The following is a 72,089-nucleotide window of genomic DNA, read 5'->3' as shown; positions in this document are numbered from 1 at the left end:
CATGGTAACCCGATCTAACTGAGTGTGCTCCTTTTTTTGTATGTAGCCATGTTATTGCATCCGAGGCTTGTCTGTGGCTCAGTGGTATCCTCAAAATAGCATCGACATCTTCTTTGTGGAATTTCGCAGCAATTAAGTCACTCTTCCACTCTTTCAAGTCTTGATTAATTAGATCAAACACGTACCATTCTTGCACCTCTTCCTCCGGTGGATGAATCACCCCATTTGTTGGATGATTCGGAATCCACTTATCTGTTAACACCTTCACTTCTTATCCATCCCCAATCCTCCAACAACAGCCAGATTTCAGAATTGGTATTGCTGCCAATATGCTCTTCCATACATATGAATAGTTTGGTACTTCCTTTGCTTCCAAAACATGACACCAAGGGAAATATTTAGGTTTGAAGCACTGGTACAGTAAGGAATCTTGTTTCTGTATTAGCCTCCACCCCTGTTTTGCCAGCATGGATAAATTAAAGGTTCTTAAATCCCTAAACCCCAAACCTCCCTTCTTCTTGGCCTCGGTTAGTTTACTCCAACTTGTCCAGTGAATCTTCCTCTCCTCTCCTTCCTGCCTCCATCAAAACCTTGCACACATTGCGTCGAGTTCATCACAAAGCTTTTTGGGCAATTGAAATACCTCCATGGTGTATATGGGAATCAATTGAGCAACTGCCTTAATCAACACCTCTTTCCCAGCTTTCGATAACAGCTTACCCTTCCACCCTTAGAGCTTCTTCCACACCCTATCTTTGAGATAGGCGAATGAGTGGTATTTTGCTCGACCTACCAATGTGGGTAGCCCCAAATAAGTCTCAAACCGGTCCACCTCCTTCACTCCCAAAGAGTTTATGATCCAGTTTTTCTGTTCTATAGGTGTATTCCTATTGAAGTACACTGAAGATTTCTCCAAATTTATGCATTGTCCTGAGGCTCCCGCATACACTTGCAAGATTTCAGTAATCACCTGCACCTCACGCTGCCTTGCTTGACAAAAGATCAAAGAATCTTCTGCAAACAAAAGGTTGGTGATTCTTGGGGCCCTCCGACAAATAGAGACACCATGTATAAGCCCCTCAGCCTCTGAATTCTGCAACAAATCATCAAGAGTATTCTTAACATGTCTAGTTATATGGTGTTATGGCTAGACATGTTAAGAATACTCTTGATGATATGTATTGGCTGGAAAACTCTCCACCTCCAGCTGTGGATGCTTTGGACCAGGACTTTATTAATACTTATAAATAAAAAGTGTGTTGGTTTGGCCTTCAAAGAAAAAAAAAATCACCGCAAAAAGTTTTTCCGATAGTATCTTCTCCCTGTTGGCATCTTTTTCTCCACAAACCAAATGTTGACTGGCGTGAGCCTTTTCCAAATGACATATTCTACTCATAAACTGTTCATGAGAATTATAACTTTCATACTGTAAAATGCCTGTACATATCTCTTATCTCATAATAACTGAACATAAACTGTGAAATTCATGAATTATTTCACCCAAAAAAAAAAAAAAGAAGAAATTCATGAATTATTAGAAATCATATTGTAAAACTATTTGGGAAGCTTTTTGGAACCTAGTCAAACATATTCTACTCAAACCATTTGCTTGTTCACGTAGGTTTTCTTTTTACATAGAATTAGGATTTGGGTTATGATTTTTCATTTGACTACCAAATCCCGGATATCCATGCATTTAGCCCAACTCACAATCCGTCACTTTCACCACTAGGGACGAAACCCTTGATTGTAAGGTGTGCTTGGGAGCCCAAGTCAGTGTCTGTCACTGTCTGATGCTCTCGTCTTGTGCAATTTAATATGATATTTTGTAAAAGAAGTGATTAAAGGAGAAAAGCAAAAGGATGAAAAGTGACATCGGAATCAATCTTCTTCTTCTCCATGGACTTGGGAGTTGGGCTTTTATTTATTTATTTTATGTTTGTTTTTTCTTTAATTTTCATTATTTATTATATTATTAGAGCAACCGGTCATGCAAAATCTTGTAAAATACAAAAAATAGTCTATTTTATACATTTTGAGCAAAAAAAACTCACATCAGTGAGTACAAAATTATGCATAAATACATAAGTGTTACAATAACCATGCATATATTCACAGTTACTGTAACTCGTGCATTTAATATTTTAATATTTTTTTATAGTGTTGTGTCTATGAGAGAGAGGAGTAGTTAGTGAGAAAAATAATAAAAAATTGTAAAAGAATGAATATTTTATTGAATAAATGTGTAGAATAGATAGACTGATATGAGTATTTTGTAAAAATGAGTATATAAAATAAAAAAATAGCTTTTTTGTACGTAAAATAGATGAAAAGTTTGCCTGGGCTAATGCAGTTGCTATTATCCTTCCACTTTGAAGGTGAGCTTGGTTCGGCTTTTTGAAGTTGGGTTTTTAAAAAAGTTGAGTTTTTTAAAAGTGCATAATGAAAAAGTGTTTTTTCAAAAAACTGAGTGTTTGGTAAAAGTTGTTAAAAAGTGCTTTTTGAAAAAGCTGAGTGTTTGGCTAACATTTATAAAAGTTGCAGTTTGAGGGATAAATTACCAAAAAGGACAATGTATATATAAGAGAATTTATTTCATACTTAAATCAACTACTTCATATACTTACTAAATAATAATAATAATAATAATAATAATATATTATTGGTATTATTTTAATACTGTTTGGGCAATTTTTCTTTTTTAGTGTCATAATTATTTGTTATTATCATTAATGACTTATTTTTCAATATTAATTAAATCTAAATAATTTTCATCATCATGAAGCACAAAATGAAAATGTAAAAAGATGATAAAATATGCATCAATAATCCAAGTTTAAATTGTACTACATATAAATGTAAAAAAGATAATAAAATACATACCAATAACCCAAGTTTAAATTGTACTACATGATATTAAAAAAAAAAAACTACTACTACTAATTATTATCCCTCCAAATGGAATTAGCAATGGAATTACGAAGAACCACCATTACTAATACTATTTTAATATAAATCAACATAATAATAAGAACATCAAGACAATTCAGAATATATCAAGACAATTTAGAATATACCAACACTGTAATGAAAATTCCAAATGTGTTTACATTACACATATATTAGTCCAAAACTAATACTAAATATCACATAACTTAGTTTAAAGTTAATATAACATAGCTAATACTAAATATCACATAACTTAGTTTAAAGTTAATACAACATAACCAAACGGGTACTGATTACTTTTGGCATGACTTAAAAAATAATGAAATAAGAAAAAGAAAAAGTGGAGGACTAGCTGTAACCTGAAAATGAAATAAAGACAGGTAACGTCCACAATGATTTGGGGGTGTGATTTGTGAGGACCACTTTGAAAAGTAGTACATATAAATAATTAAGAGGTCCTCAAGGCCCAAAGCAAAACTAATGGTCTTGACTCGTGAGCCTTAAAACTCGGATAAGCTTTTGGGTCCGGAAATTTTTTCGTTTCATGATCCTTTTCAGAATTTAAATTGGGCTTAATGGCCCGAGACTTGTCCTTATTTTGTCTTTCAAAGCGGAGGGCTGGTTGGAGTTGTATATTCACTCATTTGTCTTATCCAAAACTAAATAGCTTACCCAAACATATTTAGAATTATCTTGTTTAAACCCATAATAAGGCGATTGGAGTTTAGTTAAATGAATTTTTTAATGAGTACCATGGCTTGTTTAAATAATGTATATGGATAGTTTTATAAATAGTAATGTAATAATTTTGAGAAAGATATCTTCAAACATGTTTAGAACTAAACTTTGTTCAATCCAAAATTGTGAATATCATATTAGATACTATTTTTCATTTGGGCAAGAGAACATCATATTATGCTACCGCTATTTCTACAACACATATATTTAAGGACTCAAAAGTGAAAATAATTTCATCTAACTCATCCTACTAACACATATATATGTATGTATGTATATAAAAGACTAGTACCATACAAATTAATTAATATTCTTAGGATCCGTTTGGATTGAGCTTATTTTTGCTAAAACTGAAAACTGAAACTGAAAATGCTGTAGCAAAATAATTTTTAAATGTGTGAATAGTACTGTGGGACCAACTTTTAATAAAAAAGTTGCTAAAAAGTGGAATTTGTGGATCCATGAACAGTGCACTTGTACACTGTTCATGGTTGACTTGGTCAAATGTTGCGGCTGGAAAAAAAAAAAAAAAAAAAAAAAGGCAAAACGTGAAACCAGAAACGCAGACACAGCTTCAGCTCAATCCAAACACATACTTAGTATCAAAATAAGATAAAACGCGATTCTCAAAAAAAAAAAAACATAAGATAAAACGCATAAGCATAAAACTTTAGTTTTTCATGGGCTATTCAACCAAAGTCAAATTTGATCTTAATGATTGTTCCTGTTTGCTTATTGGAACATAATATTTTGATATCGATAATTATGGTGTACTAGTTTGGATATATTTCATATTTTATCTTTCTTAAAAGAAAAGCATAAAACTCATCAACTTTTTCAATCCAAATTCTCAAATCCATGACAATCCAAAAATGCGACAAAGTTATCTTTATCCTCTTTTTTTTTTTTTTTTTTTTTTTAATTTAAATTAATTATTATTTTTATTTCTCTAATCAATCTAACCAGTCCCAATCCTTATTTTCATCTTTCTTCTCTCTCTTAACTTTTCTTCTTTTTCTTATTTATTTCCTAACAGTGCCCATGGTTTTAAAAACCAAACTGTTGAAAGAACAAAAAAGAAGAGGGGGCTTGAAGGCCAGGCCAGGGTTTAATTGGTGATCAAATTTTGATTAAAGATTAGATCATGTATTTCATAATTTATTATGGTAGACACCCAATTGTGCAACTTACATTTAACCTCACTTCATCACAATGGTCATATCACATCCCAAGGGTAAAATTGTAATTTTAACTGTTTGATTTCCGATTGCATTCCATAAAATAATTTTTGAAGTCTTAATGATCAAAATGACAAGTCATGAGCCTTAATTAGAACATCGTATTAAAATATATCATAAAATCAAAATTTGATAATTACAATGCATCCACATAATTTGAATCTAAAAATATGGGATTATGAACAATTGATTTTGATTGGTTCAATGAGAATTCAATTTAAAACCAATAATGTGTTATGATCCTATTGGTCAAAACTAAAAGCAATGGTAGGATTGCATGGACTCAATTAATCTGGCTGTCAAAGCATTAATGATTCACTTTATTTTTGGAAAAATTACTATTTTAAATGGACAATTAATGATAATCGAGGCATGAAAATTCTTTATTTATTTATTTATACAATATATAAATTTTACTTTAGCTTATTCTAAGTGTATATGTATGTGAAACTCCTTTTTAGAGACTTGAATCCTGACCCTTGCCTCTTCCTCCTGTACTCTAAATGAACTTTGTACTTGAGAAGTGATCATCACTCCAAGAGTGCATGGTGGTTTGATGCATGAAATTTTGAAATTGAGTTAATCAGGTTTTGTTGATAATAAAAGAGAGTTAAGTTGGGGGCTACTAATGATAATTGTGATGAAACTCTTTTTCAAGAAATGACCTATGCTAACTATTTCGTGAATATCTCTTAGACCACTTCAAATTTTTTGGTGAGGTTAATTTTTCTTAAAACTATACATTCGGGGCTTTAATTTGAGCATAAGAATATACCCATTTTGTTAAGAAACGATTGAGATGATTTTTTGAAGTTGACCTTACAGCCTACAGGCTGTTACAGGAAGCTATAGAAATAACCAAAATTTCAACTCTTTTACTTGCTTTCCACTCCCACCAACCTTGAAATTAATACAACACACATGCTAACTCCCTCAGTTAATGCTCCCAATTCAGAATTTTCACAATCTCACATTAAAAACTCTCATTCTAAATCCCTCAGCATCCATTATAAATACTGCCCTTAAGCATCAGTTCAAAACCACCCCAAATCCCTAAAACTCTAGAGGTAGTAGTGAGCAAGGTTCTTTTGATATTTTGATCTTCTTCATCTCAACACACTAAAAGGGTTAGCTTTGTCCTCTTGGTTTTGAGTTATCAACTTCTTCTTATGAATCTCTCTCTAAGAGAATTCTCCATTGCCTTTTGCTTGGAGTGTTAGTGCATGTAGGTATGGTTTCTGACCATTCTTTTTAATTAGTTATATTTTTTTTAAAAAATTAAAATTAAAAATGCTTTCTTTTATGTTCTTCATATATTTTTATTTATTAGCTTAGGAACCCTTAATAACCCTCAGCTAATTAGGTAACAAATAGAAACCAATGGTTTGTGGTGACTCCTAAAAGATGAAAAAACAACAAATGGACTCACTAATGCACACACAATCACTCAAGTGTCTACACTAATCACACATTCCACGTGTGTCTCACCAAGGATCCTTTCTAAAGCCACATGGCATGGGAAGGGTTAGCCACCAAATCTGGCATTGAAATTGATGAAGCTCTGAAAATTAGTAGGCTGAATGTTTTGGGCTACGCCAATGATCTGATGACCTGAAGAGAAAGAAAAAGGACTGTCAGGGGTGATCAGGGTGAACTGGCCAAGGACCCTCCGACGGTTAAGTCAGTTTTCTCTCTAGAACACAAGGATAATGAATATGTAAATAGTAAAACGTACCTTGGGCTAATGAAGTCAAATCCTTAGAGAGATTTTAGTGGGTCTACTTGCTCGGATCCACTACCATCATGGGAGATGTGTGTAGTTAGAATGGAGGAAATGGTGCGGATTTCTGGGAATCCTCCCCACGTTCTAGAATGAAATAGCGTAGTTTGATTGCTTGGTGTTCGTAGAAAAATCATTCTAAGTGTTATTTTGCCATCCATGCCCCTGTGTGACATGGACGACTAGGTTGCTTTAGACGATCATAATCATTTATGGACGGATCCTATTTATATCTGTAATACTTTTGTTGGGCTTCCTTCCTTGTGGATTGTTTTAGACGCGGTTTGGTTATAGACGACTAGCATGGACGAATTGGACTTAATTTTGCCCACCATCAGTTGTCCCCTTGTCCTTGTGTCGTCCATACAATTGTTGATATTATGGTTACTATTATTATTATTATTATTATTATTTTACACGTGGCGATTTTTCAGTGGTTGATGAGTTTTCCACGTGGCAGTTTTGTGGTGGCTTGGGATCCAACGTCCTAGATGTCGACACGTGGCTTAATCTTAGAGGTCTACACGTCGCATCATTTCATTCTTCAAAAAAGTTGCCACATGCCCCACCCTATTACCTATAAATAGCTTAATCCCTCTCTTACCCTCTTACTCTTCTCATATTTTCTTTTCTAACATTCTCTTCTTTGCTCATCCTTCACGCCTTGTCTAGCAGTCTTCCTCCATCCTTAGTCCTCTTCTTCTAGCATCAAGCGCCCTCTTCCTCTTTGTCTGTAGGTTTTCTTTTAAGAATTCACTAGAAATGGTTGAAATAGTAGTGTCTTCGTCTAACGATAGGGACGATAGGGAGATAGACGAGTATCATGATGAAAGTAATAGTAGTGAAGGTAGTAGTAGTAGCAAGAGAAGTTCTGAGAGTAGCTTTTCAGATGAGGTTTATTTTTCTGGCACACCTGGGATTCCTTTAGAGGCTTTCTAGGAAGAGATGAGGAAGAGGGTAGCATCAAGGTCGTCTGTTGGCCCGTCTACTGCTCCTCTAGCACCCATTCCTTCTGTTCAGCCAGCAGACGATGTTTTGGCTTGTTATGCTTTAAACATACCATCCTCCATAGATGCGGAAAAACTCCATAAACTTAGGGGTAAATATCAAATACCATACGACATCCATACTCATCTTCCAGCTACTGGGGAGTGGTGTTGCACTCCCAACTCCCCTGGGATAGGTATATATGACGCTTATATGTTAGGTGGTCTTAGTGTTCCTTTAAATGCCTTTGCTAGAGAAATTTTGACTAGGTTAGGCATTTCCCCCAACCAACTTAACCCTAATGATTGGCGAATTATTGTGGCAATGCAAGTATTGTGGAGAGAAGTTTTTGAAGGGAATCGTCCTTTCACTGTGGACGAGTTCCTATATTGTTATAAACCTTCTGGGATTAACCAGTCACTTGGTTTTTATCAGTTCTCTGCCCAAGGTTCAAACTGTAGAATGATAAGATCTCTTCCCACTTCTAATAGAGAGTGGAATAAAGAGTTCTTTTTCGTCTCTAGTCCTGGGGTTGGAGACCCTTTTGAGGTTGGTAGGGATACTTTCCCTCCATTAGTCAATGATTGGGGTCATCTTCGCCCTAAGGGTATGTGATCCCTTTTCACTCGTCTACATGCATATGTATGTTTTAACTTTGCTTTTCTTTTTGTAGCTGTAACTCGTCCAAGATTGAAAAACACGCTCCTAAATAGAGTTCGTCGAGCCTGTTACTTCCCAGATAGGAGCTTTCACTCTTTGACGACCCTACATTGTCTTGCTTGCTGGGGTCTAGGTTCTGAATCGTTTGAAGAAGCTTTGTTTTATGAGAGTACTACTCGTTGAAGTAAGGTTCATTTTCCTTGCATTATTTTATTTTATTTTTTATCAATCCATTTTAAGCGTTGACGACCCTTTTTTTTTTTTGAAGGAACGGCTACGATGAAGGAAAATAAGGAGAAGGAACTTGCTAGTGGCAATGAAATCGTCCAGATAAAGGATGCTACCCCTCTCCAAACTCGTCCAAACGTTCCTAAGACGTTAAAGCTTGTGCCCCCTAGCTCTTTTGAGAAACTCTTTTGAGAAGAGGAAGGTTGTGTCTAGGATGGTTGATGTGGGGAATCTTCCCAGCCATCGGGGTTTAAAAAGGGCTAAGGTTGATTCATCCAGTTATGGCAAGGCTCCTCTCTTCGAGTCCAATCCTCCCCTAGCTGAGAACCCTGTTAAAGTCCCCCCCCCCTTTCTTCTGAAGCTCCCCCTTGTCCTAATCCAGAGTCGTCCAAAGCCCTTCTTGTGTTTGCCTTTTACCCTCTTATAAGGAGTGAGACCCTGGCCTAGAATAGGTTCAAGACAGTGTTAAAAGAAGACGATGTCATGGCTTGCTATGATATGTTTGTTAAGGAATTTGAGCATTCCACCGTCTATGATCTTTTCAAGGTACTTCTCTTCATCCATAGTGAGCTATAAAATTTCCTTTTAGGAATCAGACTTTAACCTTTTGTCCCATGCAAGTCATGTCCAAGTTCATGGTGGCGTCCAAGAAGGCCACGAAGTTGGACAAGGAGAAAATTAGGTTGGACACCAAAGTTCGTGCAATGAAGAAGGAGCTTAGCAAGCGAGCTGGGGAAAAGATGGAGTTGGAAGGCAAGGTGAAGCGTCTAAATTTTGAGGTGAAAGAGTTGAAAATTTTGGCTGAGGAGCTCAGGACGGACATCGTCAAGAAGGAAACTCATCTTGACCACTTGCAGAAGAAGAGTGATGAGCTTTCATCTTCCATGAGCAAGGCCAAGGACGAGGTAGTCAAACAGTTCAAATCCTCTAGTGCTTATACCAAGCTTCTGGACAAAACCTATGCTGCTGGTTTTGAGGATTTTCGTCTAGATGCTTGTGAAGCTTTTCCTGGAGTGGACTTTGACTCCATAAAGCTTCCTATGGCGGTTGGGAGCTCATTACTTCCAAGCACCTTTGAGGACGTTGATATAGATGACGATGCAACCACCTCTGATAAGCCAAAAGATGATGCTCAACCTATGGAGGTTGCTCAACCCAAGGATGATGCCCCCACCGATTTATCCCAGTAGTTTCTTTCTTTTATTATGAGCAATTTTTTTTTTGGGTCCATTGTTTTGGACCATTTTTAATTTGCTCAAGTACATTCACTTCGTCCATGGTTTTGGATGTAAGTTATATACATTTGCTCTTAACTTTCAAGGGTTTTTGGACGATGGTCGTCTACCCTTTTTATGAACAAGTTAATATATGCTTGCTCGTCCATGATTTGAACTTTATTTATTTATGGATTTCGAAGGCCTAAGTGTTTGCTCGTCCATGTTTTGGGCTTTACTTAGGGACTTTGGACATTCGCCATCCTTAGATATTGTTTATTCGTTGCATGCATGCTTTTCTTCGTCTATTATTTATCGATGAGTGTACGGGGAGGTGTTTGTTCCTTCCCTTTTATACTTTTGATTTTACCTTAAGGTTTTATTTCACCATGTGACAATTTGCCTTTTCCTCGTCTAAGGATGGCTTGAGACAATACGTCTCTGCATCCAAAGGTTTTACATGTCTATAGGTTTTAAGCTTTTCATGGACTTTAGTTTTATAGAGAATCATCAACAGTTAAGTTAGAAAATTCAAACTGCTTTATATACAACGAAGAACTTTATACATAACATCGTCCATAGACATTGCTCTTGCTAGTAACTAGTTCTTTTTAGGGAATTCAAACTACTTTATACACACACGAACTTTGTTCATGACATCGTCCATAGACATTGCACATGTCAGTAGCCAGTGCTTTTTAGGGAATTCAAATGCTAGAAAACGTAAAATACTGCTAGAAAACATAAGTGCTGAAAGATAATATAGATAGATTACTGGTCGAAACCAATAGTCCGTAGGCTTACGGTCAACCATGCTGACCTTCTTAACGAGTCTTCACTAATAGTACTTTCTCAAGTGCTCCACATTCCATGGATGCTCCAGCCTTCATCCATCTAAGGCTTCTAGATAGTACGATCCTTGTCTTTTGCAGTTGATGACTTTGTATGGTCCTTCCCAATTAGGTCCTAACTTTCCATGAGTATGGTCCTTAGTAGCTAGGGACGCCCATTTTAGGACGAGGTCTCCAATACTAAACTGCCTGGGTTTATAAACCAACATATTGTGGTTCTTGGTCATCAGGTTCTTGTAGTGTGCCACTCTTTGTTTCACATCCATCCTTACCTCGTTAATGAGATTAAAGCTTAGACGGAGTTGTTTCTCATTTTCCTCATCCTTATGGTGGACCACTTTGTAGCTAGTCAGGCCAACCTCTGCGGTTATCACTGCATCAATTCCATATGTTAGCTTAAAAGGAGTCTCTCCAATAGGAGTCCTCACTGTTGTCCTGTATGCCCAAAGGACGCTAGGTAGTTCATCTGGCCATATCCTCTTCGCCCCCTCAAGCCGAGTCTTGATGATCTTCAATAAGGATTGGTTTGGAACTTCTGCTTGTCCATTGGCCTATGGAAGGGAGGGTGAGGAGTAGTGATTCTGATTCCCAGCTATTCACAGAACTTTCTGAAGGGTGTGTTATCGAACTGGCATCCATTGTTTGAGACAAGCACCCTAGGAATTCCAAAACGGCAAATGATATTCTTCCAAATGAAGTTTCTAATGTTTTGCTCAGTAATCTTCACTAATGGTTCTGCTTCCACCCATTTAGTAAAATAATCAATTCTTACCACCAAGAACTTCATTTGCCTTGTCCCCATGGGAAAGGAACCAAGGATGTCAAGTCCCTACCAGGCAAATGGCCATGGGGCCACCATCAGGGTAAGGTACTCTGATGGTCATCTAGGCACATTGCTGAAGCGCTGACACTTGTCACATGCTCTAACATATGCTTCGGCATCTGCTTACATGAACGGCCAGTACTATCTCGCACGAACAATCTTATGGACAAGGGACCTTGCTCTTGAATGATTTCAACATGCTCTTTTATAGACATCTCTCATGATGTATTTGACTTGTCTAGGGTCAAACATCTCAGGTAGGGCTGAGAAAAACCCCTTTTGTATAACACTTTATCGATAAGGACGAATTTAGCTACTCTAACCCTAAGTTTCCGTGCTTCTTCCTTCTCCTTAAGGAGTATGTCGTCCTTAAGGTAAGATATAATCGGTGTAGTCCAGTTGGCTTCTCCATCTATCTGCTGTACTTTAGGGACATTAATGCTTGGGATAAACTGGACCTTCACCTGTTCATTTATGATGCCATCTGCAGAGGCGATTTTGGCCAGACTATTCGCTTCCATGTTCTCCTCTCTTGGGATCTGTTGAAATTTAGCCGATGTGAAACTTTTGGCGCAATGCCTAACTTTACTTAAATACCTCTTCATTCGTTCTTCCTTGGTTTCGCATGTTCCATTCATTTGGCCTATAATCAGCTGTGAGTCTCCCTGGACGAAACTGACTTTACTCCTAGTGATTAAGCTAACTCCAATCCCTGGAGGAGGGCTTCATCTTCAACTTCGTTGTTGGTCTTCTGAAACTGTAGACATATCGCATGCTCTAGACGATCTCCTTTGGGTGACTGTAAAATTACACTGACTCCTCTTATATACTGAGTAGACAAACCATCCACATGGACGATCCATTGTTTTGCTCCCTCTCCTCCATTCTGCTGGTTATGGGTTGGAGTGAATTCTGCAATAAAGTTCGCAAGTGCTTGGGCCTTTATTACTTCTCTAGGACGATACCTTACGTCAAACTCACTGAGCTCCACTGCCTGTTGAATCAATCATCTGTCCTTTAGCTCCCCTTAATGCCTTGCTGGTGTAGTAGACGGATTTCTGCACCTTCCCTTCTTTCCTAATTAAGGCTGAGCTTACTACATGAGGAGATACTACTAGGTAGAGATACAACTCTTCGCCCATTTTGGACGTGCTTAATAAAGGAGTTGTAGTGAGATAAGTCTTGAAATCTTCAAATGCTCGCAAACACTCATCCGTCCACTCAAATGCTTTCCTAAGCACCTTGAAAAATGGTAAACACTTGTCAATAGCTTTTGAGACAAACCTGTTAAGGGCAACTACTCGTCCAGTTAGACTCTGGACTTCTTTGACATTCTTTGATGGCTCCATGCTAAGTATTGCTTGGATTTTTTCAGGATTTGCTTCGATTCCCCTCCGTGACACCATGAATCCAAGAAATTTTCCCAATGAAACTCTGAAGGCACATTTGCTCGGGTTCAACTTCATGTTGTACCATTTAAGCGTGTCAAAAGTCTCCTGCAGGTCATCCAAGTGCAATGCCTGCTTTGCGCTTTTGACTAACATATCATCCACATACACTTCAACATTTCGTCCAATTTGAGGACGAAACATATGGTTGACTAGCTTCTAATAAGTGGCTCCTGCATTCTTCAAACCTAAAGGCATTACTTTGCAGCAAAACAAACCTTAGCTTGTGATGAAGGATGTTTTCTCCTGGTCTACCTCGTCCATCTTGATCTAATTGTACCCTGAGAACGCTTCCATGAAACTTAGTAATTGGTGCCCAGTTGTTGAATCTACCAGCTGGTCAATGCGTGGAAAGGTATAACTATCATTAAGGCATGCCTTGTTCAAATCTATGAAGTCCACACACATCCTTCATTTGCCATTAGCTTTTTTGACCATCACTACATTAGTTAGCCAATCAGGGTAGTAGACTTCGCGGACGAACTTTGCTGTTACCAACTTCTGGATTGTTCTTTGATGGCATTGTCTCGTTTTAGGGCAAACACTCTTCTTTTTTGACAGACAGGTTTATAGGATGGGGACATATTTAGACGATGAGTAATCACATTTGGGTTAATCCCAAGCATGTCTTCGTGACTCCAAGCAAAAACATCCATGCTCTTTTTGAGGAATTGGATGAGATCTTGCTTCGTCTTCTCCTTCATGCTTGTTCTGATCCTGGTAAACTTCTCTGGGTTGAACTTGTCTAAGTGGACATCCTCTAGTACTTCCATTGGCTTCACAACTGCCCTTCTTCCCTTGATATTCATCGTTTGCATTTGCTTGTCCATTGCTAACATGGCCAAATAGCACTCTTTGGCCTCCAGCTGGTCACCCTATACTTCTCTTAGTCCATATTCCATCAAGAACTTAACAGATAGATGATAAGTAGATGTTGTAGCTTTCCAGCTGTTTAGGGTTGGTCGTCTTATGATGGCATTGTATGAGGACGAGCATTCAACGACAAGGAAATTCACTTCCTTTTTTTTTAGTCATGGGTGAGAGCTAACCACAACCGGTAGGGAGATGGTGCCTATTGGTTGAACTTTCATTCCTCCAAATCCGATTATAGGCATATTCATTGGACGAGGCAATTCCTTACTTACCCTCATCTGCTGGAAGGCCAGATAATAGAGGATATCTGCAGAACTCCTATTATCAACTAAACCCTTCTTGTTGTGTAATTCGCAATCGTCAAAATGATAACAATTGCATCGTCATGAGGATGATGCAATCTCCTTGCATTCTAGTCAATGAAAGAAAAGGTTGGTTCATTTGCCCCTAGCACCCTTGGTGGACAACCAGTAAGTTGGACGTTTTGTATTACTCTTAGGTAGGTCTTCTTGGCTTTTGACGAACTTCCAGTTGATGTTCCTCCCACAATAACTCTTATCTCTCTGAGTGGTGAACATAGTGGTTCTTCTGCTTTGCCTTTCATTGGTAACCTTTTGTCCTTATGATCTTGTCCAAGGAAATTCTTTAATTTTCCTTGCTTAATGAGTACCTCAATTTGCTGTTTCAAGTCGTAACATTAGTCTGTATCATGCCCATGGTCTCGGTGAAACCGACAATATTTGCTTTTGTTTCGTTTGCTAGGGTCTCCTTTCATCTTCTCTGGCTAATTCAAGGACGGGTCGTCCTTGATTTGCATTAACACTTGGTTAAGTGGGGCATTCAAGGGTGTATAACTTGAATTTCTTCCTGAAGACAACCCCACCTTCTTGTTGTCTCTGTCTCTCTTTTCTCCTGTCCTGGCCTTCTTTGGACAAGGGCCTTGTTCTAGATAACGCGAATACTCAGCATTTGCTCATTCAGCCTTTTTCTTCCATTTAGCAATGATCGCGTCTTCTTCATTCATGAAGCTTTGGGCTGAGTGGATCAACTCGGCCATCGTCTGTGGCTCTCGATCATAGAGCTTGTGAATGAATAGATCAGAAGTAACTCCTGTTGAGGTCTAAAAGGATCACAGTGAGAGAAGCCCAAAAGAGTGAGCCAAGCCCAAAAGAAAATAAGCCAAGTCCAAAGAAGCAAGTGCAAGAGGACCACGAAAGAAAAAGCAGGCCCAGGAGGCTTGAAGCCCAAAAGAAGAAACATCAAGAAGGAAAAGAAACCCACGGCAAGAGATTAAATAGCCAGGATCCTCAGCAACCATCAAGAGGCGCGGATCCTTCCAGGCGCACAGTCAAAAGAAGATTAAAACAGCTCGAAAGAAAAGGACAAGAAAAGAAAGAAAAAAACATAGTAGAAGCCACAAGCACCAAAAGACCCAGCAAAAAAAGAAGAAATAACCAGCGACCTCTCATGGCACAAGTGGGAAGCATCTCGGGGAACCAGATTGGAGAAATACGAAAAGGGGAATGGCAACAGGCAACTTTTCAAGTCGGCAGAATGGGATTCTGCCCAGATGGGAAAAAGAGCAAAATGGGAACTGTCAAACGGTGAGATCGAGAAGGGCATACCTCAGCACATCCCGAAGTAGGTAACCATCTATGAACTTTCAAAGGAATCAAAGCTGAAAGAGGGAAAGAATGAGAAAAATAGGAAATAGAACCTGCTGAGTGATGGACACAAAACAGGCTCTGTTAACCATAAGACGAAACAGGGGAACCAATGGTTCCCCTGGGATGCCAGAATTTCACTATAAAAGGAGGGGTTGGTTATGAAGAAAAAGGCAAAGATTTTTGGAGAGAAAAAACTATCAATAGAGTTTTGTAAAAGAAGGGAAAACTGAGGGAAAGTTAATAATATTGCTTCCCGGTATCCTATAAAAAGCCACTATTGCACATACTTGGATTCAAAGAGAATCAAACTTTGCAAGTTTTGAAGGCTGAAATAGCCACTCAAGACTATAATTTTTGAACTTGATTGAACCTTGTATCACGTCTTAGTGAGCATTCTGTAACCATAACAAAGAACATATTAATTAAATATGTCTCAGTGATTCAAAGATCCTTATAACATTATTTTGTGCTCCTTTGTTGATCCTGTTCTCTAAATTTACCTTGTTGTTTTGATATGTCTTTCAATACGAATATCCTTGCTTGTCATTTTACGTGTATTGTAGGAAGCATCCCCTGTGCATCACTTGATTCTTAAACAGCCTGTTAGCTGCGGTGAGTTAAGGCCCGGTCCACCAAACCACTTATTAGGCCCGGGATCCTTAGGCCTGAGTGTCACAAAAAAGGCACTCTCACAACTCCTTATGAAAAGCTGCTAACAAGATTTTATCATTCATCTCGTCTATTAAAAGAGCTTCTCTGTTGAAACGATTGATAAAGGACCACAAACTTTCATTCTCCCCTTACTTAATGTTCAACAAACTGGACGAAGAGCGCTTATGTCTTTGACCTCCAATGAAATTGTTGATGAACAACTTACTTAACTACTGAAAGGAGGTGATGGTATTTGGTGGTATCTTACCAAACCACACCCTAGCTAGACCTTTCAACGTGGTAGGGAAGACTTTGCACATTATCTTGTCTAGAACCCCTTGGAGGTGCATAGTAGTCTTAAACGTGGCAATGTGGTCACATGGATCTCGCATTCCATCATATGAGTCTAGGGTAGGCATTTTGAACTTGGATGGGAAGGGGTGACTGGTGATGGACGCTGTGAAAGGAGAATTCATTCTTTGGATGAGATTATCCACGTGGTTGGTCCTTCTCATGGATTCTCTCATCTCTTCCATGGCATTTTTCTTTTGATCCACCTCATTTTCCAAATGTGGCACCCAACGCATGATGGTGCCTCTTGACTACTCTCTACCTTCAGCATTGTTCTCTGCTTCTCCAGCCTCTGAGTTCTGCCCAGGACCTTCTGTTTGCCGTTGGCGACATTGCTTGTGCCTGTTAACTTCTTGAGTTAACTCTTGATTTTGGTGCATTAGGTTTGCCATGGCAGCTGCCATAGACTGTAGCAGTTGTTGGATGGACACTGGGAGCAAAACCGTCATTAGTGGTGTGCATGGTTAGGTTGACTAGAAGCATTTCCACTCTCTTGGTATTTTGGACTCGTGGCCATCGACCTAGTCCAAACCATGTAGCCTTTTGTCTTGGAAAGTAAGGTGGTTAACACTTCACAACTTTGCTTGAATTCCCTACAAACGATGCCAACTAATGAAACTCTGAAAATTAGTAGGCTGAATGCTTCGGGCTACGCCGACGATCTGATAACCTAAAAAGAAAGAAAAAGAACTGTCAAGGGTGACCGAGGTGAATCGGCCAAGGACCCTCCGACAGTTAAGTCGGTTTTCTCTCTAGAACACAAGGATGGTGAATATGTGAACGGTAAAACGTACCTTGGGCTAATGGAGTCAAATCCTTTTTATAGAGAGCTGTTAGTGGGTCTATTTGCTCGAATCCACTACCATAATGGGAGATGTGTGTAGTTAGAATGGAGGAAATGGAGCGGATTTCGGGGTTTCTCCCCACATTCTAGAATGAAAGATCATCGTCCAATTGCTTGGCGTTCATAGAAAAATCATTCTAAGTGTTATTTTGTCGTCCGTGCCCCTGTGTGACATGGACGACTTGGTTGCTTTGGACGATCATAATTATTTATGGACGGATCCTATTTATATTCGTAATACTTTTGTTGGGCTTCCTTCCTTGTGGATTGTTTTGGACGCGGTTTGGTTATGGATAACTAGTATGGACGAATTGGATTTAAATTTGCCCACCATCATAAACTATAGTCACATTGTATACTTGTGACTAGGCTGAGAATCACATACCCTTGATATGGCCCAAAAGAAACTAGTTTTTGTTCCAGTGTACAACCTCCATTGGTTGGGTTCAAGCATAAAAATTGTACAAATAAATTTTATAAGTTTATCTAGATTCATTTTAGTCCATATATCAAAATCATATATCATAAAATCACAGTTTAAACAAATATTTCATTCAAATCCTTGGCTCATTTTTCAAAATTTACGGATGCTTTATTCGAGTTTTAAAAAAACAAAAACTTTCTTATTAACCAATTAAAACAAATACGGTTATAATATTCCAATAAGGAAGAAATTCTAGTTATTTTTCTTAAATAAATTTGGTTAAAATAAAAATTTTAATTTAAATTAAATATAACTAGTTAAGAAAATTGTTACATACTTTCATTGGTGCATACTAAAAAAAGATCTTACAACTCCTCAAGAATAGTGGATTCCAGCTAGCTCAACTGGTAAAATCTTTGATGGTTGTATAAGAGATTTGGAGTTCAATCCCCTCCTACACTAAAAACTGATTGGTGTCTTGGTTTGATGATAAAAAAACTATCATCAGGAGCGGATGCCATAAGTTGAAACTCTCTCAAAAAAAAAAAAAAAAACTACTCAAGAATAGTCCAATATAAACTTAATAATCTTAAAAATATTCAAACCTCTTCTCCCTGTAATCCCTAGGTAGTTTTCTCTTTGAAGTATTTTGAATATATAAGAGGCGACTAATGGGTCTAATCGAACATAGAGTACATATATTAATTAACTATCCTTAAAAAACTTTTTTTTTTTTTTTGAACTAGATATTACAATTTTTTTGAGAATACTAAATATTTTTAACACACACACGGACAGGGATAGAGCCAAAACTTTGAGTTAGGGGGGGCAGTTTTACTGTTGGCTATGTGCAGTGATTTCAACCTCTAATTCTACTTAGTTGCTGAGATTTTTTTTTTTTTTTTTTGTAAGAACAAAACTATTTTTGTTTAGAATTTTTTTAAAGGGAAGGGTTATTTATTTTGGATAAAATTAGTTAATTGAGCTTAATTTTGTTTTTAGTTTTACTGGTAATTTTTATTGTTGAGTTTTTTTTTTTTTTTTTTTTTTTTGGACTTGTATATTTTGTTTTAGATTTTAGATCTATAAATTTTTTTATGGTCACTAAAATAAGAAAAATGCTAAAGTTGCAAGTTTTTTTTTATAAATGTGACAAAACAAACGCATGGGGACTCGAAGCCAGCCTCCATAATTTTCATAACTGGACTAGACTGGCTGGTTTGACCGAATAAACTGGAAATCAAAGGTTAAGCTCCTTTTTTGCAACTGGTCTGGATGTGTTTTTTTAGAAGGTCTAGATGTGTTTTTGACACACAAAAAAAAGTGATAAAACAAATGCTTGGGGACTCGAACCAATGTATAATATAAGAAAAACATTTGACTAATAGGATAACATTAAAACCAAGGTAATACCACTAGCATCAGGTATAGCATTTAGCACACAAAATACTAAAAACCATGTTGCATGAGATGTTCTAAATGCCATATTTTCTTTTAGGTTATTTAGTATTACAAAAAATAATGGTTTTTTTTTTTTTTCCTGATAGAAGTATGATGTTATACAAAAATCATGGTCTACATATTTATGATCTAACTTATTGTATTTTGACACTTCCAATACCCCACATGACCTAACCTGCACTCTTTTAATTAAGAGCTTTGGTCATTGGATCGTTATTATAATTATAAATAAGTATTAAGTATTCTTCTAAAAAAAAAGTATTTAAGTATTCTGAAACTAAACACATATATAAATGGCTTACGGGCACACTATTTTACTAGAAGTGTGAACGCTAAAATAAATTTTTTAGGCTCTGAAAATTTGTCCTTTTACTTTTTTTTTTTTTTTTTTTTAATTATAAGAAAATTTGTCCTTTTATTGATTTGACAGATCAGCGTTTGAGGATAAGAAAAAGGGAAATATTTTTTAATAAAAAAAATTTTTTTTAATTATAAGAAAATTTGTCCTTTTATTGATTTGACAGATCAGCGTTTGAGGATAAGAAAAAGGGAAATATTTTTTAATAAAAAAAATGGAAAGCTCATAGCAAGCATTTATATGAAATTCACCTTCTTATCAGATTTTGATTAAGTCAACAATCTTAAATTAGTTTAAACAAGTAAACAAAAAATAAAGAAGTAAACAACCTTTGGCGAATCAAAAGGCCAACTTAGCCGCGGCGTATTTAACTAATTTTATGCAAACTAATTCTTTGTCTTTCTCATCGTAGATTAAAGTTCTATTTGTCTTTTCAAACTTGTGGATTTAGGAGCTGCTTAGTTCGAATTGTGTGCTTCGCAAAAATGTTGTGCCACGATATGAATAATCCTAACATACTCAAGGATGCCCCACGTCATTAGTTTTGCATGTTTAAGTGACTCGGGTCAATGATCACACGCATAAGGCCTTTTTTTTTTTTTGAAAAGAAACTGTCATTCATTCATCAACAAGGAAAGGAATTACAACAGAAGAGAGCAAAAGAAGCTCGAAAAAAACAAGCTTATGGGGGGTCTGGGGAAAGCAGGGAGTGGGATAGTGGGGGCATGGTTCCTTTCAAGACCTGAGCAACACCTGCAGATTTAGCAAGCTAGGCAAGCTCATGGGCTGCTCTATTGTGATACCGTTTCAGATGATGGAGGCTTTAGTTGCTGAAATAGAGAAGAGAGTTATGGATTCTGCTAAAGATGTGGCCGAGAGTTCCACCTGTTTTCTTCACATTAACAGATTGCATAGTGGAGAGGGAGTCCAATTCAATAATGACGTGGGGGATGTTCATCTCGTGAGCAAGAATGATGCCATTTTCCAAGGCAATAGATTCAACTGTATCAAGAGGGTAATGTGCTGGCAAGGGTTTGCTCAGAGCCGCAGTGATATGTCCGCTTGAGTCACGAATAATTACTTCAATATTGGAAATTGTACCATCAGGACTGGTTGCTCCATCCACATTTACTTTATGGAAACTAGATGAGGGGAGAGACCAATGAAAGGCCCGGCTACCTTGCTGCTGAATTGTAGGTGACAGAGCACCTTTGCAGTCCTTAGCAAGCCTCAAGGCAGAGTCCTATATTTGACCAGGGAGGAGGGAGGTGGATTCATACACTACTTGATTTTGATCGAACCAAATATACCAAGCAGTGACAAAGAGTGTCTTAAGGTCCTGGGAAGTGCCATTACTGATGACTTGAAGTGCCACATCTCTTATGTCCTCTGGTCTGTCTTCTAATATGGCTGGCTTACCTGACCATTAACTCCACACCTACTTAGGAATGTTGCAAGCAAATAAGGCATGCGAAGTGTTTTCATTGCATTGATAGCACATATGACATCTGCCATCTGTGTTGACCCCCCTGGTCCTTAGATTCTGCATTGTAGGCAGTGCGTTCATGCATGCCCGCCAAGCAAATATTCTAGTCTTTGCAAGAAGGTTGAGATGCCACACCTTCTTCCAAAGTGGAGTTTGAGGGTCACCAGTTGAGCTTTCACCCTCATGGTTTGTCTCTACAATTGGAAGGGCAACATAGTATGCACTCCTAACCGATAACTCCCTTCTCTTGTTTCCCGTCCATATTAGCTTGTCATCCGGGAGAGAGTAGCTAAGTGGGATGCTTAGGATGGTATCAGCTTTGAAGGGGAGAAAGGTTCTTTTTACAAGGTCAGCTTTCCAGTGCTTAATGTCTTGGTCAATGAGGGTAGAGACCACAGGGAAGTCACCAATGATGCGAGGTGGGCTAATTGCTTTGAATGTTGTGGGTGTTAGGAGCCATTTGTCCTCCCAAATGTTGACCGTTTTTCCATTACCAACCTGCCATCTCATGCCTTAATGAATCACTTTAAGGCTATTGTGGATACTACACTAGGCATACGATGGATTGCAACCTAATTGGGCATTGAGGACATCTAAAAATGGAAAATATCTTGCCTTGTACATTCTTGAAAGTAGTGAGTCCGGTCTGGTAAGGAGTCTCCAAGCTTGTTTGGCTAGCATGGCCAAATTGAATGCTTGAAGGTTTCAGAACCCCATTCCCCCATTGAGCTTGGATTTGCACATTTTTTTCCAAGCAACCCAAGCTATTTTTTGCTCTTGATGTTGCTTCCCTCACCAGAAATTACGCATCATGCTTTCAAGATCATCACATAAGCCTTTCGGAAGAAGAAAACAGCTCTTGGTGTATGTGGCCACGACTTGAGCAACTGCCTTTATAAGGATTTCATTACTTCCCATAGAGAGCATTTTTTCTTTCCATCCCGAGAGCTTCCTTCCCACTTTCTCTTTTATTTCCACAAAGACCTCATTCTTGGACTTACCAATAATGGAAGGGAGGCCAAGGTACTTCGAATGCCTGGAATCTTGCATTGGGTCGAGGATGTCCAGAATCACATTCTTTGTTTCTTGGGTTGTGTTAAGGCTGAAAAAGACGGATGATTTATTCGTGTTTATTTTTTGACCCAATGTGGCTTCGTATCTTGTGAAGATCTCGGTTAGCTTGTGGCATTCCTAATTACTTGCCTTGTAGAATAGCAAGCTGTCATCGGCAAAGAACAGATGGCTCACTTAGGGATATCCTCCACTAATGGATATGCCATTTAGCTCCCTGTTCCAAGAAGCGTGATTAATAAGGGAGGAGAGGCCCTCAGCACAGAGAATGAAGAGATAGGGGGAGAGCGAGTCTCCTTGCCTTAGGCCTCTTGTGGGAGTTATGCATCCATAGGCCATACCCATACCATTAATGCGGATAGAGTATGGAACCGTAGTAATGCAATGCGTGATTAGGCTAATCTACCGCTCATGAAACCCAAGCTTTTCCATTACAACTTCAATGAAACCCCATTCAACACGATTAAAAGCTTTGCTCATATCCAGTTTTACGGCCATAAAACTCTCCTTCCCTTCTCTCTTGTTGTTAAGGTAGTGCATGATTTCTATTGCTACTAGGATGTTGTTGGTGATGAGACGTTCAAAGAGGAAAACACTTTGGTTCTCTTTGATAATCTAAGGGAGAATAGCCTTGAGCCTGTTGTAAAGGACTTTTGCAATGATTTTATAAGCGACATTGCTTAGGCTGATCGGCTTGAACTCTGTCATTTTGGTGGGCGACTTTGTTTTCATAACAAGAGCAATATTGGTTTTATTGATCTCAACAATGGGCATATTAGAGTTAAGAACATTGAAAGCCATATTAGTAACACCATTGCCAACAATATCCCAGTATTTATGAAAGAAAATTGCTAACATGCCATCGGGTCCAAGGGCCTTGGTTTAGTGCATTTGCTTGAGGGCAGTGAGGATTTCATCCTTAGAGAACTCCTTGATCAGCTTCATGTTCATCTCATTGGTTACTCAAGACGGAATTGCTCTTGTTACATCCTCAAAGCTAGTAGGCTGGGATGAGGTATATATATTCTTAAAATATTGGACAGCAACTTCTGCAATGGTGTCATTTGTATCACACCAGTTCCCATTTTCATCCCGGATTCCTAAGATAGTGTTATTTCTTTTCCTTTTAAATGCCTGAAAGTGGAAGAGTTTTGTGTTATGATCCCTCTCCTTAAGCCATTGGACTCTTAATCTTTGGTTCCAAAAAATCTTCTCACTGTCCAGTAGGTCATTGAGGTCCTTCCTTAGGCTATTTATTTCAACTCCATGACTGCCATCAGTATCTTGAAGGAATAAGGAATAGAGGGCTTTCCTTTTAGCTTGAATCTGTTTTGGGATATGACCAAAGACTAAATGGCTCTAACTTGAGAGATCAGCTGCACAATGCCTGAGACTAAGAGCTAGACCCCTAGGAGTGTTTGTGTCAAGGCAGGCATTCCAAGAATTCTGTATAATGTCTTTGCACTCCTCCTTATGTGTCCACATTGCCTCAAAGTGAAAGCGACACTTCTGGGGGGGGGAGGGGTGAGTAGTCAACTTATCTGAAATAAGAAGGGAAAAATGATCAGAGGTGAAGTTAATAAGGTGGTGAACTCTTGTATTTTGGAAATGGTACCTCTAGTCATCAGTGGCAAAAGCACGATCTGGGTGCATATAGATTCTGTCAGGCCCTTCCCTCATGTTACACCATGTGAAGTCAAAACCATTATAGCCTAGGTCTCTGAAATTGCAGGAGTTGATTGCATTCCTTAAGCTGTCCATTTGATGTTGGGACCTTTGTACCCCACCCTACTTCTCCCTCATTAAGATGATCTCATTAAAATCCCCAAGGCAGAGCCAAGGAAGCTGATACCGGTTGTTAAGGGAGGTTAGGAGCTTTCATGAGTCATTTCTTTGATAAGTATCTGGGTGCCCATAAAATCCTGTGACTCTTCATCTGAAGCCAGAGTCTAGTTCAGTGACAATGGTGTCAATGTGATGTGGGCTGTAAGCCATGATGTTAAGATTAGTATCCTTTGTCCAAATTATTGCAAGGCCACCACTCTGGCCTTTGCTAGGAACAAACAGGAAATTTAGTTTAGACATTGATCTTCTTCTCTTCTCCGCTTCTTTTTTATTGAGCTTTGTCTCCACAAGGAAGATGATTATGGGAGTCCAATGCTGCATAAATTCACGTAGCACCCTAACTACCTGGGGGTTTCCAAGCCCCCGGCAGTTCCAACCAAGGGCAATCATTGCTCCCGACGGTGCTGCATAGCAGCCACTGTCAATATACCATCAAAGGAGGGGTTGGGGGGGGGGGGGGGAGGAAGCATTGAAAGGGCATTTTTGGACTCTATTTCTTCAAACTCTAGGGATTCAAAAGTACCTGGTCGTTCACCCACTTCAACATTTGAGGCTAGCATCTTAGTGTCTTGGGCTTGGGCTTGATTTTGGGCTCTTTGCTTGGATATTTTCTTCAAATTAGCTTTCTTTTTTGGTTGGGTGCTATTGGATGGGTCGTGCACTAAAGAGATATCATCAATTTTGCACTTGCGCTCTAACTTTGGTCTTAGTGGGCTTGTTACTTCTTGGGCTTTAGAGTTAGATGACTGTGGTTGGTCCACTATAAAGCACGTATCCCCTTTGTCTTTTTTGGGGTCTTGGGAACTGCCAAAGATCATCTTTTCTTGCTGATCACGAGGATTTTCCTAAGCTTTTTGGTTACATTTCAACTTTCCTGCCCTATCCTATCCGTCCTAATTTTCCACCTCCTGCAAAAGCAAAGCAGCCTGATTTGTCACTACGTTTACATGTGGGACATTCCCCAATGCTGGATTTTCATCAAAGATATTGTTTCCCCTAAGACCAATTGACTCGGGTATGCTCGAGTTATCAGTTGGTGCACAGGACCCCACGTCACCGATGCCTATATCCATCGCAGCCTGGTCCTTGCTACTAGTGGTCTGGGTTCTGCTTGGTCCACCTTTTGAGTTCCAACCACACCTCATCCATTCCCCATACTGTTTATCTACCTCTTGCCAGTTGGTGTTTTCCCAGCAGTGTTTGACATCGTGACCAATTCTTCCATATATAAAGCAGATTGTTGGAAGCCTCTCATACTTAAAGGTAACCCAATGTTTTCCACCCTCTGGACTGGATACATAGCCTCCTCTTCGCAGAGGCCTGTTTATTTTGACATCAACTCTAATACGCATAAATTTGGCTTGGTCAGATTACCAAGAGCGTTTGTCAACTTCTAAGCAATTACCTATTATGCCTCCAATGTTTTTGCCTACCTCTTTAGTCATGAACTCAAAAGGAAGACCCCAGACTTGGACCCAGAAAGGAGTGTGCATGAACATGATATTTGTAGAAGATAGACCTTTTTTCTAGCGACACGAGTAAGAGGTTGTTTTCAAAGTTCCACGGACCACTCTTTTCAACCCATTCCATTTGATATCTAGAACTGAACTTGAACTGCATAATATCAATAAGTAATATAATTATGGATGTATATAATATACAATCGGAGATACTCCTCTTCTTTCCTTTAAACCCTCTTCCATGATGCAGCTCTCATTTTATTGCTTTGCTACTAGCCAGAACTCTTCCTTAGATATATGTAAGCAATATTTACAACTTACAATGCAACAAATTGCTGTTGATCTCAACTGATTTGGTTTAAAACAAGGAGTCATTATATTTTGTAAGTTTTTATTATTTCCTATTTCGACATTACTACTACTAGCTTGTAACTCCATGCATATGCATGGATATACTTAAAAGATACACATTAAGATGCATAGTATAATCTTCTTACATATATAATTTAAATATTATTGATAGTCATTCTTATATTTTTTTTTAACTCTTTCAAAAGTCTTGTAAGAATGTTATTAGGTAGAAAATGTAAATTGTCCATTTTTAAAATATATTTATGTTCATTAATTCTAGACTTTTTGGTTTTTGTACACAATAACTCACTTGAATGGATATTTATGACATGGTCCCACATTTGATTCCAAAATTAAGAAATAAAACTCTCTAAAAATAAATAATTTAGGACACATGGCACAAAATTGGACTTCAATTGTAGAATCTAATTGGATTTTCTCTAAATTTTACCTATTAATATATATATAATTTTTGTGCCAAATGAATTGTTTTTAGTTATAAAAAAGGCTCATAAATATAAAATCATTCAAACTCTCTCTTCCTCTAATTATATATATAGTGTTAGATATATGATTATGTTTTTTTATGATTTATTTATATTAGACTCCTTGTTTTCTACTCTAAATTAACTCGTTTGGCACAAAAATTAAAAAATTTCGAGTAGATGGAACAAGTTTTGTAAAATTAAACTCTAATTGAAATCTAAATTTTACATTGAACTAACTAACTTGGTTTAAAATTTTAAAATTTTTGATTAGATGGGACACATGGCGCAAAATTAGACTCTAATTGAATTCTAATTTAAAATCTAATTGGATTTTCTCTTAGATTTACTTCTAAATATATATATATATATATATATATGACTTATAAACTTGAATTGTTTTTTGTTCTACAAAAAAAAAAAAATGCTCATAAATATAAAATCACTCAAAAATTATGTTTTTTCATGGTTTACTTATATTTGACTTCTCATTTTTTACACTAAATTAACTCATTTAGTATAAAAATTAAAAAATTTAGATTAGATTGGACAAATGTTGTAAAATTAAACTCTAATTGAAATTCAATTTTTACATTGAATTAAATCACTTGGCACAAAAATTTTAAAATTTAGATTAGATGGGATACGTGGCGTAAAATTAGACTGTAATTGATTTTTAATTTGAAATCTAATAGGATTTTCTCTCAGTTTTACCTATTATTATTACTAGCATGTAAATCCATGCAAACGCTTGGATGTATTTAAAATTAAACAAAAATTTATTATAAAAATATAAATAATTAGTCAAATTAAATTTTTTTTAAAGCATGTAACACATGCATTCATGCATACATATAGATATATTTATAATTAAACACAATTTTTATCATAAAATATAGATAATTAGTCAAATTATCTTTTTAAAGTAAACGTAATTAGTCACATATTAAAATTCTTACCAGAATTAATACTACTTATGATCATTTTTTTTCTTCTAATTTTTAATAAAATAGAACGTGTGGTGATTTTTGTTATGTGGTAATTTTTATTTTATTTATTTTTTGAGAAACATGTGGTGATTTTTATTGAGTATATGTGATTGTTTATTGTTTATTTTTTATTTTATAGTTCATTAATATTAGATTCTTAGTATTTTGCACTCATTAACTCATTGAACACAAAGATTAAAAAACTTTTCTCTCAAACAAAAAAAAAAAAAGATTAAAAAACTTAAGTAGACACATGGCGCAAAATTGGATTATAATTTCAAATTCTAATTCAATTTTTTCTAAGTTTTACCTATTAATATATATATATATATATATATATATATATATAGATGACTTATAAATTTGAATTTTCTTTTAGTTATATGATTATGTTTTTTATGGTTTATGTAAGGGCAGGTTTTGGATCCTAAGCCCACAAGGTGACAGGATTAAAGCCTAAAGAGCCCAATACAAAGAATTTTCAAAGAGTGGGTTGAAAACTAGGTTTCAGTGGGTTGGACAACACTCATAATGGATTAAAGATTGAAATAAAACAAAGACAAACAGGTTTTATGCGGAGAAATCCTTCATCGGCAAAATCCAATGAGAGTAGTTCTTGAGTATATTCTTCTTAAACTTGATTATAATTTCAATTCTTTGTGTTATAGTATTTTTTCTACATATTCCCACATGAACCTCCCCCTTCTTCCCTGGAGGATCTCTTACATTATATAGTATCTTTTGACTGATCTTGGCCCTCCATTTGTTGATCATGTAAACCACTACTCAAGTGTTTGTCCCATTAGATGCCCTCCCAAGTCTTCTATGAGTTGCGGCAACCAAGACAGCACTGTTCAGGGGTCTTCTCCACATAAATGTGGTTAAGGGGTTTTATGGGGTGAATTCAATGTGTTGGCAACTACCATCCCTCCAATCACATTAGGGTTAACCCCCTTTCTGAAGCTCTTCCTCTACAATGTGGCCTTTTCTGGTAATGTGCCACTGACGTGGCCATGGCTCACCTCTCCGACCTTATCGTCCGAGTGTATGGTCTCCTTGGAACTGCATTGGCCTCCTCAGCCTCGGGTATGACATGTGGCATTATTTCCTTAAAAAATTTCTGTACCCTACAATAGCCCCTTAAAACTCCAGTTTTTCCCTCTTATTCGTAGAGAAAAATAGGGTTTTGATCCTGGGTGATTGGCTCCACATGCTTCTTTGTTTTTCCCACATGAGGATGTCACTTTGCATGCCCTATAACCATTCCTGGTGCTTCAGAGTCCATAACGTCTCATTAAATGCTCCATGCGGTGCTTTGTTCCCTATGTCCTATGGTGAGATGGAGATCTTATAGCTGGTATTTTTCCTCGAAATTTGGGCGAGGTAACTCCCGCCCAACTTTGCCTCCTATATAAGATGCCTAGGGGATCCATTTCTCCCATTTTCCAAATCTTCAAACTTTCAAGAAGCTCCTGAGGTGACTCTTGTTATTATTCTTGTAAGTTCCTTTATTCTTAGGTCCTTTTCTCCTTAGCCAATCTCCTCGGCCTTTTGTTTTCCATTTCTTTCTTCATAAAAGTTTCTTTCCCTTCTCCTTAGTCTACTTAGATGGGTAGGTTTGCTCATTTAGTAGATACCCCCGCAGGTATGGAGGGGTTTAGGGCCCTGTATCATATTCCCTAGGGCGTCTCCTTATGGTATTGCTCTCTGGGTGAGTGGCATGCCCTCAGAAAGGAGGCGAAGGTCGTCATTCCCTTGATTGCCTTTATAGAAGGGGGAATGAGGCTCCTCATAGGTAGAGTGACCAGTGACTACTTAATCACGCGTAGAATCTGCCCTCACCAATGCACGCTTAACTTGTTCAGAATCTTAGGTAGTGTAGACGCTCTTAATGAGCAAATAGAATTGGGCCTCACCTGGCACGATATTGTCTGGATGTACGAGTGCCATTTGCTTGCAGACTCTGGCTATTATCTTAAGTCTAGGTCTTCCGATGTTAGGCTTATCTCGTGTTTCCCTAAATCAAACAAGGGCATGAAAGATGACTTTTTGATTGTCTCGGGTGAATGGCATGACGGTCTTCATTGCCCAACCCAGGAGGGAGCACCAGGTGGGGTACCCTAGGTTTAGGTCCTTTAACACGGGGATTAGTTTTTTAGTTTGTTTCCTTCTGACTAATGACTCATTTTTCTAATTGTGGTTTTGCTTCTTGGCTTTTTTCGCAGATAAAAGATACGTGGCTCCTAATCTCAACTTTATTAACATTCCAAATCTCAACAGAGTGCTGAGATCCAAGGTGTTCGTGAGCGAGGACAAACAACTGAGAGCTATCGACCTTATCCTCGACTTCAAACCCTTGTCTGACAAGTTTCAGGACGTGGGCAATGCGATTAAATCGGGTGATCCTCGGCTGGCTCGGATTAACGTCTCAGTGCCCGGATTCCTAGCCCGAGAAGGTACCATACAGGTTAAGCTACCTTCCTACCGTTCTCCCTGTGAAGAAGCAATTCCGAGAGAAGAGACAGCTTCTTCGTGCCTGTCACTCGAGGCAGAGATAGACCAATTTCAGTTCGAGGAAGAGAGGGAGGAGCAGGGAGAGCCTGTAATTCAAGTCTCAGATTAGGAAGACGAGCTTGACAAATCTTAAGGCGTTCATGCCTCCGGATTCATCATTGCACGTGTAGCCAGCAGTTCAAAAGAAGAAGAAGAAGAAGAAGGAGAAGAAATGCCGCTGGAAAGGAAGAGGGGTCTCCCTGAACTCCTCGCAGGCAAGGCCAAGGGGTTGGCGCCCAAGGATGCCTCGGGATCTTAACTTCCTCCTCCTTCTCCTTCTCCTTCTCCTCCTTCTCCTCCTCCTTCATCTAACCCCTTCGCACCTGCAAATTTGAAGAAGAGGAAGAAAGACAAGGAAGTGGTCGAGGAGGGGAGTTGGTCCCTCACGATAAGGGGGTTCCTCCAAAGATGCCCAAGACAGCTAAGGGCAAGGGAAGAGCTTCCTCAGTCGAGAGTAAGGAGGATCAGCACGTGTCCGAGGTGCGCCTTCTGAATCCAGCGTATAACACTCAGTTGGAGCTAGATGGGGCAGCTATACCATGGAACTCCACTATCAGGGAGTTCCAAAGAAGGAACACCCATTACCTCGCCAACGCCCTGGAGTAGCCCCTCCTGTTGCCAAAGGACATGGTTGCTTTGAAGAATGTGAAGCAGCAGGATATCTTTCTATCCCTGAAAAGGGACTTGGCCTTAGTAAGTTTCTTGACATGCCTTACTAACTTCATGCTAGGTTATCCTTTTCTTATTTGATAGAGCATTCCTTTCTCGTTTTTATGCAAGCCATCCAGGAGGAATTTATAGCCGAAGAGTGGGTGAGAGATGCCTAGAATAAGGCCAGGCTCACGAACAACCTTCACGTAGAGACTAGCAAGGCTCTAGGTGTCGCCTAGCAGAAGAATAAGGAGCTTACTACAAAGCTAGTTGCTGAGGAGAGGGGGAGGAAGAGCGTTGAGGCTGGCCTCAAGAATGCTCAGACGCAAGCTGAGGAGTAGCGTTAAAAGCTCCATTACACAAAGATAAAGCTGGTCACTGCCAAACAGCAGGTGGTGGACTTGAAGGCAGAGTTGAAAAAGGCTAAAGAGGTTGCTTAGGAGGCTCAAGCGATCGCAGATGCTGCAGGGTAGAAGTTCTACGACCTCGGAGTGTAGGAGACTGAGGCCCACCTAACTGATGAGTTGGCTGGGGTCTGTAGGGATTACTGCCTCGAGGTGTGGACTGAGGCCTTGAACCAGGCTGGAGCTTTTACTACCTCGAAGTGGAGGAAGGCTGAGAATGTGTATTACCCAAAAGACCTCCGAGAAGCTCCTGAAGCAACCTCAGGCCTTGGGACAGATGCTGCCTCTACTACAACTGCACCTGAGCAGTTTCTAACCACCTAGGCCTCTCTTCCTCCTCCCGAGACCTCCAAAGAGCTTGGCAAGGCTAGTGACCAAAGCCAGGGGGTGGAAGTGGCCAAAGGCAAGGAGGCTGGCCAAGGTAGAGTTCGGCTAAGGATAAGGGCAAAAGCAAGGAAGCTAAAGCTCCGCTAGAGGCCAAAGGCCCAGAGGCTGATCAAGGCAAGGAAGTTGCTCCCAAGACAAAGGAGTCCAAGTCGGTTAAGCCTCAGGCTGTGGCCCAGGAGAAGAAGGCCACCTCGGGCAAGGCTGCTGGTCCTCCCGCCTCCCAGCCAGCCAGCAAAGAAGATCCTCCTCCAGCCAAGGCTTAGCTTAGGATTTTTCTCTTTTTTTTCTCCTTTTTTTATATGTACTTTTCTTTTCTTTTTTTTGTGGCAGTTTGTCATGGTTTATGATGTATCTTTCCTTTTGATTAATGAAAAGACATTAGCTTTTACTTTATGACAAATGAACTTTCATTTTCCCTACAATATTTATCTTTGATGGATGTAGTAATTGTTCTATCTTTTGCTAAAAAGTTAGACTAATGATGTTTCTAAGGGTGAAAACCCACACTTTAACAAAAAGCTAACAGTAATGAACTGTTGTTAATTCAAGTAAGTTAAGCCCATGTAAATAGTGAGAAAAATAACTATGTGTTGGTACTAAAAATTGTGCAATCAACAGGAATGTCTATGTCCTTAAAGACAAATGAAACACTTAGTTAAAAAAGGTTGTTTAAGGTTTCTCATTTTAAGAGTACCTGATGAATGTACCTTTAGAATCCTTTCACCAGAACCAAAGGTGAGTCCTTGTTTTCTCATGATGATGCATATGCCGAAGTCCCATCCTTGGTGAAATTGCGAAGCGTTATTCTACTCAAGGCATGTGGTCTGAGGGACCAGGCATGGCCTAGACTCTATTTAACACATGGATACTTGCTCAAAAAAATATTAATTTACTCGAGGCATGTGGTCCGAGGGGCCAGGCATAGCCATGGTTCTATTTAATACTTAATTAAGTAATCAAGATTATTAATTTACCCAAGGTATATGGTCTGAGGAACTAGGCATGACCAAGGTTCTGTTTAATATTCATACAAGTAACCAAGATTATTAATTTACCCAAGGTATGTGATCTGAGGAATAAGGCATGACTAAGGTTTTGTTTAATATTCAAACAAGTAACCAAGAATATTAATTTACCCAAAGTATGTGATCTGAGAAACCATGCATGACCAAGGTTTTGTTTAATATTCAAACAAGTAACCAAGAATATTAATTTACCCAAGGTATGTGGTCCGAGGGACCAGGCATTACCAAGGTTCTGTTTAATATTCAAACAAGTAACCAACATGACACATAGGTTTAACAAAAACATGGCAAAACTGTCTTTCATTAATAATAATACCTTCACAGGTTATTTACATTCCAGGGGTGTGGTACAACATTTTCGTCCAGATCTTCTAGGAAGTATGTACCTATACCATCTATCGAGGTGATACGGTATGACCCTTCCCAATTAGGCCCTAACTTTTCCCATGTTGGGTTTTTTGTAGTACCCACAACCTTTCTTAAAACCAAGTCTCCAGGGGCTAACGGTCTTGACTTCACACTTGAGTCGTACCCTTGTTTGAGTTTCTGTTGATAATATGCTAATTGAACCATGACATTTTCTCTCCGTTCTTCGATTAAATCCAGGCTCTTTTCTAGTAGGTTGTCATTGCTGTCTGGAGTGAATAAGCTTGTCCTCAACGCAAGGAATCCAGTCTCAAGAGGAATCATAGCCTTGGCCCCATAAGCCATTGAAATAGGGGTTGCCCCTATAGACCTACGAAGGGTAGTCCGATACGTCCAAAGAACATATGGTAGCTCTTCCACCCATTTACCCTTGGCATCATCCAACTTCTTCTTAAGTCCATTCACTATGATTTTATTGACAGCCTCGACCTGTCCATTCCCTTGTGGATAAGCTGGAGTTGAGTATCTATTTTTGATACCCAAATCACAACAATACCTTCTGAAAGTTTTCCTATCAAACTGAAGCCCATTGTTTGAGACGAGGGTATGAGGAATCCTGAATCAAGTGACAATATTCTTCCACACAAAGCTCTTGGCATCCACATCCCTAATATTTTCTAGTGGCTCTGCTTCAACCCACTTGGTAAAGTAGTCAGTGCCGACCAAAAGTCATCTCCTATTTCTTGCAGCTTTGGGGAAGGGCCCTACAATATCCAAGCCCCATTGAATAAAAGGCTAGGGACTAGATAGAGGATTAAGGACGCCCCATGGCTGATGAATGTTTGGAGCAAATCTCTGGCATTGGTCACACTTCTTCACGTACTCTTGTGCTCTCTTTTGCATATTTGGCCACCAATATCCCTGAGTGAGGGCCCTGTGAGACAATGATCTGCCTCCCATATGACTTCCGCAAATCCCTTCATGTAACTCTTCTGGAATGGTTCTACTGCTTCAGGATGAATGCATAGTAAATACGGTATAGAAAAAGAGCACTTGTACAACTTTTGATCTTCAGATAACCAAAACTGAGGAGCTTTTCTCCGCACTTTATTGACCTCCCCTTTCTTCTCGAGCAAGATGTCATCCTTAAGGAACAGCACAATAGGATCCATCCAGCTAGGCCCTACCCTAATTTGATGAATCTGAGCCTTCTCTCTCTCCATCTTAGTGGGCCTACACAAATCCTTAACCTAGATAACCCGAGGTAAGCTCTACGCTGAGAAGGTTGCAAGAGTGGCAAGAGAGTCTGCATGCGTGTTTCTGCTTCTAGGGATTTGCTATAAGGTGAAAGACTCGAATCCTGATTGCAGATGCCTAACCTGATTTAAATACTCTTGCATTCTCGAATCCTTGGCATCCAATTCTCCTTTTACCTAGCCTACAGCCAACCTCGAATCTGAGAATAACTCTATTGCCTTTCCTCCCATTTTCTGAACCATAGCCATTCCTACCAACAAAGCCTCATACTTGACCTCATTGTTCATGGCCGAGAAGCCCAACCTTAAGGATTTCTCAATAATCACCCCTTCAGGAGATACCACAACTAGCCCCACTCCAGATTCCATTTGATTCGCTATCCCATCAACGTACACCTTCCAGAATAAAGGCCCTTGTAGGGAGACCACGCCAACTAATTTTCCATCCATGCATTGCTCTTCCCTATCCTCTCCCACTGGAGACTCAGTAAACTCGGCCACCAAATCCGCAAGGACCTAGCCCTTAATGGAAGTGCGAGGCATATACTTGATATCAAAAGCTCCCAGGATCGTTCCCCATTTTGCAATCCTCCCCATGTAGTCAGCTCTTCGGAGCAGTAATTGAAGAGGAAGTTGGGCCAGAACCACAACGGTATGAGCCTAAAAGTAATGAGAGAGTTTCTGTGTAGCATGCACCACTACCAAAATGACTTTCTCCAATTGTAGATAATGAACCTCTACTTCATGCAATGATTTGCTCACATAATAGACTGGTCTCTGCACACCATCATCGACCTGTACTAGTAGTAGGCTCATAGCATGTGAGGTTACAACAATGTAAGCAAATAGAACTTCCTCATCCTCGGGCCTGAACATAATGGGTGACCGAGAAATATATTCCTTTAACTGTTGGAAGGCTGAGGCACAATCTTCAGTCCACTCAAACCCCTTCCACTTATGCAACAACTGGAAGAAGGGCCTGCACCTGTCTGCTGACCACAAAATGAATCAATTCAAAGCAGCAGTCATTCATGTCAACTTTTGGACCTCTTTGGGATTCCGAGGAAGCTGTAAGTCGTTAATTGCTCTAATCTTATTAGGGTCGACCTCAATTCCGCGATGAGTGACCATATAACCCAGAAACTTGCCAAAGTTGATGTCGTAAGAACACTTAGAAGCATTAAGGAGCAATTTGTGTTTCCTCAGTATCTCAAAAATATTCCCAAGGTCATTTATGTGTTCAGACTCTACCTTACTCTTTACCACCATATCATCTATGTAGACCTCAATATTTTTGCCCAGTTGAGATTTAAACATCATGGTTATCATTCTCTGATAAGTAGATCCTGCATTTTTCCATCCAAAGGGCATTACTTTGTAATGATAATTCCCAGTAAGCGTAACGAAAGCAGTTTTCTCTTGATCATCTAAAGCTAATGGTATCTGATGATATCCTTGAAAAGTATCTAAGAAGCTCATCCGAGGATGGCCTACAGTTGCATCCACTAATCGATCTATTCGAGGCATGGGGAAGGGATCCTTGGGGCAAGCTTTATTTAAATCCGTGAAGTCTACACATACTCGCCACTTCCTACTTTTCTTTCTCACCACTACTATATTGGCTAACCATTCAAGGTAAAAAACTTCCTTTATGGCGCCGGCTCGTTTAAGCTTAACCACCTCCTCCTTGACAGCATCAGAATGTTCCTTAGATGAGCGCCGATGTCGTTGCTTTTTGCAGATGACAGAGGGATTGACGTTTAGATGATGGCAAATAAAATTTAAGTCAAGCCCAGGAGCTTGGTAAGCACTTAATGCAAACACATCGATATTTCTCCTAAGAAATCCTATTAGCTCTTCCTTCTCCTAAGGAGGCAACTGAACTCCAACCTAGAAGAACTTACCCTCATCATCACCAATAATAACTTTTTCTAACTCTTCACACCTTGCCTCTTCTACCACCACGTCCGTAGACCACATTGGCACCCTTGATTGCTATAAACCCTGCTCAGCGGAAGCCGAGGACTCACCTCCGGTTTGATGTCTGATTGCAGCCACCAAGCACTACTTGGCCATAAACTGGCTTCCAACCAGCTCCTCGACCCAATCCCCTGACGGATACTTCACCTTCAAGTGTAGGGTGGAAGACACAGCCCCCATGGCATGAAGCCAATGTCTTGCTACAATAGCAGTATAAGGGGAGTATGTATCTACCACAATGAAGTTTACTTCCATGACTTCTGACCCTGCCTGAACGGGTAGTCTGATTTGGACCTTCGAAAAGACAATCTTCCTATCAAACTCTATCAGAGGGGAGTTATAACAGGCCAAGTCCTCGGGCCTTAACTTCAGCCTCTTAAATAGGTCGGGGTACATGATCTCTACACCGCTGCCCTGATCCACCAACACCCTTTTCACATCATACACTCCAATCTTGAGAGTAACTACTAGGGCATCATCATGTGGCTGCAAGGTTCCAACTTTATCCTTATCGGAAAAGCTCAAAGCTAGTCGGGCCTCCAATCTACCCCTCTTTGAATTAGGGGGCGAGTCCCCTGTAGAACGGTGAGCTATAGACATCACCCTGGATGGCTGAGAACCAGTCCTTCTTAGAGCAATAAGAATGACAATAATTGTACCTAAAGGAGGTCTTGTTGAAACATCTATTTGAGCTCCCAACCTTGCCTGACCACCCTATCTGTTGGGTTGATACAGGAATTGTTTCAATTTCCCACTCCTAACCAATTGCTCTAAATGACTCCACAACGTCCTGCAATCCTCTGTAGTGTGCCCCCGCTCCTGGTGGTATTGGCAGTGAAGGCTCTGGTTATGCCTTGTGGGGTCTCCCCCATCTTATTTGGCCATTTAAAGTATAGCTCACTCTTAATTTTTTTTCCAAAATTTCGTGTATAGGCTCTCGAAACACAATGCTAACCACCTGAGTAGTAGTAGATCTGGATTGCCCAGCAGAATCTCTCTGAGGTCAATTGCTGTTGTATCTATCCAACCTAAAATCCCTTCTATCCTGTGGGACCACCTTAGCTTTCCCTTTCCCTTGTTGTTAGTCCTCTTCGACCCATTTATACTCATCAATGCAATCCATGAGCTGACGTACGCTCCTAACAGGCTTCCTTGTCAAAGATTTTCTCAAATCGTGCTCGACGGGTAGGCCGACCTTGAAAGTCCTTATAGCTATATCATCGAAGTTCCCATCTATCTCATTAAACATTTCCTAGTACCTGTCGAAATACATTTTCAAGGTTTCCCCCTATCGCATAGTCATAGACAATATGGGGAGTCTAAAGGTTGAGGAACTCTGCTGCAAGTAACAAAACGAGCCTCAAACGCTCTAGTAAGCTCTTTAAAGGAGTTAATAGAACCTTCCTGTAGACCATCAAACCATCTTATCACCACAGGCCCCCAACTAGATGGGAACACCTTGTATATCAGAGTCTCATTCTTTGAGTGAACAACCATTCTCTGATTAAAGTGGCTAACATGTTCCATAGGGTCTGTTCTGCCATTATACATGGTGACGCTGGCTGAGTAAACCGCCGAGGGAGCTTTCCACCTTCAATCCTACGGGTAAAAGGAGATTTAGAGATTTGGTTAAGAGCCCTGCTCATAGCATCGTTGCTTAGACCTTTGCGAGATGGACTCTTATTCCTACAGTTATAATGACAATCCTCATCATACGAAAAAGACTCATTGGGAGGAGTCCTTGACCTAGGCTTATAGCTGCCATCCCCATTGTCATCAGAAGAAGGGTCAGAGCTTGAAGGAGTCTTTCTCCGTTGCTCGCGGCGTAACCTTCTCCGCAAGCGGTCAATCTCCAACTGCATGCTTCTAGTATTCTCTTCATGAGAGACGTGACTCCTGCTTCGATACTGACTCCTACTAGTTTGAGCAGTATGTACACTAACTTCACGATCTCTCCTACATTCAAGGTTGAGGAAATGATCTTGGCGCTGGGAACTAACAAATTCTTCCTGGTTGGGACCTGAACCCACATAATTGAACATTAATCTCACTAAAACTCAAGTATTTCCCACAAACAGCGCCAATTGTAAGGGCAAGTTTTGGATCCTAAGCCCACAAGGTAACAGGATTAAGGCCAAAAGAGCCTAATACAAAGAATTTTTAGAGAGTGGGCTGAAAACTAGGTTTTAGTGGGTTGGACAATGCTCACAATGGATTAAAGATTGAAAAAAAAAAAAAAAAAGGTTTTATGCGGAGGAATCCTTCCTCGGCAAAATCCGAGGAGAGTAGTTCTTGAGTATATTCTTTTTCGACTTGATTACAATTTCAATTCTTTGTGTTACAGTGTTTTTTCTACAGATTCTCAGATGAACCTCCCCCTTCTTCCCTAGAGAATCTCTTACATTATATAGCCTTTTTGGGCTGATCTTGATCCTCCATTTATTGATCATGTAAGCCACTACTCGAGTGCTTATTCCTACAGATGCCCTTCCAAGTCTTCTGTGAGTTGCGGCAACCAAAACAGTACTGTTAAAGGGTCTTCTCCACATAAATGTGGTCAAGGGGTTTGGTGGGGTGCATTAAATTTGGTGGCAACTACCATCCCTCCAATCACGTCAGGGCTAACCCCCTTTCTGAAGCTCTTCCTCTACAGTGTAGTCCCCTCTGGTAATGTGCCATTGACATGGCCATGGCTCGCCTTTCCGGTCTTACCGTCCGAGTGTATGGTCTCCTCAGAACTGCATTGGCCTCCTCGGGCTCGGGTATGACACGTGGCATTATATCCTTATTAAATTTCTGTACCCCACAGTTTATTATATTGAACTTCTCATTTTCTACACTAAATTAACTAATTTGGCACAAAAATTTAAAAATTTTAAGTAGAAGGGACACGTGGCGCAAAATTAAACTCTAATTGAAATTTAATTTTACATTAAATTAACTCACTTGACACAAAATTCTAAAATTTAGATTAGATGAGATATATGGCGCAAAATTAGACTCTAATTAAATTCGAATTTGAAATTTAATTGGATTTTCTCTCTGCTTTACTTATTATTATATATCTAGATTACAATTTTATCAATTTTTCTTAAAGGTTGATCCATGGACATAGTGAGGATTGTGAATGGCATACTAGTTTTTTTTTTTTTTTTTTTTTTTTTTTTTTAAAGCAATGTAACTTTATTGATAACTAAATAGCCAAATTGGCGAAGGTTACAACATTAAGATGTGAAAGATTACTCTTCATCTACATCGACAAATCGCTAATATGTCTAGTATATCTAGCAAAATTGCAACCTAAAAAAGCACCATTACTTTAGTGAAAACTAAATAGCCAAATCAGCGAAGGTTACAACATTAAGATGTGAAAGATCACTTTTTATCCACATCGACAAATCGTTAATATGTCTAATATATCTAGTAAAATTGTGATCTACAGAATTCTCTTATCTTTTAACATGAGAAACACTAAAAACAACAAAGGATTCTGTTAAAAGTTTCGTCTCCTCAATCAAATGACCATAAGAAGCAAAAGAAGGTACATCATTTTTTATGGAATTCATAATTATCTTTGAATCTCCTCAAGAACAATAGATGAAAACCCCAGTTCTTGAGCAAAACCAACTGCCCTGACCGCTGCCATAGCCTCAACTTCTTCAACTGATGTGGGGAGATTACATTTCTCTGTCATAGAAGTCATAGCCTGTCCCAAATTATTTCGGATCACCACCCCAACACCGGCCTTTCTGTCATCATTAAGCACAGCTCCATCAAAGTTAACTTTGTAAATTGGCTGAGGAGGAGGAACCTAACGGACATTGTTTTGACGTCTGGAAGAAACTGAAGCCACAGTTGATAAATATAAATGGATTTCGGATTAATCAACAACGTGTTAAAAGCCACAGAAGCATGAAAATTCAGATTTTGAGTTTAGAAAAAAGACTGCTTGGCACTTTCTTGAAGATATCTGAACAATTTTTTAATTAAATAATTTAAATAAATAAAAAAACCTAAGAAGATGATGATGACATCTCAAATTCTCAACTATTTCCTTATTTTGGACTTTTCCCGGACATTCCGCTTTCTTGCCTACAAGTGGAAAGAATAAGACAAATTGGGTAGTTTCCTTGATATGATGTACTGTGAAAAGTTCAATGTACATATACACACTCATTTATTAAACAAGTTGTATAAATCAACTTCCCTCTGCGTTTAAAAATCGATAGGTACAACTATTTTTTGGACTCAAAAAGCATGTGTTTAGAAATTACCTCAAATTTCAATTGTGATATGGTAAGATGATTGAATTTTTTAGTATAGATTTGGATATTATTTACTTTGTTGAAACTGAAAATAAAAAAAATAATAATTCTTAGATTATTGTTCACACCAAAACACTATTCATTTGTCTATTTGCACTGTTCATGTCTCATGAACAGTGCAATAGGTGCTGATTTAAAAAAAAAAAAGGGGTGGGGGGCAAAAATGTGTTTGCATGAAAACGCAGACGCAATCCAAACACTCTCTTAGTTAAAAAATGAAAATTAATTTGATTATTTTTTGGATTTTTTTATGTGAAAAAAAAAAATATTCCATAAAGTGAAAGTAAAGTCTATTCCTTGTTCATGAAAGAAAAAAAAAATTGAATTATATAAATAAAGAGCACTACAAAGGATTTGATGACTTTGGTCAAGGGTCCTCCCTTGTGGGTAGAGGAGAAAATTCATAAAATGGATAAAATCAAGAGAGAGAGAGAGAGAGGGGGAAAAAATTCACTTGGTATGTATTGCAAGGGGAGAGAGAAACCAAGATTTGAGTTTTCTTTACAAAGATTTTGTAAATCACACAAATTAAAGAGAATTTATGAAATTTGGATTAATATTATGAAGAAAGAAAAGAAGGGAGAATGCGCCTACAACAAAAAGAAAAAGAAAAGAAGATGGCCAAGGGGAGCTGGGGGACAAAAACTACTAATTAGAGAGGAGAGTGCAATCAGCACTTGCCACCAATGAGAGAAAATTAATGTGTGAAAGCAAAGAAATTAAGATTTTTTTTTTTTTTGTGAGACATGAAGATAAATTTGGGATTTTTTTTATAGGGAGGAGTTTTTTTTAGTGATACAAGTTACAATCACTATTATTTTATTTGGTATGGATCTCAAGTTAGGAATAAACTCTTTTTTTTTTTTTTTTTGGCTGACAAGTTAGGAATAAACCTAATAATGAATTGTAATTGATATTATAATAGTAGATAAGTAGATTTATTTAAATTTGTCCCATTCCTTTCCCCTTCAAAAAAGAAAGATTTTTCAAGTAAATATTTGTATTATTATATGTGATTAATATATTAGTTTTTTTTTTTTTTTTTTGAGAGAGAGGGAGAGAGAGTAATTTTGGTTAGAATCCAACGGTATATTCCTTCGGCATGACCTTGGGATTTACAAGGGCATTGTGTCATGGGCAATGACCTTAGGATTTATCAGGGACACGGTATCATGGGCAAGAATCTAACAAGACAACTCTGAGGACTTTCCTCTTTCTTTCTTTCCTTATTATTATTAATTTTTCTTTTCCTTTTTTTCTTAAAAAAAATTATCATGCTCTCTAGTCTCTACATACAGTCAAGAATGGGCTTCATCTTTGGAATGACTTATTATATTAATTTCTCGTAAAAACTTGAGAGTTGAGCTTGAAATCCTATCGTCAAAAAAAAGTATATGCTTACTGTATGCTTTTCTAGAAGCTCTACCCTTTGATAGTTGATTCATGATTGGTACATTTAAGGCGTCACTTTAGAAAAGATATACGAACCAGGATAATGAAGACATCAAATGAGTCATCTCATGGCCCTTTAGTTGTGCATTGCTCAGTTCAAAGTTCAAACGATGTGATGGACTAGTGCAAAACTGTTGCTCTAGTCCACTCACATGAATCTCCTCGTAAATTAACTAAAATGACCAATGATTCAAGTAAGATAAAGCTGTATAATATCCAATTATTACCCCTTAGGTAGACCTGACAACAAGTCTGATCACGTGTTCTACTTCTATCTAGATCAATGATGGTTTTGCAAGAGTTCAGGCCAACATGCAGATTCTCTCTCTCTCTCTCATTGTTGTTGATTAATTAATAATATGAAAATTAATAAGACATCTTAAATCCCAATTAATAGGTAGTTGATTATATGATTAATATAATTCTCGACCACGCACGTCCAATAATTTCAACAAATTACAACTAAAATGAGAAGAATATCCTAAATTTTTACAAAATTATAGTTGTGAAAAGGCAAATCATATCTTGAATTGGTTTTTTTTTTTTTTTTTGTGTGTCTCCTATATATATATATATATATATATATAAAAGGTTTATTTGTCACAAACTAATAAATTATTTCATTAAAATAAAATTTAATCAATCTAACTAATTGTTTTTGTAGGGGCAGTTTTTAGGGTCCAGGCCCAGCAAGTAAGTGGTTCTGGCCCAAAAGTCCCTAAACAATGAATTTGTAGAGAGCGGGTTACAGAACTAAGGCTGGACGAAGTGAATGTCAGTTAGTTGTATGCCATGCAACTGTTTGAACGTGAGAATATTCCATTTAAGTTCACAGGATACCGGTCTAAGGAGACGTATAAGTGCACCTCTTGCTCTGGTTACAGACTACAGAATGCTTTAACCTCTCTCTCTCTCTCTTTTCTCTCTCAATTCCCCGATCCCTTCTGCATGGGGATTTCCTTCTCTTATATAGCCTTCTTAATTTGATAAGAACCTTACACTTGTTAATCACCTGGACCTTCACTTGAGTGTCTGTCCCATCGGATATCCACCTTATCTTTCTGTGAGTTGCACTGGCCAATGTAACACTGTTCGCCTGTCTTCTCCACATTAATGCGGCTGAAAAAGTAGCTTCCTTGCATTTAATGCGACAGTTGTGGCTTCTCTTTGGACGTCTTACATTTTCCTCTTTCCTGCTATGTGAGGCTCATCCTACTACCCACGTTTGTCTAGGATGGTTCTTCACTGTGGAGGGGGCGCACATTGGGCCCATATTTCTGTGCCCGAGGAGACATTCCTCCTCGGACGTCTTTTAAAACAAACTGGGCTCCACAGGATTGGGCCATGAGCTTTACCTTTGGGTCGTGGTTGGGCTCTGTGCGGGGCCCAAGGCCCATTGTTGACTTTGGGAATTTTACCCCTACAATAGCCCCTCAAAATTCCGGCTCCTTCTTTTTTGTCCGAGGAGGAAAGACGGGATTTTGACATTCATAGGATTATTTATTGTGGATTCCTGCTTCACCCGTGCGGCGGTATGCTTCTTACGTGCCTCATTAATGACGGAGGCGTTTAATGACCCATGAGGCGCTAATTATTACTTTTAGCGGTTTTATATCTTTTTAATCCGACGGTTGGATGCTAGATCAACGGTTGGGATCATTTCTGTTTCTCTAGGCGAGAGTATGTCTATCTAGCTTCTCCCGGATACATAAGATTTTCAAAGGCATTTCCTTCTCATTTTTGGACAAGCACTCAAGCACTCAGAGCATTCCAGTACTTTCCCTTTCAAAGCGTTCAAACCTTCACAGTCGTCCCCTTGAAGATTTCCTGCAAGTTCCTTACCCGTAAGTACACATTCCTTTTCCATTGCCTTTTCCGACGTTATTCCTTAAGTAAATCGTCTTCGCATCACCTAGGATTAGGGGATGGGTAAGCTTGAGAAATTGGTAAATTCCTCGGCCGGTATGGAAGGCTTCAGGGCTAAATACCGTATTCCGCCAGAGGTAGGTCTAGAGTATTGTTCTTTGGAGGAGGTCTTAATCAAGAGAAGAACAGGGCAGGTTGCCATTCCAGTGATAGCCTTTGTGGAAGGAGGAATGACCATCCCGATGGGGAGGATAACTAGGGATTATTTGCGTGGTCATAGGTTGGCCCCTCACCAATGCGTCGCGAATATGTTCCGAATTCTAGGTTGCGTAGAGGTCCTGAACAATCAAATGAACCTTGGCCTTACATGGCATGACATGGTTCATCTATATGAATTGCACAGCCTCAGCGACTCATATTACTTGAAGTCCAGGTCCGATGAGGTGAGGTTGATATCCTGCCTTTCCAAGTCCAACAAAGGCTTGAAGGACGACCTTTTGATCGTCTCCGGACAATGGCACGACGGTATTCACTGCCCAGTCAGGGCAGGAAAACCAGGTGGGACACCATAGAGTTAGATCCCTTGGAAGGGATCTTAGTTTTGATCTTTCTTTTTCTTCGTTTCAATTTTGACTTTGCTTGTTTGCCTCCTTGGACTAACATAACCCTCTCTTTGGGCTTTGCAGACAAGGCACATACGACTCCTCGGCTAAGTTTGGTTAACATCCAAGCACTCAATTTCCTTCTAAGGTCTGAAATTTACGTGAGTGCAGACGGGCAATTGCGGGCTGCACCTCTGATTTTGGACTACGAGCCCCTTACTTGTGCTCTAGTGGAGGCCGGCCAAGCAATCAGGGCTGGCAGTCCGCGATTAGCACGAATCGACGTCTCCGTACCAAGTTTTCTTGCTTCGAGAGATTTACCTCCCGTCCAGCTGCCCGCTCAGCGTGCTTTTCCCGCAGTAGTTGTCCCAGCGGAAGAAGCCGGTTCCTCGTACTCGTCTTTGGAAGATCAGATAAACCAGTTCCATTTCGCCGAGGAGGGAGAAGTGTCAACCAGGCCAGTAGAGCTCTCGGACTCTGATTTAGATTTAGACCGCGCCTCGGCAGCCCCTGATCTTGGTTTAGCAATCGCACAAGTTGATACCAGCCAAGAGCTTGAAGAAGAAGGAATGGACCTGAAACAAAGGTCTGGTCTCAGGGGCCTCCTCTCCAATAGGAACAAAGGGCAGTCCTCCAAGGATGTCCCGAAGGAACAGCCGACCTCCAAGGCTCCTCCTCTTCCTCCCACATCGGATGCAGCACTGCAGCCTATGCCCAATTTGAGGCGAAAAAGGCCTGTGGAGGAATTGGAGGAGGGCGAGGTTGGCCAGGAAAAATTCAAGCCTCAGAAGAAAGGCAAAGAGACCAAAAAGCCTAAAGAGAAGAGGACCAGGTCTATTGATAGTCGAGACGAGGCGGCTATTCGGAGGGAACAGCGGATCTGGTCGCCACGGCTCGAACTGGACGGCGCTCCAATTTCTTGGGATGCGACCCTGTGGGAATCCCAGCGAGGGCAGGCATCATTCTTGGCCGAGGCCCTGCAGCAGCCTCTTCTTTTGCCTCTCGATATGAAGGGGTTACGGGATACTCGGCAACCAGACACCTTCATGTCACTGAAGAGGGACATGGCTATGGTAAGTGAGAACTTCTCCTATCACTTTCTCTTGTTACGTATATATTTGTTCATCATTCTCTTTAATTAAGCCTTTACTTTTCTGGCGCAGGTCACTCAGCAAATCTTTGTTGCTGAGGAATGGGCCAAAAAGGCACGTGAGGACCTTCACAATGAGGCTCAGTCCCGCTGTGCTGCCGAGAGGACTGCTGGCGACCTCAGGAAGGAAAATGATAGCCTGAGCAATGAAGTAAAGGAGGTAAAGAAGGGTCGTGCGAGCGCAGAAGCCGGCCTTAAAAACGCCACTAAGCAGGCTGAGGATCTGCGCCTACAGCTCCACCAGTCTGAGGAAAATCTCGTGACAAAGAAGCAAGCGATTTCAGATCTCAAGGCCGAGCTTACGAAGGTTAAGGGGGAGGCCCGTCTGGCCAGGGAGGCGGCCGAGAAAGCAGTGGCAACCTCTTATGATCGCGAAGTCAGGGATACTGAGGTCAGGCTGGCCGAGGAGGTGGCTGCTGTATGCAGGGAATACATCACTCTGTCTTGGGGTGTAGCCTTGGATCGGGCAGCAATCCCAACGGATTCCGATCTCAGGAAAGCTAAGAATATCTTTTTCCCGGAGGACATTCGCGAGATTCCTGACGTGGTTGCCCCTGAAGAGCCTCTCCCAACGAAGGCTTTAGCCTCGAACTCCTCTATGCCTGAAACTAAGGATGCGCAGCCGGTCGTGAAGGACAAGTTGCCGGAGGACAGTCTTTCATTTAGGGAGGTTGTTGCACAGACTAAGGAGACTGTTCCGGTGCCCCGGGCAGCAGACGACCAACCCGGACCTACTCAGGGTTCAGATCTAGGAAAGTAGTGTAGGATTTTACTTGTTAAACCCTTAATATTTTGTTCTGTTAATGGTTGTACAAGGATTGCTTTTGGATTTTAATGAAAGGTGTAGTTTCCTTTTATTCTTGTTGTTTTACTTTCTCTTATGTTTTCATCATGAATGGATGTCTATTCTGCTATTAACTGTTGAAAACCAAGCATGAGTGAATGAATGTGTAAAAAATGATAGTCGATAATTAGACCAAATGGCAGCGAGGCTAATTTCCCTCAAGTCTGTGGTCTAAGGAGCCATGCAGGACTTGGGTTCTGTTTAACACTTAGTGAGAATCGCTGCAAGGTTAATTTCCCCCAAGTCTGTGGTCCGAGGAGCCAGGCAGGACTTGGGTTCTGTTTAACACTTAGTGAGAATCGCTGCGAGGTTAATTTCCCCCAAGTCTGTGGTCCGAGGAGCCAGGCAGGACTTGGGTTCTGTTTAACACTTAGTGAGAATCGCTGCGAGGTTAATTTCCCCCAAGTCTGTGGTCCGAGGAGCCAGGCAGGACTTGGGTTCTGTTTAACACTTAGTGAGAATCGCTGCGAGGTTAATTTCCCCCAAGTCTGTGGTCCGAGGAGTCAGGCAGGACTTGGGTTCTGTTTAACACTCAGTGAGAATCGCTGCGAGGTTAATTTCCCCCAAGTCTGTGGTCCGAGGAACCAGGCAGGACTTGGGTTCTGTTTAACACTTAGTGAGAATCGCTGCGAGGTTAATTTCCCCCAAGTTTGTGGTCCGAGGAGCCAGACAGGACTTGCGTTCTGTTTAACACTTAGTGAGAATCGCTGCGAGGTTAATTTCTCCCAAGTCTGTGGTCCGAGGAGCCAAGCAGGACTTGGATTCTGTTTAACACTTAGCCCAAGTAGCTGTACAGTAATACAGCGTCAAGAATGATGTCTTTCATTAATAACAATACCTTTTCAGGTTATTTACATTCCAAGGGTGTGGCACTACATGTTCATCCAAATCTTCCAAAAAGTAGGCTCCTATGCCGGCTACGGAAGTGATACGGTATGGGCCTTCCCAGTTTGGTCCAAGCTTTCCCCATGCAGGGTTCCTCGCAGTGCCCAAGACCTTCCTTAGTACTAGATCCCCGGGTGCCAATGGCCTTGACTTCACCTTGGCGTCGTAACCCTGTTTGAGCTTTGCTGATAGTATGCTAGGTGGACCATTGCACTTTCCCTTTTTTCTTCGAGGAGGTCCAAGCTTTTTTTCAGAAGTCTGTTATTAGCAATGGGGCTAAAGGCAGTAGTCCTCTGCGTTGGGAAGTTTATCTCTAGTGGGATGACAGCCTCGGCTCCGTAGGTCATTGAAAAGGGGGTTTCTCCCGTGGACCTGCGAGGCGTGGTGCGGTATGTCCACAAGACGTGGGCTAACTCTTCAACCCACCTCCCTTTCGCATCGTCCAACCTCTTTCTCAGCCCATTCACTATAGTTTTATTGATGGCTTCCGCCTGTCCATTACCCTGTGGGTAGGCCGGTGTGGAGTATCGATTGATAATTCCCAACTCATTACAGTATTCTCTGAAGGCTTTGCTGTCAAACTGGAGGCCGTTGTCCGAGATCAGGGTGTGCGGGGTCCCGAACCTAGTGATAATATTTTTCCAAACAAACTTCTTGACATCGACGTCCCTAATGGTTGCCAGCGCCTCAGCTTCGACCCACTTTGTGAAGTAATCGGTGCCGACGAGAAGAAATTTCTTGTTCCTTGCCGCTTTGGGAAATGGTCCTAGTATGTCTAGGCCCCATTGTGCGAATGGCCAAAGGCTGGACAGCGGGTTAAGTTCTCCGCCTGGCTGGTGTATGTTCGGGGCGAACCTTTGGCACTGATCGCACTTCTTCACATATTCCAAAGCCTCTTTATGAATGCTCGGCCACCAGTAACCCAGCGTCATGGCCCTGTGGGACAAGGACCTACCCCCCGTATGGCTTCCACAAATCCCTTCATGTAACTCCTCCAGGATGAGTTCAGTAGCCTCTGGGTGCACACACAGCAGGTATGGCCCCGAGAACAAGCGTCGGTAAAGTTTGGAGTCCTCGAACAGTCAGAATCGAGAAGCTTTCCTCCTGATTTTGTCGGCCTCAACCTTATCGTTTGGCAAGGTGTCGTGCTTTAAGAACAGCACCAGAGGGTCCATCCAGCTAGGTCCTGCCCCGATGTGGTGTACCCGAATTCCGTTGGCCTTCTCTGTTGTTGGGTGGCAGAGATCTTCAACTAAAATAACTCGCGGAAGGGGCTGAGCCGAGGAGGTGGCCAGCGTTGCGAGAGAATCAGCATAGGTGTTCCCACTCCTGGGTACATGCATTAAACGGAAGTGACAGAAATGGGTCTGCAGGTGCTTAGCCCGGGCCAGGTACTCTTGCATTCTTTCATCCTTCGCCTCCAACTCCCCGTTTACTTGTCCCACGATGAGTTTCGAATCCGAGAACATATTTACGAATTTTCCACCCAATTTCCAGACCATTGACATCCCCTCCAATAGCGCCTCATACTCGGGTTCGTTATTCGTGGCTAAGAATCCGAGCCTCAACGACTTTTCTATGGTTATCCCTTCGAGAGAGACTAGAACGAGCCCCACCCCTGAGCCCCTTTGGTTCGCTGCACTGTCAATGTGTGCTTTTCCACCAATTGTGTTCATGCTGAGAGACTGTGCTGATCAGTTTCTCACCAACACTTGGTGATCCCAACGCTTCCATTCCTTCTAGGGTGGGCTCCGCAAATTCAGCTACTAGATCGGCGAGGACCTGACCTTTTATGGCGGTGCGAGGCATGTATCTAATGTCGAAGGCGCCCAGGATCGTTCCCTACTTTGCAATTCTACCAGTGTAGTCGACGCTGTGGAGGACGGATTTCAACGGAAGTTGAGTTAGCACAACTACTGTATGTGCCTGAAAATAGTGGGGGAGCTTCCGCGTGGCTTATACGACGGCCAAAATAGCTTTTTCGAGGGGGAGATACCAGGTCTCTACCTCCTGCAGCGATTTGCTCATGTAATACATGGGTCGCTGCGAGCCGTTGTCTTCTCGGATTAGCACTAAGCTCATCGCATGAGAGACTACTGCGATGTAGGCGAACAACACCTCGTCGGCATTGGGACTGGACATAATCGGTGGTCGGGCGAGGTATTCCTTGAGCTGTTGGAAAGCTAAAGCACACTCCTCAGTCCACTCGAAGCCTTTCCACTTGTGCAATAGGAGGAAGAAAGGCTTGCATCTGTCCGCTGAGCGGGAGATGAATCAGTTTAAAGCAGTTATCATACCGGTAAGCTTCTGGACCTCTTTGGGATTCCGAGGAGGTTGCAGGCTATGAATGGCTCTTATTTGGTCAGGGTTAACTTCTATTCCTCTGTGGGTCACCATATAGCCTAAGAATTTTCCTGATTCCACCCCAAATGAACATTTGGATGCGTTCAGTCGTAGCTTGTACTTTCTCAGAATTTGAAAGACTTTGCCGAGGTCTCTGATGTGGTCGGCCACCAATTTGCTCTTAACCACCATGTCATCTATATACACTTCAACGCTCTTACCCATCTGCTGTTCGAACATCCTAGTCATCATCCTTTGATAGGTCGACCTGGCATTCTTCAAGCCGAAGGGCATTACCTTATAATGATAGTTTCCAACTGGGGTGACAAAAGCAGTTTTTTCTTGGTCTTCGGCAGCTAGGGATATCTGATGGTAGCCCTGGAAGGCGTCCAAAAAGCTCATTCGGGGGTGTCCAACAGTCGCATCTACCAATCGGTCTATCCATGGTATTGGGAAAGGATCCTTCGGGCAGGCCTTGTTTAAGTCCGTGAAGTCTACGCAGACCCGCCATTTCCCGCTCTTCTTATTTACCACGACTGTGTTGGCTAACCATTCGGGGTAGAACACTTCCTTGATAGCCCTAGCTTTCTTCAATTTTGTGACCTCTTCTCTCACAGCGTTTGCATGTTCTTTTGACGGCCGTCGAGGAGGTTGCTTCTTAGGCGTTATAGTCGGGTTAACATTAAGGTGATGGCATATGAGATCTGAGTCAACCCCGGGGGCCTCATAGGGATCCCAGGCGAATACGTCCGCATTCCGCCGAAGAAAACCAATTAGTGTTGACTTCTCCTGTGGTGGCAATTCTGAGCTGATCTGAAAAAACCTCTCAAGGTCTGATCCGACGAGTACTTTCTCCAGCTCCTCACAGCTCACCTCCGTTGCTGGTCCTCCACCACCCGCAGTTGGGACCGAGGTCATTGATTGCTATAAGCCGTTCTCGGTTGAAGTGGAAGGTTCGCTATTTGGTCGTCGTGAGAATGCCGACACCATGCATTGCCTAGCCATTCCTTGGTTCCCATTATTTCTTTGATTTGACCTCCTAACGAATACTTCACTTTTTGGTGCAAGGTTGATGGCACAGCCCCTAGTGCATGAAGCCACGGCCGGGCCACGATAGCTATGTAGGGGGAGTACGCATCTACGACAATGAAGTTTACCTCTACCACGTCTGAGTCTGTTTGCACAGGTAGCCTTATCATGCCTTTCGGGGTGACGATTTTTCCTTCAAAGCTAACCAGAGGGGAATTGTATAGCGACAGGTCTTCTGGCTTCAAGTTCAACCCCTTGTACAAATCAAGGTACATTACCTCCACGGCGCTGCCTTGATCAACTAACACCCTTTTCACGTCATAACCTCCAATTCTGAGCGTGACGACTAGGGCATCGTCGTGGGGTTGAAGGGTTCCTTGCTTGTCCTCCTCCGAGAACCCGATTAAGGGCGTGGCACTCACTCTGGCTCTCTTGGATTCCCTTTCGTCTGGCTCAGTCGGGAACCTGCCCACTGACATTACTCTGAAAGGGCTGGAACCGGTCCTTCCTGGTGCGGCAAGAATGACATTTATTGTGCCAATGGGTGGCCTTAATGTGCCTTGTCAGGTTTCGATATTTGACTGTTCCTGCCATCCTTCAGGGCGGTGCAACAGATGCCTCAACTTCCCTTCTCGGACAAGCCGATCCAAGTGGTTTTTCAGATTACTGCAATCATCGGTGGTGTGACCTGGCTCCTGGTGGTACGCGCAGTATAGATTCTGATTACGTTTTGAGGGGTCACCTGCCATCCTGTTCGGCCACTGAAAGAAAAGTTCGCACTTCACCTTCTCTAGGATCTTGTGCAATGGTTCTCGGAACACAGCATGGACTGCCTGAGCCCCAGTAGGTCTGGACTGTTCCGCGTAGTCTTTTCTCGGCTTGTTACTGCTGTTAAAGCGGTTCGACCTGAAGTCCCTCCTCTCCTGAAGGACAACCTTTGCTTTACCCTTCCCCATCTGCTGGTCCTCCTCGACCCTTTTGTACTTGTCAATTCTGTCTATGAGTTGGCACACGCTGGTGACTGGCTTCCCAGTGAGGGACTTTCTTAAGCCATGCTCTGTCGGCAGGCCCTTTTGAACGTACTAATGGCGACGTCATCGTAATTTCCTTCTATCTCATTATACATTTCCTAGTACCTGTCTGAGTAGGCCTTCAACGTTTCTCCTTCCTGCATGGACAAGGATAGGAGGGAATTGAGGGGCCGAGGAGCTCTACTGCTGGTGATGAAGCGGGAACCAAAAGCCTGTGTCAGCTGTTTAAAGGAATCTATGGAATTCAGCTGGAGGGCATCAAACCATCTTATCGCCATAGGTCCCAAGCTGGACGGAAACACCTTACACATTAACGCCTCATCCTTGGAGTGGATGGCCATCCTCTGATTAAATTGGCTTACATGCTCTACTGGGTCAGTCCGACCATTGTATATGGCAAACGTTGGTTGATGGAACCGCCGAGGAAGCACTGCCTTCTCTATTCTACGCGTAAACGATGACTGGAGATGCGATCCAGGGCCTTACTCATGGCATCGTTGGCCAGGCCTTGGTAAGATGGGCTTTTGTGGCTGCGTTTACGAGGCCGCTCTTCCTCGTAGGAAAAAGTCTCGCTCGGAGGGGTTCTTGATCTTCGCCTGTATTCGTTATCCTCATCACTGCTAGTGTCCGAGCCGGGTGAAGGACGTTTTCGCTGCGCTCGGCGCAGCTTCTTCTTCAAATCATCAATCTCTTGCTGTAGAACCTTTCGATCGCTTTGCTTATGGGATGCATGATCTTTCCCTTTTGAGCGGCTTCTACTCGTGTGAAAGGTGTTCACACTGCCCTTTCGTTGATTATCTTGGTCCTTCTCTCGTTCGAGATTCAAAAAATTGTCCTGCCGTTGGGAATCTGCACGTCCGGTTTGGCGCGAACCTGATCCTTCCATTTCTTACTATTTCACTTGTCGAGACACAAGTTCTTCCCACAGATGGCGCCAATTGTAGGGGCAATTTTTGAGGCCCAAGCCCAACAAGTAAGTGGTTCTGGCCCAAAAGTTCCTAAACAATGAATTTGTAGAGAACGGGTTACAGAACTAGGGCTGGACGAAGTGAATGTCAGTTAGTTGTATGCCATGCAACTGTCTGAACGTGAGAATATTCCATTTAAGTTCATAGGATACCGGTCCGAGGAGACGTATAAGTGCACCTCTTGCTCTGGTTACAGACTACAGAATGCTTTAACCTCTCTCTCTCTCTTTTCTCTCTCAATTCCCCGATCCCTTCTACATGGGGATCTCCTTCTCTTATATAGCCTCCTTAATTTGATAAGGACCTTACACTTGTTAATCACCTGGACCTTCACTTGAGTGCCTGTCCCATCGGATATCCACCTTATCTTTCTGTGAGTTGCACTGGCCAATGTAACACTGTTCGCCTGTCTTCTCCACATTAATGCGGCTGAAAAAGTAGCTTCCTTGCATTTAATGCGACAGTTGTGGCTTCTCTTTGGACGTCTTACATTTTCCTCTTTCCTGCTATGTGAGGCTCATCCTACTACCCACGTTTGTCTAGGATGGTTCTTCACTGTGGAGGGGGCGCACATTGGGCCCATATTTCTGTGCCCGAGGAGACATTCCTCCTCGGACGTCTTTTAAAACAAACTGGGCTCCACAGGATTGGGCCATGAGCTTTACCTTTGGGTCGTGGTTGAGTTCCGTGCGGGACCCAAGGCCCATTGTTGACTTTGGGAATTTTACCCCTACAGTTTCAATTAAAAATGTTTTGTGACATAAAAAGTTGTGTTTTTGTTGTATAGTTGTACGTATCACACATTATACAATGCTAACAATCATGCACTAAAAAAGTCTTAATTAGTGGGTGGTCCATCATAGGACTATATGTCAATGCTTGATGTTATGAGTTGCTTAATCCTTTGCATGTCTATGCTTCCATGATCATATGTTGTATTTGCTTTCCCTTGCTTATCTCACATGACATTTAGACTTACACTTAGGTCTTAGATACAAGTGCACACCTTTTGAGCCTTTAGGATAAGCTTACTTTCCATCCAGTTGAGCAATGATATATGAAGGATAGCTACAGCTATGTAGGCCTAGGGTGGTTAACCTCTTTCCATTCTATACCCTAACTCCAAACCTTGTCTGGTAGGTAGACTTTTATGGAGTCATGTTTTGGTTCCTAGATCTATAACCATGTGGTGACTCATCCATCTCTTTTTTAAGAGGCTTTGCATTCTCCCAGGCTCCAGCTGGCTTCAAGTCTAAAATTGCTTTCAAAGAGATTAAGTATTGTGCACCCCATCTTTACGAGAAGGAACCGACATACTAATGTGTCACAAAGGGGGTACAAATTATGAAACTTATAATAGCTATATTATTTTTCTTTTGTATGTGGGTTATATGCTAATTTCATTGCCAAACATGCAAGAGATAAATAAATTAAAGGAACAGTTGTCAAAATAGTTTGCAATGAAGACCTTGGTGCTACAAAGCAAATTCTTGGGAAGAGGTTACTATGGAAAAAATAACTTGTATTATGAAGTTTTAACATGTGAAGCATGTTAAAAAGTTTCGCAGTAGATTCAACATGAAACAAGAAAATATAGAGAGTATTCTTTTTGGCTGGTCACTTCAAACTATGTAAAGAGAACTTACCGAAAACATAGAAGGAGCATGCCTAGTAGGAGTGTGCGTGGTTCAGTCGGTGCGGTGTTTTTCCAAATTTATCACCGAATTGATAGGGATCGGGTTTCTTATAATTGGTACCAATGCACACTGCCTAGGGTCGATTTTCTGACCTATAGTGGTGCTATTTTTGTGGTCATTGGTTTGGTCGGTTTGAAATATTAAAAAAAACTAATATATTTTTTAAATTTTAAATTGGGATTTCAAGCCTAATATCAATACATCAACCTGTTTCAAGATTTCAAGTAAATACAAATTTTTTTATTATTTAGCAAGCTGTCCAAGTATACAGACAAGCTCAAACTCTAATTATTTAGCAAGCAACTTGTTCAACATATTATTCATGATCAAAAGCAAAACCTACTACTAAAACGAAACAAATAAAATCCAATGTCCAATAAGTAGTTAAGCATTTAGGTAGTAGCTCAAATTCAAAATCCTTCAAAAATCAAAAATAAAAATAAAATCTATATACAATGGTCATTAGTAAATAGTGATTACCTCTGCTTTTAGTGAAGGATTGAAGAGTGAGAACTCTCTAAGTCTCCCTTAAATTGAAATGTTGTGAAAGGAAAAAAAATGTCAGCACTCAGTGCCACTTAAAGAAAGGCGAAATACAGCTATGAAAGTAGACTAGAGACTGAGAGTGAGATTGACTTACCAGTTACCGACTCTCTGACGGTGTCGCAGTGAGCTAGCAGCTTTGGTGCTACTATGCTAAGGGTGAGGCTTGAGAGGGCGAAAAGCACTGTGAGGGAGAGAGAGAGTTTTGAGGCTATTGAGAGAGAAAAGATAGTATTTATACTACATAAAACCTAAACTATGGATCTGTTTGGGATCCGCTTATTTTGCTGAAATTGAAAACTTTTTACTGAAAGTATTATAGATGAAGGTAAAAGTTAGCTGAAATAGTATAGTGAGACCTATAAATAGTACCAAAAAGTGTAGTGGGGTCCATGAATAGTAGCAAAAATAAACTAAATAGTAAAATAAGCTGACTTTTTAAGCTGTAGCCAAACGCACACTATAACGTTGGTGTTTTATTGTCTTTTTTTTTTTTTTTTTTTACAACTTAATGAAATGGCGTCGTTTTAGTCCATACACACACATATTAGGATTCGTCGATCGGTGACTGTTGGTTTTGAAAACTTGATCCAATGGTCTTATTGCACTGGCGTTGGAAGGTCCAACGTGCTCTGCTTGCCAACGTCGGCTTCTTCTATTGGCCCAAAGCTCGGTTCGGCCGCTATGGTGAGATTCGGTTGCTATGGTGAGGGTCAGTTGGTGCATAGTCCTACTTGTTGATGCTCCTTGTGGAGAATATAATATATATGAAGTAAACTTAAAAGAATCCCATACGAATAATGTAAAGAAACTTTCATTACTGTTTATTTATATTATACTTAATATTGACAATCTTTTCTTATATCAACCATCTCAAAAGGAGGAATGTATTAAAAGAATTATAATTAAAATTCTTTCAAATATATTCATATTCTTATACTTAAAAATTAATTTTCTTTTAATTTTTTTATGCTTTATTATTTTTATAAACTTTCTTATATAAGTTGTAAAAAAATAAAAATATCATTGACAACACACACACATACACACACATATATATATGTGTGTGTGTGTTGTCAATGATATTTTTATTTTTTTACAACTTATATGTGTGTGTGTGTGTGTTGTCAATGATATTTTTATTTTTTTACAACTTATATGTGTGTGTGTGTGTGTTGTCAATGATATTTTTATTTTTTTACAACTTATATATATATATATATATATCATTTATATTTTAGTTAATTATTAATTAATTATGACATCATCACGGTTATTTAATCTTTGTTGAACTTTATTTGACCTCAAAAACCTTGAACCTCTTTTTTTTTTTAGTTCTTTGAACAATTTAGGTTTCAAAATCAAGGTGGTGTGTAAAGAGAGAAACAACTAAATTTTTTTTTTGATATTTTAATAAAATAGAGTTTAAAATAAATAATATGACGTGGATGTTTTTAAAAAAGTAATAAGGTAAAATAGAAAAAATGGATTCTTATATTAAAATAAATAGAAATATTTGCACAAGTTGATATGAATGACCTTATGCGATTGATGTCAAGACTTAAAGAACTAATTTTCATGTTATTTTGGAATTTGGAAAAGAATAAAAGTATCCCTAGGGATTGATGTCAAGACTCGAGAGCTGATTTTCCTGTTTTTTTGGAATTCAGGAAATCTTAAGGGTCCATTTGGTAAAAGATTTTTTGTAATGTTGTTTAAGTATTGGGAAAATACATGTGAGATAAAAAGTGTTGTGAAAATACGTATTGTGATGTTTAATTAATAAATAAATAAATAATTAAAAACTATTGTTTAAACAACAATACCAAACACCCCCTAAATATCCCAAAATAAAATTAGCTGGGTGTGAGCTCATGGCTGAAATATTACTTATGCGATGTTATAATATACGAGCTTTGACATTTTGAACCAGCAATAAACTTCAGATTAGCCTTTATATATTTTAATTAGTTCCGTAGAAGACTGAATACAAAATATAGATAGATAGAGTGCAATATAAGTATGTTTCTTTGTTTCCTAAATTACTATCCCAGCAGTTACATGTCAACAACAGTAATGGTGTAAGACATTTATTAATTATTATTATTAGAGGAAGATAGTACTATTTATTAGTCATGGTGAAGATAGTACCAACCATTTTCGCGCATGTCATTTTCTCTATATTATTGTATCTTATTTTCTTGCTCAAGAAGTCACGCTAACAGCATTCCACATTCTTGACATAGTTAGGGACTAGAGGAATTTACATCACCACAATTTATTATTATTATTTTTTTTTTTGACTTTTTGTACCAAGTGCTACTAGAAGTCTACACGTGTAACAAACAAGAGGCTCAAGTGACTTTTTGAGCTCCATTTGGATTGTCTTCCACGTTCACGCGTATGCGTTCGCTTCCTTTTTTTTTAGTTTTTTCAGTAGGTCTCGTGCATTGTTCTACACGTGTAACAAACGATAGGCTCAAGTGACATTTTGAGCTCCGTTTGGACTGCGTTCCACGTTCTCGAGTCTGAGTCTGCCTTTTTTCTTTTCTTTTTTTTTTCTTTTTTTCTAGCTTTTTCAGTAGATTTCGTGCACTTTTCTACACGTGTAACAAACAATAGGCTCAAGTGACTTTTTGAGCTCTGTTTGGATTGTGTTCCACGTTCACGCGTCTTCGTCTGCCCTTTTTTTTTTTTTTTTTCAGCTTTTTCAGTAGGTCTCGTGTACTGTTCACGAGACCTACAAACCTCTTTTTTCAACAAAATTTTAATTAAAAATGAGTCCCATGACACTATTCACACATTTAAAAATTATTTTGCTATAATATTTTCAGTTTTCAACAAAATAAGCTGTATCCAAATACACACCAAATACTAAACATTATTTTATTGACTTTTAAGCATTATTTGTAAAGTTATAATTGATTTTTATATGTATCCATTTATTTTCTATTACTTATAATTGGACACATCAATAGTTATAATTTTTCCTATTTATCAAAATGTGATTGAAAAAGGGTGAGTTTTGTCAAGAATATAAAGTGAGAGAAAGAAAGACTGAACAGTCTGTATATTGATGTATATTTTGTGTAAATAACATTGTACAATAAAGAGTCTTATATAAGTTAAGTATGTGTGAAGTGCAAGTAATATAAGTATACTACAAGTACAGTATATTAGGCTAAGCCCGATGGGCTAGGTTAGACTAAGCTATATACTAACAAGTTTGACATCAATTTTAACCTTTAGCTTTTAAGGTTTTAGCTTTTATGTATAACTTTTTAAAATCTTATATTTTCTCGTCTTTTCTCACTTTTTCAAGGTATAAGTATACTTTGTGTCCGTTTGGAAAATTTTATTTAGCTGAAACTGAAAACTTTTTGCTGAAAATACTGTAGATAAAGCTAAAAGCTAACTGAAATAGTACAGTAGGACCCATTAATAATACCAAAAAGTGCAATAAGACCCATGAATAGTAGCAAAAATAAGTTGAATAGTAAAAAAAGTTGGCTTTTTAAGCCCATGCCAAATGCAACTTTTAGCACACTTTCAGCAAAAGAATTTCAGTAAGAAGTTAGATAAACTATTCCTAAACAAACCCAAATTATGCCATACGCAACTTTTAGCACACTTTCAATAAAAAAATTTCAGTAAAAAGTTAGATAAGCTATTCCTAAACAAACCCAAATTTTAACATAATCATGGATAAATAATATCTGATTTTTTTTTTTTTTTAATAATTGGTAGCACATATTTGTAAATATATGTAACAAAATTTGTAGTATCTCTCCATACATGTACATGTAGTGTTGTCACCACACAATTTTATTTTTTTTTTTTTTGACTTTTTGTAGCCAGTGTTATTAGAGCACCCGCAGCAAATGTGCTAAATGTGCCAAATGCCAAATTTTTGGCACATTTAGCACACCAAACACAAAAACGGAGCTTTATCAGATGTTCCAAATGGTAAAAATTATACCACATATGAACAGTACCGTTGCAAATTTGCAACGGTACGGACAAAAATGGTATAAGTTTTATTAATTTTTTATTCTCTTTTCTCTCTCCTCTCTCTCTTCACTTTATTTTTTTCTCTTCTCTCTCTCTTTCTCTCCGTCTCTCCATCTCTGTCTGTGTCTCCTCTTTCTCTTTCTTTCTGACTCTCCCTCTCTTTCTTTGATTGTTGATCTTTCTTTGTGGGCCGAGTTGATTTCGTGGGTAGTGGTGGATTGTCCTTGTTCGTGATTTCATGGGTCTAGGTTGATTCATGGTTCGGTTATTCGACAAGTGTGAGTCTGGGTTGATTTCGTGGGTTTGGGTGATGGTGGTTCGGCAAGTGTGTTTGGGTTGTGTGAAATGTGATTTGTGGCTTGGCCGCCACTCAACGCCGCTGATCTCACCAAAGACCACCACTCGACGCCGCCGTTCATCTATCTTCTCTATTCCGCTTCGGGTTGTTTTTTTTTTTTCCTTTTTTCTTTTTTCCGTTCACTTTTTTTGGCTGTGGTTTGATGGGTGGGTTCTGGTGAATCGGTGGTAGTGGGTGGGTCGACTGGTGGGCGAATCGGTGGTGGTGCCGATCTCTGTTCTGATCTGTTTTTGTCTTTGTCTTTCTGCTTTGGTGGTGGATTCGACGGCGGTTGATTTTGGTGGTTGTGGTTTTTTTTTTTTTCCTGGTGATTGTGGCCGCAACAATTTTTCTGGTTGTTGTTGCAGTGATGGTTGATGATGATGATGATTTCTGATCTGTTTTTGTCTTTGTTTTTCTGTTTTGGTGGTGGATTTGGCGGCGGTTGTGGGTTGATTTTGGTGGTTGTGTTTTTTTTTTTTTTCCTGGTGATTGTGGCGGCAACAATTTTTCTGGTTGTTGTTGATGTCGTTGTTGCGGGGGTAGTTGATGATGATGAGGATGAGGGGAGGAATTTAATATATTATTTTAATATAGTGTAAATATTATTTTAATGTATAAAATTGAAGTATAAAACATTTGATAAATGAGATGTTGTAAAATGATGTGGTACAATAATAAAGTAGGTATTTAATATTTTAAAATAACATTTTTTTTACAACGTCTGCTGTGAATGCTCTTAGAAGTCTACACGTACAAAAAAAAAAAAATGATAGGCACTATCATGTCGTTTTGCTTTGTTTTTGTTTTTTTTTTTTTTTTTTTTTTGTTGAAAACTATCATGTCATGATGTCGTTATATACTTATATTATACCATCGTGAACTTTATATCTACACCCAGGACCTCCTCTCTTGCTCCCTCCATTTCTCAGTTTCGCACTCTTTTCAATTACCACTAAACAACCCAACCCCAAAAAAAAAAAAAAAACCCAAAAAAACTCCAAAAAAAAAAAAAAAAAAAAACCTTAAAGAAGCTTCAAATGGTGGCTCCACCGTGGGTTCCATTTCCTCATCGGTAGTCCTCCTGCTTTTTTATTTTAGAGCTTGGCGTTCTAATCAAGTTCCCAGTTTTCCCTCCAAATCCATTCAACTAAACCTTGTGACTAGTGACTACATCGTTTCGCTGTTGAGGTTGAGCCTCCACTGCTCGTCGATTCTATTTCTACCTACTCCTTTATACCAAGTAAGTTTGGTTCCCGACAACTCTCTCAGTTTATAGCAACTGCCTACCGTACCTTTTATTTTTATTTTTTATTTTTCTATGTTCTCGTTTCGTTTCGTTTGCTCAGCACCCAAACACAGCGTACCTTTCTTTAGCGATTTTTTTCTTTTTTTTCTCTATATATTTCTTTTTTTATTTATGACTTCATAACTAACACCCCCACGCATCAAAAATTCAAAACGTCATTTTCTATGCAACCAATATATATCTTTAGCTTCATCAAAAAATATATATATATATATATATATCTTTAGCTTAAAAATACGTTCGATTCTTTTAGTCTATAAAGTTTAAAGAGTTGCTTTTAATCTTTTGGATGTAGTGATTAAATTAAAAACTAACGTGTTATTCCTCAAGTTTAGGGATGGCCATGAATCGGGTATACCCATACCCAATCCGATTATTTTACCATGAATACTCGATTACCTTATCCAATTAGTATATGTATCCAATTGTTACCCGATTTGTTTACCCATGAATATCCATACCCAACCTATACTTGATTTCTTTGGCTTTTTTTTTTTTTTTTTTTTTCCTTTCAGTTATGGAATTTTAAACAGACCAACGCCTAAATGCAGCGTAACGGGTATAGGAATGACTAGTACCCTCTTTATGTATGCAGTCAGGTGTTTTGCTCTCTTTTGGGACATCACGGGGTTGTTTTCGTTGATGTTAATGTTCCCCACACTACTAGATGTTGTTTTATCTAGTTATACTTGTACCACTCTCAGATTATTATTTAATAAAATTTCTATCGTCTCTTTGCTCAAAAAAAAAAAAAAAAAAAAACAGACCAAAAAGAAAAGAAAAAAACTTCTCTATTCGATAAATGTCTAATCTTGCTACAACAGTTTAATACTTTAATTAATGGAGAAAAAAAATTGTATTTATAGTAATTTTAGGAGTACACCAAATAGTTTAATTAATCATTGAGTTTTAGAAGGAAAGTGGTTCCTAGAATTGTGCTTAGAGTATATTCTCCATATTTTTATACCGTTTGAAAAATAAACAGTAATTTTTATATTTACCTTACTTATTTTTTCAAATGCACTTTTTAATAAACTCTTTATCCTTTCTCTATTCCATTTAAAATAATCATTTTTATTTGTTTTTTTATGTACTTGTTTCAACATTTTTACTTGAGAGAGAGAGAGAGAGAGAGAGATGGGGTTGAATATTTTATTCAAATAAATTCTTTTGTTGATGAACAGTAACACTCTAGAGTCTAGACAAAGAAAGTGACTGTTCATTAGCAAAACACTTTTTGAACTATGGAGAGATTATTGGAATTGCATTTTTAGGATTTACTCTCTAAAATAGAGATTTTTTGAGAGAATTTTGGTTTTAGCTCATCTATAGAAGATGCTCTTATCCTTTTGTATAAATTGATAACAGTATTCAAATAAAAGCATCAAATTATTTATCCAAAAAATTATATTCGCTACTAGATTGACTGTGATATCTACTAAAGAAGCAACCACCAACCATGATCATTTATCACCTTCATTCTAGCCAAAAGAAATGCACTACAAACTGCAATAGGAGAAATTATTATTTACATCGGGAGGATGGCTGATGTGGTCCTTTTTAACCAATGAGATGATGTCATTTATGCAAATGTATGTGTGAGCTTCCTAATCAGTACAAGAAATAAAAAATAAAAATTACTAGATGATGTCACATTTGCATAAATAACAGCATTTTATTGGTTGAGAAGTCGGGGAGGACCACGTCAGCTATCCTCCTTATGGACCTAATAATTTCTCCTGCAATAGCTCAAGTCTAGCCCAAAATCAAGGACAAAATTATGCACTGACTTATTTACCTTTCCAAGATTAACTTGTAGTTGACTTTTGTATTCAAAAACCTTTCTATTGTAAAACCTGCTTGTACAAATATGAATAGCAAACCAATCACTAGCTACCAGAGAATTCATCCCAAATCTTTGTTCTCCGTTGTTTTTATCTGTCATTTCTCCTTTTACTTTAGTCTTTAGATATGATCACAAGGAGGCACAAAAACGGGTTTAGGTAAAGACTAAAGAGGCTAAGATAAGGTAAAAGGTATCATTGTGCTTATCCTCCTCCCCTTTTTTTCTTTTTCTTCTTCTTCCTTTATTTTTTCAATGGATTGGATTCGGGTAATAACCATACCTAACCCGAAATATTTGTGATTTTACACAAACCCGACTCGATTAGCTTTACCCATGACATATTGGGTAATACCTAAAAATTTTGGGTCGGATAGGGTAGGATATCCATTACCCATTGGATTTGGCCATCACTACTCAAGTTTGTTAGGAATTAAAATCAATCACATTAAAGTTTGGTAGATGTTGAAATGAAAGATGAAATATAAAATTGTAGTAGAGAAATAAAGTAGATGTAAGAAAATTGTAGAGCGGAAGCAGACTAGAAAGGAATAAGAGAAAGAACACAGAGAATTAAGTGGTTCGGCCGAAGAGCCTACGTCCATAGGGGTGTTTTTTTTTTTGGCATTTAATATCAATTTTCTAACAATTTCGTTAGTTGTTAAGTTTTTGATACTATTCTATAAACTAGCATCTCAAGTCTCTAAGACTTGAATTCGATGACAAAACTTAAGTCTTTAAGACTCAAGTTCCAGTGCTAGCATACAGCTGACATGGAACAATTTATCCACATGGAACTTGAGTCTCTCAGACTCAAGTTCTATAGAGAAGATCCAAAGAAGAAGAAGACTTGAGTTCCACGTGGATTTTTTCTTCCACATCAGATTACCTTAGTCTTAGAGACTCGAGTTTCTACAGTTCTCCCTATTCTCTAGATCTTTTTCTTCTTCTTTTTGAAATTCGAGTATCTAAGACTAGACACTCGAGTTTCACGTGGATTTTTTCTTCCACATCAGATTACCACCTTTACGATAAGAAACTTTTTGAACATGATACGATATATATCATGTATCATACGATACTAACAACTATACATACAAATGTATTTGATGTACACTAATATATGTATGTGTGTGTGTATGTATATATATATATATATCAATTACGGTTGCGGGTAGGGTGCGATCGTGACACATAGGGCTGATCAAGCAACCTGGCCACCTAACCCAACTAACTGGAACCAACTTGTGGCAACCTGATCCGACACCTCCGATGGTCGACAGTAGGTCTCAGCCCTCAAAAACTGACTCCAGCAAGTTGAGTGGCGGGTTTCCTCCTCTAAAAGCCAAGCCACTCAACTCAACCGACAAAAACTTAAAATGAGGCAAAATATACCTAGATCCGGCAACAATTAGGCCATCCTTCGCTCAGATCCAGCCACATTTGGCTCTCCTTCGCTCAAATCTAGGCATGTTTGCTCATATCCTCTCAAATCCGACGAAGATCTACTCTACTCAAATCTACTCCTTCACTTATATCCGGGCATGTTTGCTTAGATCCGCTCAAATTTGACGATATTTTGCTCAGATCCAGTGAAGATCTACCCTGCCCACCGTTGCTCCCTCATCGGTTTCAACCTAACAGACCAATTGTCCTCCCGAGCTTGATCTGACTCATTTTCTTCCACCAACCTGAGTCGGTCGAGTCCAAGTTGAGCCCAAAATCGACTCGTGGATACCTTTAGTGACACAGGAGAAAAGGAAAAAAAAAAGATCTACTCACACTTGGCAAATCTATGATGGTCTCCACTCCTCTCTCTCGCTCTAATATCGTCCACAATCTGTAGTCTAGCAAAGCTCACTAGCTTTAAAGGCTATCAAGACCACCCGTGGACTCAGCCCACCCGCCCAAACCGACTAGCCCAATTTGAAAACCGCCCGATCCGACTCCTGTGATGGTCAGGGCAGTTTACAACGTCCAAAACCTAATTTCGGGGGGTTGGTTGGCGGGTTGTTGCATCAAAACTTGATTTCAACCGACCCAATTGATTCCACCACCAAAAGGCTGCCATTTTCCGCTATCAGATGAATTCCCTGTCAAATCTCACTAGATCTAGTGAGATGTTGCCGAGATCTATCTAGATACGGCAAGATCCATCAAGATCTTATGTAGATCCAGCAAGATCTTGCCAGACACGGCCAGATTTTCGGCCAGATCCAAGTTTTGGCCAAATCTCCTCTCCCCTGACTCCTTCACTAGTTGGCGGCGGGCTTGAAAAATCTCCACCCAATTTGGTTGGCTCAGTTGCGAGTTAGGCACAAACCTGACCTAGACCGACCTATGGACACCTAAGCCCATCGGTACTTGTCTTGGTCATTTTCTCTCATCCATGAGGAAGAAAGCTCCCATTGGCGAAGCTCATTGGTGTTGGTAATGGCTTAATCAGAGCAGTGTTGCCCATTTGCAAACTTCATTTAGGAGTTATCAACGCTACTCTTTCTGCATGAGTACAGTTCTTGCCCATCTAAAGATAGTACGAAAATGAAATCTTTCTGGCACAGAAAATTGTTGCAATTGACTAAACGTGAAACAAGCTGATTTCACTCAACCTGCTACTGTTATATTATTAAAAGCATTTCCATTTACCAACTTATCTAATCCACATACTTATCATAAATTTATCATTTTCATATTTAAAACTCACACTGCTAACCAAATCCAAACAATATATCCTACACACTTCCCTGCATCATATTTGGTTTTACACAACATTACTGGGGAAATGGCTTTGGAAGTTTGCTTTGGAAAGGGTGTCTTTATTGCAGTGATCATAGGTTCTAAATATGGAAGTGATAGGGGTGGATGAGTTTCAATGACTCTCATGGTGTGTCTCTTTAGAAGTATATTAGAAATGGGTGGGAGCGCTTTTCTTGATCTATTTGGTTTGAGGTGGGGAATGGATAATGTTCTTGGTTTTGGGATGACTTGTGGTGTGGGGAGGCTTTTTTTTTTTTTTTTTTTTTTTTTTTTTTTTTTTTTTATTTTAAGTAACGAAAAATTGTATTAAGAAAAAAAAACCAGTACACTGGTGGTGTACAAAGAGAGAACTCCCTCTATAGAGACTCCCTCTCCGTCCCATATCTCCAAAGTAATTTCCCTAACAAAACTTGATTAAATCTTCTTAGGTTCCTTATACCTAGCCCTCCATAACAAACTGGTTCACAAAACATAGCCCACTTAACTAAATGTGATTTTTGTCTGTCACTAATCCCACTCATAAAAAGTCCCTCTATATTTTTTCAATGCAACTGGCCACCTCCACCGGGATAGGGAATAGGGAGAGTAAATAAGTTGGCAAACTTGAGAGTGTGCTTTTAATGAGAGTGAGCTTCCCCCTCTTAGATAAATAAAGGTGTTTCCAAACCACTAATCTATTTTGCAACTTCTCAAGAATAGGGTTCCAAATCGACCCCTCCTTTAATTTAGCACCCAAGGGAAGACCAAAATATTTCAGTGGAAGCGAAGATTGTCTACATCCCAACACAACCACTAAATCCCCCATGTTGCTCACTTCCCCCACAGGTACCAACTCAAATTTCCCTAAATTAATCTTCAGGCTTGAAACAAACTCAAATAGCAAGAGAATATCCCTCAATTTTTCAATCTGACACAAGTCGGCATCGCAAAAAATTAAGGTATCATCTGCAAATAAAAGATGAGACTCCATTAAAGGCCTATTAGCTGTGGTATTTACTGAGAAGCCCAATAGAAGCCCTTCATTTACTGCTACAACCAACAAATGACTCAAAGCCTCCATCACAATGCCAAATAACATCAGAGAAAGAGGGTCTCCTTGACGAAGAACTCTAAAACTCCCAAAAAAATCAGTTTGGCTGCCACTTATCAGAATGGAAAAACATATTGTAGAAATATAAAACATAATCCACTTCCTCCATCTTTTTGAAAACCCACACCTCTGAACATATACAAAAGAAAATCCCAAGATACATGATCAAAAGCTTTTTCCACGTCCAACTTACACAAGCATTCCCCAGGTTTGTTCCAAATTGCTCAAAGTAAACATGCTAATGTGGTGGATCTTTTAAGTTGGGAAAATGGGGATATGTAGTGGGATGTTATTTTTACTAGATCCCTCTTCATGATTGGGGCTGGGGAATTTGCATGCTTTATTTAATCTTTTCTATTCCCAAAAGATTGATCGGCATGTGGAAGATCGGATGTGTTGGGTGCCTACGAGAAGTGGCTTCTTTGAGGTTCAGTTGTATTATAGAGCTCTCACAAATGGAGGTGTGCATTCCTTTCCTTGGAGAAACATTTGAATGGTGAAAGTTCCTAAAAATGGCCTTTTTCATTTGGGATGCTATCATGGGAAAAGATCCTTACTTTGAATAATTTGAGAAAAAGGAATATTTTTGTTGTCAATAAATGTTGTTTGTGCAAGAATAGTGCCGAGTTTGTGGATCATCTATTTAACCATTGGACATAAGTGAGTAGGTTATGGTCTTTCATCTTATTTGTTTGCAATCTCTTGGGTGATGCCAAAGCATGTGGTGGAGTTTAATACGGGAGTTTCTAATAAAGAACCAACAAATCCAACAACCCTTGTTGTCTTACAATCCCAAATAAAGGAATCCTACCGTTTGAAAGAGAATTCAATTTATTTGCATTCTTATTTTCTATGTATGGGAAACTATGTACTAATTTAATTCTCCCTTGTTTACAGGGATGTTCTAAGCACTATATGTAGTTGGCTAGACTGAGAAATCAGATTATGAGTGTGTGATTATTAAGAATTCTTGTGATCAATTCTCTGTATCTCTTTGGGTGAATTCCATTGAGTGGTGAGTTTGTTGGCATTTTTTGCCAAATAGCATAATTTTAGGAATAATTTAGGAAAAAAGCACCAACCCATAGTTATTTTGTTATGTAGCATCTTTTTGGAACTCGAGTTTCACTTAGAACTCGAGTTTGAAAAACTCGAGTTTCAAAAAGATTCTACATAACTAAATAACTTTAGTTAGATGCTATTTAGCAAATTTTTCCTTAGTTTTTTACCCTTGAGTCCTTGGTGATTTCCATTGGGTGGTGAAATTATGCATCCCTTTGGATTTTCCCTTCATGGTGAGCTTAATTTAATTTTGAGAGAGTTCAATTTTCTATTTACTTAAAATCAGATTGTATCCGGGTATCAGAGTTGTTTGCGTGTTGGAAAGGGGGTTTAGAGCATCACAGGTCTGCAGATATTTGGGAGGCAATCACACTGTATCTCATGTGTACAATTTGGAGAGAGTGGAATCAACCTACTTTTGAAGGGGAGGAACACTCAATATTGCAGCATTTTTTTTGGGGTTCTTTGTATGATTGGATGGCTGTGATGAGCAGCTATTCCTTATCTTCACTTGTAGAATTTTTAGATTTATATACTTTCTGTTGATTCCTGTCCTCCTTTAGTACACTGCCTGTGTACAGGGAGGCTAGCATGTTGTTTTTCAGTTCTTTTCAATAAAATTTCATTATCGAAATAAATAAATAACTTCCTTGGAATTCTTGGAACAATATTGTTACTGAACATTTTCCTTCTTATATTCTGGCAAAATATCTTGTTCTTTTCTCTCTAATGAAGAATTTTAATCACTGTAACTTAAACTTATAGAAGGCAACTTCCTTGGAAATTAACTATGTATTCGTAAACATTGTGAAAGATTGCAGAAGCGTATGGCCATAGCCTGTGGAGTTCAGAAAAAAAGTTGAGAGTTGTAATGTCATCAGAATTTCAGAGGGCCTAAGGCGATCAAAGAGAAAGAATGGCAGAGAGTGCAGTGGCCTTTCTGCTTGACAAGCTTTCACGCTTTGTTGTGTATGAGATACAACTCCTTGGGGGGGGTCGGGAAGAAGTTTTGTATCTTAGAGGAGAATTAGAACACTTATGGGCCTTCCTGAAGGTTGCAGATGCATTTGAAGAAAGTGATGAAGAACTCAAAGTATGGATCAAGCAAGTGCGAGAGATTGCTTATGACACTGAAGATGCTCTTGATGAATTCACACTTCTTCAAGTACATGATCATGGAGATGGATTCTATGGTTCGCTCAGTAGATTATCTTGTTGCATTAAGAACAGAAAAGCTCGTTCTAGGATTGTTTCTGAATTACAAGGCATTAACTCCAGAATTACAAATGTTTGCAAAGGTTATGAGAGGCTGCTTCATAAAATGAATAAAGCTGAACAAGGTTCAGGCTCCACAAGTGCAAGCAATACATGGCAAGACCGTAGAGGTGACGCCCTTCTTATAGACAAGATTGATTTAGTGGGGATTGATGAGCCTAAGCAGAAGCTGGTGCAGGATCTGATGAAGGGTGGTTGTGGTCGTGAAGTAGTTCCTGTTGCTGCAATGGGAGGAATGGGTAAAACAACCTTGGCAAAGCAAGTCTATGATGATGCAGAAGTGAAGAAACATTTCAAAATACGTGCTTGGATCACTGTTTCTCAATCATTCAAGATAGAAGAACTCCTCAAAGACATGATTCGAGAAATCTTCCGAGTAGTCAGCAGACCAGTTCCAGAAGGATTGGATAGCATGAACAATAATCGGTTGAGAAGAATAATCAAGGACTTGCTTCAGAAAAGAAGGTACTTGATAGTTTTAGATGATGTATGGCGCTTGCATGAATGGGATGCTGTCAAATATGCCTTGCCTAACAATAATTATGGCAGCCGAGTAATTCTCACTACACGTAATACTGATGTTGCTTCCACCTCAGTCACGGAATCTGTAGGTGAGGTCTTTAACTTGAAGCCCTTGGCTCCAAAGGAGTCTTGGGATCTTTTCTGTAGGAAGACCTTCCAAGGGAATGCATGCCCTACTTATTTGGAGGAAATCTGTAAAAATATTTTAAAAAAGTGTGAAGGACTGCCCCTTGCAATTGTGGCAATTAGTGGTGTTTTGGCTACAAAAGACAAGCGTAGGATTGATGAGTGGGATATGGTTTGCCGTAGTTTCGGAGCTGAAATTGATGGCAATGACAAATTGAAAGATTTGAAGAAAGTACTTTCTCTCAGTTTTAATGATCTGCCCTACTTCCTAAAATCATGTTTCCTGTACTTGAGCATCTTTCCTGAGGATTATCTAATTGAGCGTATGAGACTAATTCGATTATGGATAGCAGAGGGATTCATTGAAGCCAAAGAAGGGAAAACACCAGAAGAAGTTGCAGAGGACTACCTCAATGAACTCTTGAATAGAGGCCTATTGCAAGTGGCAGACACAACAAGTGATGGAAGGGTCAAAATGTATCATGTCCATGACCTGCTGCGGGAAATTATCGTGTCAAAGTCAAGAGATCAGAAATTCACTGTAATTGCTAAAGATCAGAATGTGGTGTGGTACGATAAGGTTCGACGCCTATCAATACATAACACATTGCAAAATGTACAGGAAAACATATCTGTTTCTCAACTACGTTCTTTGTTCATGTTTGGGGTGCTAGAAAAACTATTCATGCATACAATTTTTCCTCATGGCTTTAGGCTGCTACATGTGCTAGATATGCAAAATGCACGTTTGAAGAAGTTTCCAATTGATATTGTGAACCTGTATTATTTGAAATATTTAAGCTTGAGGGGTACCAAAGTTAAAACCATTCCAAGCTTTATAGGGAAGCTTCAGAATCTGGAGACTTTGGATCTCAAGCATTCCCGTGTCACTGAACTGCCTGTTGAGATCTTGAAGCTCCAGCGACTACGCCATCTCCTTGTATATCATTTCAAACTTGAATCTTATGAATATTTCCACTCTAGATATGGTTTTCAGGTCCAGGAAAGCATTGGACATTTGCGATCCCTACAAAAGCTGTGTTTCATAGAGGCAAATGGAGGTGGTAGCACTATAATGACAGAACTGGGGAAACTGAATCAACTAAGGAGGTTAGGCATTTTGAAGTTGAGGAAAGAAGACGGAAAATCTCTGTGTTCCTCCCTTAAAAGGCTGACCAACCTACATGCCTTGTCTATTACTTCAATAGGGAAGGAAGAGATCCTTGATTTGCAGCACCTTTCTTCTCCACCTCTATTGATTCAACGATTGTACTTGAGAGGACGTTTGGAGACATTACCTCATTGGTTACCATCACTTCATGGCCTGGTCAGATTGTATTTGAAATGGAGTAGATTAAAGGATGATCCACTTGAATTTCTTCAACATTTGCCCAATCTTGTACATCTTGAATTGCTTCAGGTTTTTGAGGGAGACGTGTTGTCGTTTAGGATGGGGGGCTTTAAGAAGCTTAAGGTTCTCGGACTTGATAAATTCAGTGAACTTAGATGCATGAAAGTGGAGGTGGGAGCAATGCCTTGTGTTGAAAAGTTAATTATCCAGCGGTGTAAATTGCTGAAGAGGGTGCCGGAAGGCATTGAATACCTGACCAAGTTAAAAGTTCTAGAATTCTTTGACATGCCTGAAGAATTTATCCAGACACTTCGTCCAGGCGAAAAAGGTAGTGATTATTGGAAAGTTGCTCACATCCCACAAGCCTATTCTACCTACTGGAGAGAAGGTGGATGGGAGGTCAATTCTTTGGAGAGTCTGAGTGAGGGAGATAATTCTCCCAGGCCCAATACTATCATTCTAAAGAGCCATGATCTTCAGACACGGTGGAAATGATATATTCTGAGATATGTGCTCAATATTTCATCTCTATACTTGTAATGACTAAGTTTTTAAGTGTGTAAGTTCTCATTGTGGTTGGATAAGAGGTGACATATAGCTCCGCAGTGCTGTAATTGTTGGGGCATGTTTGTATAAAGATGGGTTGTTGGCTTGTGGTAGATTAGAGATCTTATAAATGTAAATTACTGCATTTGCTCATTTCCGTGATGATCATGGTTAAGGAGGTCTGTAGTGCTTGGGGCATTCTTGTACAAAGGAAGGTTGTGAATCTCTTCTGTATCAAGAACTTACAAATTTGTAAATGATTGTAAACATCATCGTAATTGGATCCTGGGGAACATGTGGTTGAGGAAGTCAACCATCAACAATGCTGAGGGCATGCTTGAAGCTGGCTTGTGTGTTAAGAGGTTGCCAATATGCTAGTGATGGTAATAGCTATTGTAGTTGGTTCACAGAATAATTGCAGTCACAAGGTTTATAGGATGCTTGGAGCATGGATGTACATAAAACAGGTTGTGAATTTGTGGTGGATCAGAGATTGTAAAATTTGTAAATGATTGTAGTTAAATAAAAGATTACTCTGTGGTTTAGCTCTGTAATGCTTGGGGTACTTTTCTATAGATGAATAAGACTACGTGTAAATGAATATAAGTACCCCAACAGTTGTCCTAGACCACAAATTGTAAATATGTACAATGTAAGTACTCATTATAATGGGAGCCTCTGGTTGTCTATAATACTTGGGATATTCATGTATTTAAATATTCTTTGTTAATTGGCGCAGTATTTGTCCTTGTGTGCTACTGATTTTTGGCTTTGGACACAGGTAGCTGTTTCCTGATTTGTATTTGTGGTGGTTTGATCCCTATAACCTTGGGCTGTTAGGCTAGGACCCCTAATTTATTTATATTTTGGGTTGGGCTTATCTCACAATGGGAGGTCCAAAAAAGTGGTTGGTTGTGTTGCTAATGGGGAACTAGCCTTAGTTTGGCATTAAACTACCTTGATCTTGGCCTCGCCATGGAGGCTACCCAGAAGCCAGTCCACTCTCTGAAATCCGAATAAGATTTCCATCTCCCCGAGATATGTATCTCCTTACTTCTCTCATGTTTCTCTCTATGTTCATTTCCTTAGTGCTAGCCTCTCCTATGGCATACAATATGATGAGTTTGGGAGCCGAAGCAGATGGTAAAAGTACAGACTTAACTCAGGCTTTTGTTAGTGCATGGACAAAAGCTTGTGGCTTCACAAATCCTGCCATGATTTATGTGCCAGTTGGGAGGTTCTATCTCAGGCAAGTAGTGTTTAATGGACTA

At 39.4% G+C, this 72,089-nt stretch overlaps 3 protein-coding genes and 1 long non-coding RNA gene across 5 annotated transcripts; 1 reads left to right on the top strand and 3 right to left on the bottom strand.

The window, feature by feature from the left end:
- Positions 1-10,680: 10,680 nt before the first annotated feature.
- Positions 10,681-11,989, bottom strand: LOC115950014. Its single transcript, XM_031067268.1, has 2 exons — positions 11,792-11,989; positions 10,681-11,196 (listed from the first exon to the last, which is right to left on the bottom strand). The coding sequence occupies exons 1-2, from the start codon at positions 11,987-11,989 to the stop codon at positions 10,681-10,683; spliced, it is 714 nt and encodes a 237-aa protein (XP_030923128.1).
- A 23,949-nt stretch (positions 11,990-35,938) lies between these two features.
- On the bottom strand, positions 35,939-37,103 carry LOC115950013. Its single transcript, XM_031067267.1, has 2 exons — positions 36,990-37,103; positions 35,939-36,568 (listed from the first exon to the last, which is right to left on the bottom strand). The coding sequence occupies exons 1-2, from the start codon at positions 37,101-37,103 to the stop codon at positions 35,939-35,941; spliced, it is 744 nt and encodes a 247-aa protein (XP_030923127.1).
- A 2,103-nt stretch (positions 37,104-39,206) lies between these two features.
- Positions 39,207-54,775, bottom strand: LOC115993788. Its single transcript, XR_004093081.1, has 3 exons — positions 54,687-54,775; positions 54,527-54,573; positions 39,207-39,697 (listed from the first exon to the last, which is right to left on the bottom strand). It is a non-coding gene; the product is annotated as an uncharacterized LOC115993788 (long non-coding RNA).
- Positions 54,776-59,951: 5,176 nt separating this feature from the next.
- Positions 59,952-71,519, top strand: LOC115995130 (disease resistance protein RPM1-like). Of its 2 annotated transcripts, none has more exons than XM_031119569.1 (2): positions 59,952-60,180; positions 67,820-71,519. In XM_031119569.1, the coding sequence occupies exon 2, from the start codon at positions 67,915-67,917 to the stop codon at positions 70,765-70,767; it is 2,853 nt and encodes a 950-aa protein (XP_030975429.1). In that variant the 5' UTR covers positions 59,952-60,180; positions 67,820-67,914; the 3' UTR covers positions 70,768-71,519. The 2 variants fall into 2 exon arrangements, with proteins under 2 accessions (XP_030975429.1, XP_030975428.1); XM_031119568.1 differs by having other exon boundaries at positions 67,813-71,519.
- The last annotated feature ends 570 nt before the right edge of the window (positions 71,520-72,089 follow it).

Source organism: Quercus lobata, chromosome 6 (assembly GCF_001633185.2).
Source record: "Quercus lobata isolate SW786 chromosome 6, ValleyOak3.0 Primary Assembly, whole genome shotgun sequence".
Lineage (NCBI taxonomy): Eukaryota > Viridiplantae > Streptophyta > Magnoliopsida > Fagales > Fagaceae > Quercus > Quercus lobata.
This window is presented reverse-complemented; position numbering and strand designations above follow the sequence as displayed.

Bases quoted from the DNA above. Each gene is read 5' to 3' on its own strand.
- LOC115950014 (XM_031067268.1), bottom strand. From the start codon at position 11,989: ATGGAAGCGAATAGTCTGGCCAAAATCGCCTCTGCAGATGGCATCATA. The intron at 11,197-11,791 runs GTTAGAGTAGCT...TCCCTTCCATAG, and splicing joins AAGAAGCACGGAAACTTAGG to GCCAATGGACAAGCAGAAGT.
- LOC115950013 (XM_031067267.1), bottom strand. From the start codon at position 37,103: ATGTTTAATGAGATAGATGGGAACTTCGATGATATAGCTATAAGGACT. The intron at 36,569-36,989 runs GTACGTCAGCTC...CCCAACAGATAG, and splicing joins CAAGGAAGCCTGTTAGGAGC to GGTGGTCAGGCAAGGTTGGG.
- LOC115995130 (XM_031119569.1), top strand. From the start codon at position 67,915: ATGGCAGAGAGTGCAGTGGCCTTTCTGCTTGACAAGCTTTCACGCTTT.